General features: G+C 31.8%; 1 protein-coding gene across 5 annotated transcripts; it reads right to left on the bottom strand.

The window, feature by feature from the left end:
- Nucleotides 1-39401: 39401 nt before the first annotated feature.
- On the bottom strand, nucleotides 39402-50786 carry LOC129957568 (uncharacterized). 5 transcript variants are annotated; one of them, XM_056069931.1, is made up of 6 exons: nucleotides 50601-50786; nucleotides 48201-48433; nucleotides 42702-42907; nucleotides 42409-42591; nucleotides 41643-41821; nucleotides 39402-40649 (listed from the first exon to the last, which is right to left on the bottom strand). In XM_056069931.1, the coding sequence occupies exons 3-6, from the start codon at nucleotides 42754-42756 to the stop codon at nucleotides 40644-40646; spliced, it is 423 nt and encodes a 140-aa protein (XP_055925906.1). In that variant the 5' UTR covers nucleotides 42757-42907; nucleotides 48201-48433; nucleotides 50601-50786; the 3' UTR covers nucleotides 39402-40643. The 5 variants fall into 5 exon arrangements, 2 of the variants coding, with proteins under 2 accessions (XP_055925906.1, XP_055925907.1); XR_008782779.1 differs by lacking the exons at nucleotides 48201-48433; nucleotides 50601-50786 and adding an exon at nucleotides 41918-42276 and having other exon boundaries at nucleotides 42702-44750; XR_008782778.1 differs by lacking the exons at nucleotides 48201-48433; nucleotides 50601-50786 and having other exon boundaries at nucleotides 41918-42591; nucleotides 42702-44750.
- Between the last annotated feature and the right edge of the window lie 21303 nt (nucleotides 50787-72089).

The raw sequence follows: 72089 nt of genomic DNA, 5'->3' as shown, positions 1-72089 counted from the left end.
ATGAAAGCCATGTGTATAAGAGAAGGAATGAGTCTGCGCATGCTCAGAGTCTCTGACCGAACTGAGACTTTTGTTTATACAATTTCTTTATTTTGGAAGTATTTTTAAATATAATATTGAAATGTTTGTAAACTCTGGTTAAACTTTTATGCTTGAAAAGAAAAATAATAATTTTCTCTATACTTAAAATTAAAAAAAAAAAATAAATTATAATATGATGTTTAAAAGTGAAAGTAAAACGAATGGTGAGAGCGCGGATCGAACCTACGACCATTTGTTCGCAGAATGACACTCGGACCACTAGGCAACATACGATCCGTTGGGAGGTGGAATTTAAAGATACATGTTTATTTATTTATTTTCATTCTAAAATGGTGCAAATCCATGCATGAAAGCCATGTGTAGAAGGAATGAGTCTGCGCATGCCCAGAGTCTCTGACCGAACTGAGACTTTTATTTGTACAATTTCTTTATTTTGGAAGTATTTTTATATATAATATTGAAATCTTTGTTAATTCTGTTCAAAATTTTACTTCCTGAAAAGAAAAATAATAATTTTATCTATACTTAAAATTAAAATAATAATAATAATAATATGATGAAAAGTGAAAGTAAAACGAATTGTGAGAGCGCGGATCGAACCTACGACCACTTGTTCGCAGGCTGACACTCGGACCACTAGGCAACATACGATCCGTTATGAGGTGGAATTTAAAGCCACATTTTTATTTATTTATTTTCATTCTATAATGGTGCAAATCCATGCATGAAATCCATGTGTATAAGAGAAGGAATGAGTCTGCGCATGCCCAGAGTCTCTGACCGAACTGAGACTTTTATTTGTACAATTTCTTTATTTTGGAAGTATTTTTATATATAATATTGAAATCTTTGTTAATTCTGTTCAAAATTTTTCTTCCTGAAAAGAAAAATAATAATTTTCTCTCTACTTAAAATTAAAAAAAAAAAAACAATAATATGATGAAAAGTTAAAGTAAAACGAATGGTGAGAGCGCGGATCGAACCTACGACCACTTGTTCGCAGACTGACACTCGGACCAGTAGGCAACATACGATCCGTTGGGAGGTCGAATTTAAAGCCACATGTTTATTTATTTATTTTCATTCTATAATGGTGCAAATCTATGCATGAAAGCCATGTGTATAAGAGAAGGAATGAGTCTGCGCATGCCCAGAGTCTCTTACCGAACTGAGACTTTTATTTGTACAATTTCTTTATTTTGGAAGTATTTTTATATATAATATTGAAATCTTTGTTAATTCTGTTCAAAATTTTACTTCCTGAAAAGAAAAATAATAATTTTCTCTATACTTAAAATTAAAAAAATAATAATAATATTATGTTGAAAAGTGAAAGTAAAACGAATATTGAGAGCGTGGATCGAACCTACGACCACTTGTTCGCAGGCTGAAACTCGGACCACTAGACAACATACGATCCGTTGGGAGGTCGAATTTAAAGCCACATGTTTATTTATTTATTTTCATTCTATAATGGTGCAAATTCATGCATGAACGCCATGTGTATAAGAGAAGGAATGAGTCTGCGCATGCCCAGAGTCTCTGACCGAACTGAGACTTTTATTTGTACAATTTCTTTTTTTTTGGAAGTATTTTTATATATAATATTGAAATCTTTGTTAATTCTGTTCAAAATTTTACTTCCTGAAAAGAAAAATAATAATTTTCTCTATACTTAAAATTAAAAAAAAATAATAATATGATGTTGAAAAGTGAAAGTAAAACGAATGGTGAGAGGGCGGATCGAACCTACGACCACTTGTTCGCAGGCTGACACTGGGACCACTAGGCAACATACGATCCGTTGGGAGGTGGAATTTAAAGCCACATGTTTATTTATTTATTTTCATTCTATAATTGTGCAAATCCATGCATGAAAGCCATGTGTATAAGAGAAGGAATGAGTCTGCGCATGCTCAGAGTCTCTGACCGAACTGAGACTTTTGTTTATACAATTTCTTTATTTTGGAAGTATTTTTAAATATAATATTGAAATGTTTGTAAACTCTGGTTAAACTTTTATGCTTGAAAAGAAAAATAATAATTTTCTCTATACTTAAAATTTAAAAAAAAAAATAAATTATAATATGATGTTGAAAAGTGAAAGTAAAACGAATGGTGAGAGCGCGGATCGAACCTACGACCATTTGTTCGCAGAATGACACTCGGACCACTAGGCAACATACGATCCGTTGGGAGGTGGAATTTAAAGATACATGTTTATTTATTTATTTTCATTCTAAAATGGTGCAAATCCATGCATGAAAGCCATGTGTAGAAGGAATGAGTCTGCGCATGCCCAGAGTCTCTGACCGAACTGAGACTTTTATTTGTACAATTTCTTTATTTTGGAAGTATTTTTATATATAATATTGAAATCTTTGTTAATTCTGTTCAAAATTTTACTTCCTGAAAAGAAAAATAATAATTTTCTCTATGCTTAAAATTAAAAAAAAAAAATAATAATATGATGAAAAGTTAAAGTAAAACGAATGGTGAGAGCGCGGATCGACCCTACGACCACTTGTTCGCAGGCTGAAACTCGGACCACTAGACAACATACGATCCGTTGGGAGGTGGAATTTAAAGCCAGATGTTTATTTATTTATTTTCATTCTATAATGGTGCAAATCCATGCATGAAAGCCATGTGTAGAAGGAATGAGTCTGCGCATGCCCAGAGTCTCTGAAGGAACTGAGACTTTTATTTGTACAATTTCTTTATTTTGGAAGTATTTTGATATATAATATTGAAATCTTTGTTAATTCTGTTCAAAATTTTACTTCCTGAAAAGAAAAATAATAATTTTCTCTATGCTTAAAATTAAAAAAAAAAAAATAATAATATGATGAAAAGTTAAAGTAAAACGAATGGTGAGAGCGCGGATCGAACCTACGACCACTTGTTCGCAGGCTGAAACTCGGACCACTAGACAACATACGATCCGTTGGGAGGTGGAATTTAAAGCCACATGTTTATTTATTTATTTTCATTCTATAATGGTGCAAATCCATGCATGAAAGCCATGTGTAGAAGGAATGAGTCTGCGCATGCCCAGAGTCTCTGAAGGAACTGAGACTTTTATTTGTACAATTTCTTTATTTTGGAAGTATTTTTATATATAATATTGAAATCTTTGTTAATTCTGTTCAAAATTTTTCTTCCTGAAAAGAAAAATAATAATTTTCTCTATACTTAAAATTAAAATAATAATAATAATATGATGATGAAAAGTGAAAGTAAAACGAATGGTGAGAGCGCGGATCGAACCTACGACCACTTGTTCGCAGGCTGACACTCGGACCACTAGGCAACATACGATCCGTTGGGAGGTGGAATTTAAAGCCACATGTTTATTTATTTATTTTCATTCTATAATGGTGCAAATCTATGCATGAAAGCCATGTGTATAAGAGAAGGAATGAGTCTGCGCATGCCCAGAGTCTCTGACCGAACTGAGACTTTTATTTGTACAATTTCTTTATTTTGGAAGTATTTTTATATATAATATTGAAATCTTTGATAATTCTGTTCAAAATTTTACTTCCTGAAAAGAAAAATAATAAATTTCTCTATACTTAAAATTAAAAAAATAATAATAATATGATGATGAAAAGTGAAAGTAAAACGAATGGTGAGAGCGCGGATCGAACCTACGACCACTTGTTCGCAGGCTGACACTCGGACCACTAGGCAACATACGATCCGTTGGGAGGTGGAATTTAAAGCCACATGTTTATTTATTTATTTTCATTCTATAATGGTGCAAATCCATGCATGAAAGCCATGTGTATAAGAGAAGGAATGAGTCTGCGCATGCCCAGAGTCTCTGACCGAACTGAGACTTTTATTTGTACAATTTCTTTATTTTGGAAGTATTTTTATATATAATATTGAAATCTTTGTTAATTCTGTTCAAAATTTTTCTTCCTGAAAAGAAAAATAATAATTTTCTCTCTACTTAAAATTAAAAAAAAAAAAAACAATAATATGATGAAAAGTTAAAGTAAAACGAATGGTGAGAGCGCGGATCGAACCTACGACCACTTGTTCACAGGCTGACACTCGGACCACTAGGCAACATACGATCCGTTGGCAGGTCGAATTTAAAGTCACATGTTTATTTATTTATTTTCATTCTATAATGGTGCAAATCTATGCATGAAAGCCATGTGTATAAGAGAAAGAATGAGTCTGCGCATGCCCAGAGTCTCTGACCGAACTGAGACTTTTATTTGTACAATTTCTTTATTTTGGAAGTATTTTTATATATAATATTGAAATCTTTGTTAATTCTGTTCAAAATTTTACTTCCTGAAAAGAAAAATAATAATTTTCTCTATACTTAAAATTAAAAAAATAATAATAATATTATGTTGAAAAGTGAAAGTAAAACGAATATTGAGAGCGTGGATCGAACCTACGACCACTTGTTCGCAGGCTGAAACTCGGACCACTAGACAACATACGATCCGTTGGGAGGTCGAATTTAAAGCCACATGTTTATTTATTTATTTTCATTCTATAATGGTGCAAATTCATGCATGAACGCCATGTGTATAAGAGAAGGAATGAGTCTGCGCATGCCCAGAGTCTCTGACCGAACTGAGACTTTTATTTGTACAATTTCTTTTTTTTGGAAGTATTTTTATATATAATATTGAAATCTTTGTTAATTCTGTTCAAAATTTTACTTCCTGAAAAGAAAAATAATAATTTTCTCTATACTTAAAATTAAAAAAAAATAATAATATGATGTTGAAAAGTGAAAGTAAAACGAATGGTGAGAGGGCGGATCGAACCTACGACCACTTGTTCGCAGGCTGACACTGGGACCACTAGGCAACATACGATCCGTTGGGAGGTGGAATTTAAAGCCACATGTTTATTTATTTATTTTCATTCTATAATGGTGCAAATCCATGCATGAAAGCCATGTGTATAAGAGAAGGAATGAGTCTGCGCATGCTCAGAGTCTCTGACCGAACTGAGACTTTTGTTTATACAATTTCTTTATTTTGGAAGTATTTTTAAATATAATATTGAAATGTTTGTAAACTCTGGTTAAACTTTTATGCTTGAAAAGAAAAATAATAATTTTCTCTATACTTAAAATTTAAAAAAAAAAAATAAATTATAATATGATGTTGAAAAGTGAAAGTAAAACGAATGGTGAGAGCGCGGATCGAACCTACGACCATTTGTTCGCAGAATGACACTCGGACCACTAGGCAACATACGATCCGTTGGGAGGTGGAATTTAAAGATACATGTTTATTTATTTATTTTCATTCTAAAATGGTGCAAATCCATGCATGAAAGCCATGTGTAGAAGGAATGAGACTGCGCATGCCCAGAGTCTCTGACCGAACTGAGACTTTTATTTGTACAATTTCTTTATTTTGGAAGTATTTTTATATATAATATTGAAATCTTTGTTAATTCTGTTCAAAATTTTACTTCCTGAAAAGAAAAATAATAAATTTCTCTATACTTAAAATTAAAAAAATAATAATAATATGATGATGAAAAGTGAAAGTAAAACGAATGGTGAGAGCGCGGATCGAACCTACGACCACTTGTTCGCAGGATGACACTCGGACCACTAGGCAACATACGATCCGTTGGGAGGTGGAATTTAAAGCCACATGTTTATTTATTTATTTTCATTCTATAATGGTGCAAATCCATGCATGAAAGCCATGTGTATAAGAGAAGGAATGAGTCTGCGCATGCTCAGAGTCTCTGACCGAACTGAGACTTTTGTTCATACAATTTCTTTATTTTGGAAGTATTTTTAAATATAATATTGAAATGTTTGTAAACTCTGGTTAAACTTTTATTCTTGAAAAGAAAAATAATAATTTTCTCTATACTTAAAATTTAAAAAAAAAAATTATAATATGATGTTGAAAAGTGAAAGTAAAACGAATGGTGAGAGCGCGGATCGAACCTACGACCACTTGTTCGCAGGATGACACTCGGACCACTAGTCAACATACGATCCGTTATGAGGTGGAATTTAAAGCCACATGTTTATTTATTTATTTTCATTCTATAATGGTGCAAATCCATGCATGAAAGCCATGTGTATAAGAGAAGGAATGAGTCTGCGCATGCCCAGAGTCTCTGACCGAACTGAGACTTTTATTTGTACAATTTCTTTATTTTGGAAGTATTTTTATATATAATATTGAAATCTTTGTTAATTCTGTTCAAAATTTTTCTTCCTGAAAAGAAAAATAATAATTTTCTCTCTACTTAAAATTAAAAAAAAAAAACAATAATATGATGAAAAGTTAAAGTAAAACGAATGGTGAGAGCGCGGATCGAACCTACGACCACTTGTTCGCAGACTGACACTCGGACCAGTAGGCAACATACGATCCGTTGGGAGGTCGAATTTAAAGCCACATGTTTATTTATTTATTTTCATTCTATAATGGTGCAAATCTATGCATGAAAGCCATGTGTATAAGAGAAGGAATGAGTCTGCGCATGCCCAGAGTCTCTGACCGAACTGAGACTTTTATTTGTAAAATTTCTTTATTTTGGAAGTATTTTTATATATAATATTGAAATCTTTGTTAATTCTGTTCAAAATTTTACTTCCTGAAAAGAAAAATAATAATTTTCTCTATACTTAAAATTAAAAAAATAATAATAATATTATGTTGAAAAGTGAAAGTAAAACGAATATTGAGAGCGTGGATCGAACCTACGACCACTTGTTCGCAGGCTGAAACTCGGACCACTAGACAACATACGATCCGTTGGGAGGTCGAATTTAAAGCCACATGTTTATTTATTTATTTTCATTCTATAATGGTGCAAATTCATGCATGAAAGCCATGTGTATAAGAGAAGGAATGAGTCTGCGCATGAACAGAGTCTCTGACCGAACTGAGACTTTTATTTGTACAATTTCTTTTTTTTGGAAGTATTTTTATATATAATATTGAAATCTTTGTTAATTCTGTTCAAAATTTTACTTCCTGAAAAGAAAAATAATAATTTTCTCTATACTTAAAATTAAAAAAAAATAATAACATGATGTTGAAAAGTGAAAGTAAAACGAATGGTGAGAGGGCGGATCGAACCTACGACCACTTGTTCGCAGGCTGACACTGGGACCACTAGGCAACATACGATCCGTTGGGAGGTGGAATTTAAAGCCACATGTTTATTTATTTATTTTCATTCTATAATGGTGCAAATCCATGCATGAAAGCCATGTGTATAAGAGAAGGAATGAGTCTGCGCATGCTCAGAGTCTCTGACCGAACTGAGACTTTTGTTTATACAATTTCTTTATTTTGGAAGTATTTTTAAATATAATATTGAAATGTTTGTAAACTCTGGTTAAACTTTTATGCTTGAAAAGAAAAATAATAATTTTCTCTATACTTAAAATTTAAAAAAAAAAATAAATTATAATATGATGTTGAAAAGTGAAAGTAAAACGAATGGTGAGAGCGCGGATCGAACCTACGACCATTTGTTCGCAGGATGACACTCGGACCACTAGGCAACATACGATCCGTTGGGAGGTGGAATTTAAAGATACATGTTTATTTATTTATTTTCATTCTATAATGGTGCAAATCCATGCATGAAAGCCATGTGTAGAAGGAATGAGTCTGCGCATGCCCAGAGTCTCTGACCGAACTGAGACTTTTATTTGTACAATTTCTTTATTTTGGAAGTATTTTGATATATAATATTGAAATCTTTGTTAATTCTGTTCAAAATTTTACTTCCTGAAAAGAAAAATAATAATTTTCTCTATGCTTAAAATTAAAAAAAAAAAATAATAATATGATGAAAAGTTAAAGTAAAACGAATGGTGAGAGCGCGGATCGAACCTACGACCACTTGTTCGCAGGCTGAAACTCGGACCACTAGACAACATACGATCCGTTGGGAGGTGGAATTTAAAGCCAGATGTTTATTTATTTATTTTCATTCTATAATGGTGCAAATCTATGCATGAAAGCCATGTGTATAAGAGAAGGAATGAGTCTGCGCATGCCCAGAGTCTCTGACCGAACTGAGACTTTTATTTGTACAATTTCTTTATTTTGGAAGTATTTTTATATATAATATTGAAATCTTTGATAATTCTGTTCAAAATTTTACTTCCTGAAAAGAAAAATAATAAATTTCTCTATACTTAAAATTAAAAAAATAATAATAATATGATGATGAAAAGTGAAAGTAAAACGAATGGTGAGAGCGCGGATCGAACCTACGACCACTTGTTCGCAGGCTGACACTCGGACCACTAGGCAACATACGATCCGTTGGGAGGTGGAATTTAAAGCCACATGTTTATTTATTTATTTTCATTCTATAATGGTGCAAATCCATGCATGAAAGCCATGTGTATAAGAGAAGGAATGAGTCTGCGCATGCCCAGAGTCTCTGACCGAACTGAGACTTTTATTTGTACAATTTCTTTATTTTGGAAGTATTTTTATATATAATATTGAAATCTTTGTTAATTCTGTTCAAAATTTTTCTTCCTGAAAAGAAAAATAATAATTTTCTCTCTACTTAAAATTAAAAAAAAAAAAAAAACAATAATATGATGAAAAGTTAAAGTAAAACGAATGGTGAGAGCGCGGATCGAACCTACGACCACTTGTTCACAGGCTGACACTCGGACCACTAGGCAACATACGATCCGTTGGGAGGTCGAATTTAAAGTCACATGTTTATTTATTTATTTTCATTCTATAATGGTGCAAATCTATGCATGAAAGCCATGTGTATAAGAGAAAGAATGAGTCTGCGCATGCCCAGAGTCTCTGACCGAACTGAGACTTTTATTTGTACAATTTCTTTATTTTGGAAGTATTTTTATATATAATATTGAAATCTTTGTTAATTCTGTTCAAAATTGTACTTCCTGAAAAGAAAAATAATAATTTTCTCTATACTTAAAATTAAAAAAATAATAATAATATGATGTTGAAAAGTGAAAGTAAAACGAATATTGAGAGCGTGGATCGAACATACGGCCTCTTGTTCGCAGGCTGAAACTCGGACCACTAGACAACATACGATCCGTTGGGAGGTCGAATTTAAAGCCACATGTTTATTTATTTATTTTCATTCTATAATGGTGCAAATCCATGCATGAAAGCCATGCGTATAAGAGAAGGAATGAGTCTGCGCATGCCCAGAGTCTCTGACCGAACTGAGACTTTTATTTGTACAATTTCTTTATTTTGGAAGTATTTTTATATATAATATTGAAATCTTTGTTAATTCTGTTCAAAATTTTTCTTCCTGAAAAGAAAAATAATAATTTTCTCTCTACTTAAAATTAAAAAAAAAAAAAACAATAATATGATGAAAAGTTAAAGTAAAACGAATGGTGAGAGCGCGGATCGAACCTACGACCAATTGTTCGCAGGCTGACACTCGGACCACTAGGCAACATACGATCCGTTGGGAGGTCGAATTTAAAGTCACATGTTTATTTATTTATTTTCATTCTATAATGGTGCAAATCTATGCATGAAAGCCATGTGTATAAGAGAAGGAATGAGTCTGCGCATGCTCAGAGTCTCTGACCGAACTGAGACATTTGTTTATACAATTTCTTTATTTTGGAAGTATTTTTAAATATAATATTGAAATGTTTGTAAAGTCTGGTTAAACTTTTATTCTTGAAAAGAAAAATAATAATTTTCTCTATACTTAAAATTTAAAAAAAAAAAATTATAATATGATGTTGAAAAGTGAAAGTAAAACGAATGGTGAGAGCGCGGATCGAACCTACGACCACTTGTTCGCAGGATGACACTCGGACCACTAGGCAACATACGATCCGTTGGGAGGGGGAATTTAAAGCCACATGTTTATTTATTTATTTTCATTCTATAATGGTGCAAATCCATGCATGAAAGCCATGTGTATAAGAGAAGGAATGAGTCTGCGCATGCTCAGAGTCTCTGACCGAACTGAGACTTTTGTTTATACAATTTCTTTATTTTGGAAGTATTTTTAAATATAATATTGAAATGTTTGTAAACTCTGGTTAAACTTTTATTCTTGAAAAGAAAAATAATAATTTTCTCTATACTTAAAATTAAAAAAAAAAAAATTATAATATGATGTTGAAAAGTGAAAGTAAAACGAATGGTGAGAGCGCGGATCGAACCTACGACCACTTGTTCGCAGGCTGACACTCGGACCACTAGGCAACATACGATCCGTTATGAGGTGGAATTTAAAGCCACATGTTTATTTATTTATTTTCATTCTATAATGGTGCAAATCCATGCATGAAAGCCATGTGTATAACAGAAGGAATGAGTCTGCACATGCCCAGAGTCTCTGACCGAACTGAGACTTTTATTTGTACAATTTCTTTATTTTGGAAGTATTTTTATATATAATATTGAAATCTTTGTTAATTTTGATCAAAATTTTTCTTCCTGAAAAGAAAAATAATAATTTTATCTATACTTAAAATTAAAATAATAATAATAATAATATGATGAAAAGTGAAAGTAAACGAATGGGAAGAGTGCGGATCGAACCTACGACCACTTGTTTGCAGGCTGACACTCGGACCACTAGTCAACATAGTATCCGTTGGGAGGTCGAATTTAAAGCCACATGTTTATTTATTTATTTTCATTCTATAATGATTCAAATACATGCATGAAAGCCATGTGTATAACAGAAGGAAAGAGTCTGCGCATGCCCAGAGTCTCTGACCGAACTGAGACTTTTATTTGTACAATTTCTTTATTTTGGAAGTATTTTTAAATATAATATTGAAATGTTTGTAAAGTCTGGTTAAACTTTTATTCTTGAAAAGAAAAATAATAATTTTCTCTATACTTAAAATTTAAAAAAAAAAAATTATAATATGATGTTGAAAAGTGAAAGTAAAACGAATGGTGAGAGCGCGGATCGAACCTACGACCACTTGTTCGCAGGATGACACTCGGACCACTAGGCAACATACGATCCGTTGGGAGGTGGAATTTAAAGCCACATGTTTATTTATTTATTTTCATTCTATAATGGTGCAAATCCATGCATGAAAGCCATGTGTAGAAGGAATGAGTCTGCGCATGCCCAGAGTCTCTGACCGAACTGAGACTTTTATTTGTACAATTTCTTTATTTTGGAAGTATTTTTATATATAATATTGAAATCTTTGTTAATTCTGTTCAAAATTTTACTTCCTGAAAAGAAAAATAATAATTTTATCTATACTTAAAATTAAAATAATAATAATAATAATAATATGATGAAAAGTGAAAGTAAAACGAATTGTGAGAGCGCGGATCGAACCTACGACCACTTGTTCGCAGGCTGACACTCGGACCACTAGGCAACATACGATCCGTTATGAGGTGGAATTTAAAGCCACATTTTTATTTATTTATTTTCATTCTATAATGGTGCAAATCCATGCATGAAATCCATGTGTATAAGAGAAGGAATGAGTCTGCACATGCCCAGAGTCTCTGACCGAACTGAGACTTTTATTTGTACAATTTCTTTATTTTGGAAGTATTTTTATATATAATATTGAAATCTTTGTTAATTCTGTTCAAAATTTTTCTTCCTGAAAAGAAAAATAATAATTTTATCTATACTTAAAATTAAAATAATAATAATAATAATATGATGAAAAGTGAAAGTAAACGAATGGTAAGAGTGCGGATCGAACCTACGACCACTTGTTTGCAGGCTGACACTCGGACCACTAGTCAACATAGTATCCGTTGGGAGGTCGAATTTAAAGCCACATGTTTATTTATTTATTTTCATTCTATAATGGTGCAAATACATGCATGAAAGCCATGTGTATAACAGAAGGAAAGAGTCTGCGCATGCCCAGAGTCTCTGACCGAACTGAGACTTTTATTTGTACAATTTCTTTATTTTGGAAGTATTTTTATATATAATATTGAAATCTTTGTTAATTCTGTTCAAAATTTTTCTTCCTGAAAAGAAAAATAATAATTTTCTCTCTACTTAAAATTAAAAAAAAAAAACAATAATATGATGAAAAGTTAAAGTAAAACGAATGGTGAGAGCGCGGATTGAACCTACGACCACTTGTTCGCAGGATGACACTCGGACCACTAGGCAACATACGATCCGTTGGGAGGGGGAATTTAAAGCCACATGTTTATTTATTTATTTTCATTCTATAATGGTGCAAATCCATGCATGAAAGCCATGTGTAGAAGGAATGAGTCTGCGCATGCCCAGAGTCTCTGACCGAACTGAGACTTTTATTTGTACAATTTCTTTATTTTGGAAGTATTTTTATATATAATATTGAAATCTTTGTTGATTCTGTTCAAAATTTTACTTCCTGAAAAGAAAAATAATAAATTTCTCTATACTTAAAATTAAAAAAATAATAATAATATGATGATGAAAAGTGAAAGTAAAACGAATGGTGAGAGCGCGGATCGAACCTACGACCACTTGTTCGCAGGCTGACACTCGGACCACTAGGCAACATACGATCCGTTGGGAGGTGGAATTTAAAGCCACATGTTTATTTATTTATTTTCATTCTATAATGGTGCAAATCCATGCATGAAAGCCATGTGTATAAGAGAAGGAATGAGTCTGCGCATGCTCAGAGTCTCTGACCGAACTGAGACTTTTGTTTATACAATTTCTTTATTTTGGAAGTATTTTTAAATATAATATTGAAATGTTTGTAAACTCTGGTTAAACTTTTATTCTTGAAAAGAAAAATAATAATTTTCTCTATACTTAAAATTAAAAAAAAAAAATTATAATATGATGTTGAAAAGTGAAAGTAAAACGAATGGTGAGAGCGCGGATCGAACCTACGACCACTTGTTCGCAGGATGACACTCGGACCACTAGGCAACATACGATCCGTTGGGAGGTGGAATTTAAAGCCACATGTTTATTTATTTATTTTCATTCTATAATGGTGCAAATCCATGCATGAAAGCCATGTGTAGAAGGAATGAGTCTGCGCATGCCCAGAGTCTCTGACCGAACTGAGACTTTTATTTGTACAATTTCTTTATTTTGGAAGTATTTTTATATATAATATTGAAATCTTTGTTAATTCTGTTCAAAATTTTACTTCCTGAAAAGAAAAATAATAATTTTATCTATACTTAAAATTAAAATAATAATAATAATAATATGATGAAAAGTGAAAGTAAAACGAATTGTGAGAGCGCGGATCGAACCTACGACCACTTGTTCGCAGGCTGACACTCGGACCACTAGGCAACATACGATCCGTTATGAGGTGGAATTTAAAGCCACATTTTTATTTATTTATTTTCATTCTATAATGGTGCAAATCCATGCATGAAATCCATGTGTATAAGAGAAGGAATGAGTCTGCGCATGCCCAGAGTCTCTGACCGAACTGAGACTTTTATTTGTACAATTTCTTTATTTTGGAAGTATTTTTATATATAATATTGAAATCTTTGTTAATTCTGTTCAAAATTTTTCTTCCTGAAAAGAAAAATAATAATTTTCTCTCTACTTAAAATTAAAAAAAAAACAATAATATGATGAAAAGTTAAAGTAAAACGAATGGTGAGAGCGCGGATCGAACCTACGACCACTTGTTCGCAGACTGACACTCGGACCAGTAGGCAACATACGATCCGTTGGGAGGTCGAATTTAAAGCCACATGTTTATTTATTTATTTTCATTCTATAATGGTGCAAATCTATGCATGAAAGCCATGTGTATAAGAGAAGGAATGAGTCTGCGCATGCCCAGAGTCTCTGACCGAACTGAGACTTTTATTTGTACAATTTCTTTATTTTGGAAGTATTTTTATATATAATATTGAAATCTTTGTTAATTCTGTTCAAAATTTTACTTCCTGAAAAGAAAAATAATAATTTTCTCTATACTTAAAATTAAAAAAATAATAATAATATTATGTTGAAAAGTGAAAGTAAAACGAATATTGAGAGCGTGGATCGAACCTACGACCACTTGTTCGCAGGCTGAAACTCGGACCACTAGACAACATACGATCCGTTGGGAGGTGGAATTTAAAGCCACATGTTTATTTATTTATTTTCATTCTATAATGGTGCAAATCCATGCATGAAAGCCATGTGTATAAGAGAAGGAATGAGTCTGCGCATGCTCAGAGTCTCTGACCGAACTGAGACTTTTGTTTATACAATTTCTTTATTTTGGAAGTATTTTTAAATATAATATTGAAATGTTTGTAAACTCTGGTTAAACTTTTATTCTTGAAAAGAAAAATAATAATTTTCTCTATACTTAAAATTAAAAAAAAAAAATTATAATATGATGTTGAAAAGTGAAAGTAAAACGAATGGTGAGAGCGCGGATCGAACCTACGACCACTTGTTCGCAGGATAACACTCGGACCACTAGGCAACATACGATCCGTTGGGAGGTGGAATTTAAAGCCACATGTTTATTTATTTATTTTCATTCTATAATGGTGCAAATCCATGCATGAAAGCCATGTGTAGAAGGAATGAGTCTGCGCATGCCCAGAGTCTCTGACCGAACTGAGACTTTTATTTGTACAATTTCTTTATTTTGGAAGTATTTTTATATATAATATTGAAATCTTTGTTAATTCTGTTCAAAATTTTACTTCCTGAAAAGAAAAATAATAATTTTATCTATACTTAAAATTAAAATAATAATAATAATAATATGATGAAAAGTGAAAGTAAAACGAATTGTGAGAGCGCGGATCGAACCTACGACCACTTGTTCGCAGGCTGACACTCGGACCACTAGGCAACATACGATCCGTTATGAGGTGGAATTTAAAGCCACATTTTTATTTATTTATTTTCATTCTATAATGGTGCAAATCCATGCATGAAATCCATGTGTATAAGAGAAGGAATGAGTCTGCGCATGCCCAGAGTCTCTGACCGAACTGAGACTTTTATTTGTACAATTTCTTTATTTTGGAAGTATTTTTATATATAATATTGAAATCTTTGTTAATTCTGTTCAAAATTTTTCTTCCTGAAAAGAAAAATAATAATTTTCTCTCTACTTAAAATTAAAAAAAAAAACAATAATATGATGAAAAGTTAAAGTAAAACGAATGGTGAGAGCGCGGATCGAACCTACGACCACTTGTTCGCAGACTGACACTCGGACCAGTAGGCAACATACGATCCGTTGGGAGGTCGAATTTAAAGCCACATGTTTATTTATTTATTTTCATTCTATAATGGTGCAAATCTATGCATGAAAGCCATGTGTATAAGAGAAGGAATGAGTCTGCGCATGCCCAGAGTCTCTGACCGAACTGAGACTTTTATTTGTACAATTTCTTTATTTTGGAAGTATTTTTATATATAATATTGAAATCTTTGTTAATTCTGTTCAAAATTTTACTTCCTGAAAAGAAAAATAATAATTTTCTCTATACTTAAAATTAAAAAAATAATAATAATATTATGTTGAAAAGTGAAAGTAAAACGAATATTGAGAGCGTGGATCGAACCTACGACCACTTGTTCGCAGGCTGAAACTCGGACCACTAGACAACATACGATCCGTTGGGAGGTCGAATTTAAAGCCACATGTTTATTTATTTATTTTCATTCTATAATGGTGCAAATTCATGCATGAAAGCCATGTGTATAAGAGAAGGAATGAGTCTGCGCATGCCCAGAGTCTCTGACCGAACTGAGACTTTTATTTGTACAATTTCTTTTTTTTGGAAGTATTTTTATATATAATATTGAAATCTTTGTTAATTCTGTTCAAAATTTTACTTCCTGAAAAGAAAAATAATAATTTTCTCTATACTTAAAATTAAAAAAAAATAATAATATGATGTTGAAAAGTGAAAGTAAAACGAATGGTGAGAGCGCGGATCGAACCTACGACCACTTGTTCGCAGGCTGACACTCGGACCACTAGGCAACATACGATCCGTTGGGAGGTGGAATTTAAAGCCACATGTTTATTTATTTATTTTCATTCTATAATGGTGCAAATCCATGCATGAAAGCCATGTGTATAAGAGAAGGAATGAGTCTGCGCATGCTCAGAGTCTCTGACCGAACTGAGACTTTTGTTTATACAATTTCTTTATTTTGGAAGTATTTTTAAATATAATATTGAAATGTTTGTACACTCTGGTTAAACTTTTATTCTTGAAAAGAAAAATAATAATTTTCTCTATACTTAAAATTAAAAAAAAAAAAAAAATTATAATATGATGTTGAAAAGTGAAAGTAAAACGAATGGTGAGAGCGCGGATCGAACCTACGACCACTTGTTCGCAGGATGACACTCGGACCACTAGGCAACATACGATCCGTTGGGAGGTGGAATTTAAAGCCACATGTTTATTTATTTATTTTCATTCTATAATGGTGCAAATCCATGCATGAAAGCCATGTGTAGAAGGAATGAGTCTGCGCATGCCCAGAGTCTCTGACCGAACTGAGACTTTTATTTGTACAATTTCTTTATTTTGGAAGTATTTTTATATATAATATTGAAATCTTTGTTAATTCTGTTCAAAATTTTACTTCCTGAAAAGAAAAATAATAATTTTATCTATACTTAAAATTAAAATAATAATAATAATAATATGATGAAAAGTGAAAGTAAAACGAATTGTGAGAGCGCGGATCGAACCTACGACCACTTGTTCGCAGGCTGACACTCGGACCACTAGGCAACATACGATCCGTTATGAGGTGGAATTTAAAGATACATGTTTATTTATTTATTTTCATTCTATAATGGTGCAAATCCATGCATGAAAGCCATGTGTAGAAGGAATGAGTCTGCGCATGCCCAGAGTCTCTGACCGAACTGAGACTTTTATTTGTACAATTTCTTTATTTTGGAAGTATTTTTATATATAATATTGAAATCTTTGTTAATTCTGTTCAAAATTTTACTTCCTGAAAAGAAAAATAATAAATTTCTCTATACTTAAAATTAAAAAAATAATAATAATATGATGATGAAAAGTGAAAGTAAAACGAATGGTGAGAGCGCGGATCGAACCTACGACCACTTGTTCGCAGGCTGACACTCGGACCACTAGGCAACATACGATCCGTTGGGAGGTGGAATTTAAAGCCACATGTTTATTTATTTATTTTCATTCTATAATGGTGCAAATCCATGCATGAAAGCCATGTGTATAAGAGAAGGAATGAGTCTGCGCATGCTCAGAGTCTCTGACCGAACTGAGACTTTTGTTCATACAATTTCTTTATTTTGGAAGTATTTTTAAATATAATATTGAAATGTTTGTAAACTCTGGTTAAACTTTTATTCTTGAAAAGAAAAATAATAATTTTCTCTATACTTAAAATTTAAAAAAAAAAAAATTATAATATGATGTTGAAAAGTGAAAGTAAAACGAATGGTGAGAGCGCGGATCGAACCTACGACCACTTGTTCGCAGGATGACACTCGGACCACTAGGCAACATACGATCCGTTATGAGGTGGAATTTAAAGCCACATGTTTATTTATTTATTTTCATTCTATAATGGTGCAAATCCATGCATGAAAGCCATGTGTATAAGAGGAGGAATGAGTCTGCGCATGCCCAGAGTCTCTGACCGAACTGAGACTTTTATTTGTACAATTTCTTTATTTTGGAAGTATTTTTATATATAATATTGAAATCTTTGTTAATTCTGTTCAAAATTTTTCTTCCTGAAAAGAAAAATAATAATTTTCTCTCTACTTAAAATTAAAAAAAAAACAATAATATGATGAAAAGTTAAAGTAAAACGAATGGTGAGAGCGCGGATCGAACCTACGACCACTTGTTCGCAGACTGACACTCGGACCAGTAGGCAACATACGATCCGTTGGGAGGTCGAATTTAAAGCCACATGTTTATTTATTTATTTTCATTCTATAATGGTGCAAATCTATGCATGAAAGCCATGTGTATAAGAGAAGGAATGAGTCTGCGCATGCCCAGAGTCTCTGACCGAACTGAGACTTTTATTTGTACAATTTCTTTATTTTGGAAGTATTTTTATATATAATATTGAAATCTTTGTTAATTCTGTTCAAAATTTTACTTCCTGAAAAGAAAAATAATAATTTTCTCTATACTTAAAATTAAAAAAATAATAATAATATTATGTTGAAAAGTGAAAGTAAAACGAATATTGAGAGCGTGGATCGAACCTACGACCACTTGTTCGCAGGCTGAAACTCGGACCACTAGACAACATACGATCCGTTGGGAGGTCGAATTTAAAGCCACATGTTTATTTATTTATTTTCATTCTATAATGGTGCAAATTCATGCATGAAAGCCATGTGTATAAGAGAAGGAATGAGTCTGCGCATGCCCAGAGTCTCTGACCGAACTGAGACTTTTATTTGTACAATTTCTTTTTTTTGGAAGTATTTTTATATATAATATTGAAATCTTTGTTAATTCTGTTCAAAATTTTACTTCCTGAAAAGAAAAATAATAATTTTCTCTATACTTAAAATTAAAAAAAAATAATAATATGATGTTGAAAAGTGAAAGTAAAACGAATGGTGAGAGCGCGGATCGAACCTACGACCACTTGTTCGCAGGCTGACACTCGGACCACTAGGCAACATACGATCCGTTGGGAGGTGGAATTTAAAGCCACATGTTTATTTATTTATTTTCATTCTATAATGGTGCAAATCCATGCATGAAAGCCATGTGTATAAGAGAAGGAATGAGTCTGCGCATGCTCAGAGTCTCTGACCGAACTGAGACTTTTGTTTATACAATTTCTTTATTTTGGAAGTATTTTTAAATATAATATTGAAATGTTTGTACACTCTGGTTAAACTTTTATTCTTGAAAAGAAAAATAATAATTTTCTCTATACTTAAAATTAAAAAAAAAAAAAAAATTATAATATGATGTTGAAAAGTGAAAGTAAAACGAATGGTGAGAGCGCGGATCGAACCTACGACCACTTGTTCGCAGGATGACACTCGGACCACTAGGCAACATACGATCCGTTGGGAGGTGGAATTTAAAGCCACATGTTTATTTATTTATTTTCATTCTATAATGGTGCAAATCCATGCATGAAAGCCATGTGTAGAAGGAATGAGTCTGCGCATGCCCAGAGTCTCTGACCGAACTGAGACTTTTATTTGTACAATTTCTTTATTTTGGAAGTATTTTTATATATAATATTGAAATCTTTGTTAATTCGGTTCAAAATTTTACTTCCTGAAAAGAAAAATAATAATTTTATCTATACTTAAAATTAAAATAATAATAATAATAATATGATGAAAAGTGAAAGTAAAACGAATTGTGAGAGCGCGGATCGAACCTACGACCACTTGTTCGCAGGCTGACACTCGGACCACTAGGCAACATACGATCCGTTATGAGGTGGAATTTAAAGATACATGTTTATTTATTTATTTTCATTCTATAATGGTGCAAATCCATGCATGAAAGCCATGTGTAGAAGGAATGAGTCTGCGCATGCCCAGAGTCTCTGACCGAACTGAGACTTTTATTTGTACAATTTCTTTATTTTGGAAGTATTTTTATATATAATATTGAAATCTTTGTTAATTCTGTTCAAAATTTTACTTCCTGAAAAGAAAAATAATAAATTTCTCTATACTTAAAATTAAAAAAATAATAATAATATGATGATGAAAAGTGAAAGTAAAACGAATGGTGAGAGCGCGGATCGAACCTACGACCACTTGTTCGCAGGCTGACACTCGGACCACTAGGCAACATACGATCCGTTGGGAGGTGGAATTTAAAGCCACATGTTTATTTATTTATTTTCATTCTATAATGGTGCAAATCCATGCATGAAAGCCATGTGTATAAGAGAAGGAATGAGTCTGCGCATGCTCAGAGTCTCTGACCGAACTGAGACTTTTGTTCATACAATTTCTTTATTTTGGAAGTATTTTTAAATATAATATTGAAATGTTTGTAAACTCTGGTTAAACTTTTATTCTTGAAAAGAAAAATAATAATTTTCTCTATACTTAAAATTTTAAAAAAAAAAAATTATAATATGATGTTGAAAAGTGAAAGTAAAACGAATGGTGAGAGCGCGGATCGAACCTACGACCACTTGTTCGCAGGATGACACTCGGACCACTAGGCAACATACGATCCGTTATGAGGTGGAATTTAAAGCCACATGTTTATTTATTTATTTTCATTCTATAATGGTGCAAATCCATGCATGAAAGCCATGTGTATAAGAGGAGGAATGAGTCTGCGCATGCCCAGAGTCTCTGACCGAACTGAGACTTTTATTTGTACAATTTCTTTATTTTGGAAGTATTTTTATATATAATATTGAAATCTTTGTTAATTCTGTTCAAAATTTTTCTTCCTGAAAAGAAAAATAATAATTTTCTCTCTACTTAAAATTAAAAAAAAAAAAACAATAATATGATGAAAAGTTAAAGTAAAACGAATGGTGAGAGCGCGGATCGAACCTACGACCACTTGTTCGCAGACTGACACTCGGACCAGTAGGCAACATACGATCCGTTGGGAGGTCGAATTTAAAGCCACATGTTTATTTATTTATTTTCATTCTATAATGGTGCAAATCTATGCATGAAAGCCATGTGTATAAGAGAAGGAATGAGTCTGCGCATGCCCAGAGTCTCTGACCGAACTGAGACTTTTATTTGTACAATTTCTTTATTTTGGAAGTATTTTTATATATAATATTGAAATCTTTGTTAATTCTGTTCAAAATTTTACTTCCTGAAAAGAAAAATAATAATTTTCTCTATACTTAAAATTAAAAAAATAATAATAATATTATGTTGAAAAGTGAAAGTAAAACGAATATTGAGAGCGTGGATCGAACCTACGACCACTTGTTCGCAGGCTCAAACTCGGACCACTAGACAACATACGATCCGTTGGGAGGTCGAATTTAAAGCCACATGTTTATTTATTTATTTTCATTCTATAATGGTGCAAATTCATGCATGAAAGCCATGTGTATAAGAGAAGGAATGAGTTTGCGCATGCCCAGAGTCTCTGACCGAACTGAGACTTTTATTTGTACAATTTCTTTTTTTTTGGAAGTATTTTTATATATAATATTGAAATCTTTGTTAATTCTGTTCAAAATTTTACTTCCTGAAAAGAAAAATAATAATTTTCTCTATACTTAAAATTAAAAAAAAATAATAATATGATGTTGAAAAGTGAAAGTAAAACGAATGGTGAGAGGGCGGATCGAACCTACGACCACTTGTTCGCAGGCTGACACTCGGACCACTAGGCAACATACGATCCGTTGGGAGGTGGAATTTAAAGATACATGTTTATTTATTTATTTTCATTCTATAATGGTGCAAATCCATGCATGAAAGCCATGTGTAGAAGGAATGAGTCTGCGCATGCCCAGAGTCTCTGACCGAACTGAGACTTTTATTTGTACAATTTCTTTATTTTGGAAGTATTTTTATATATAATATTGAAATCTTTGTTATTTCTGTTCAAAATTTTACTTCCTGAAAAGAAAAATAATAAATTTCTCTATACTTAAAATTAAAAAAATAATAATAATATGATGATGAAAAGTGAAAGTAAAACGAATTGTGAGAGCGCGGATCGAACCTACGACCACTTTTTCGCAGGCTGACACTCGGACCACTAGGCAACATACGATCCGTTATGAGGTGGAATTTAAAGCCACATGTTTATTTATTTATTTTCTTTCTATAATGGTGCAAATCCATGCATGAAAACCATGTGTATAAGAGAAGGAATGAGTCTGCGCATGCCCAGAGTCTCTGACCAAACTGAGACTTTTATTTGTACAATTTCTTTATTTTGGAAGTATTTTTATATATAATATTGAAATCTTTGTTAATTCTGTTCAAAATTTTACTTCCTGAAAAGAAAAATAATAATTTTATCTATACTTAAAATTAAAATAATAATAATAATAATATGATGAAAAGTGAAAGTAAAACGAATTGTGAGAGCGCGGATCGAACCTACGACCACTTGTTCGCAGGCTGACACTCGGACCAGTAGGCAACATACGATCCGTTATGAGGTGGAATTTAAAGCCACATTTTTATTTATTTATTTTCATTCTATAATGGTGCAAATCCATGCATGAAATCCATGTGTATAAGAGAAGGAATGAGTCTGCGCATGCCCAGAGTCTCTGACCGAACTGAGACTTTTATTTGTACAATTTCTTTATTTTGGAAGTATTTTTATATATAATATTGAAATATTTGTTATTTCTTTTCAAAATTTACTTCCTGAAAAGAAAAATAATAATTTTTTCTATACTTAAAATTAAAAAAAAAATAATAATATGATGAAAAGTGAAAGTAAAACGAATGGTGAGATCGCGGATCGAACCTACCACCACTTATTCGCAGACTGACACTCGGACCACTAGCAACATACAATCCGTTGGGAGGTCGAAATTAAAGCCACATGTTTATTTATTTATTTTCATTCTATAATGGTGCAAATCCATGCATGAAAGCCATGTGTATAAGAGAAGGAATGAGTCTGCATATGCCCAGAGTCTCGGACTGAACTGAGACTTTTATTTGTACAATTTCTTTATTTTGGAAGTATTTTTATATATAATATTGAAATCTTTGTTAATTCTGTTCAAAATTTTACTTCCTGAAAAGAAAAATAATAATTTTCTCTATACTTAAAATTAAAAAAATAATAATAATATTATGTTGAAAAGTGAAAGTAAAACGAATATTGAGAGCGTGGATCGAACCTACGACCACTTGTTCGCAGGCTGAAACTCGGACCACTAGACAACATACGATCCGTTGGGAGGTCGAATTTAAAGCCACATGTTTATTTATTTATTTTCATTCTATAATGGTGCAAATCCATGCATGAAACCATGTGTATAAGAGAAGGAATGAGTCTGCGCATGCTCAGAGTCTCTGACCGAACTGAGACTTTTGTTTATACAATTTCTTTATTTTGGAAGTATTTTTAAATATAATATTGAAATGTTTGTAAACTCTGGTTAAACTTTTATTCTTGAAAAGAAAAATAATAATTTTCTCTATACTTAAAATTTAAAAAAAAAAAAATTTATAATATGATGTTGAAAAGTGAAAGTAAAACGAATGGTGAGAGCGCGGATCGAACCTACGACCACTTGTTCGCAGGATGACACTCGGACCACTAGGCAACATACGATCCGTTGGGAGGTGGAATTTAAAGCCACATGTTTATTTATTTATTTTCATTCTATAATGGTGCAAATCCATGCATGAAAGCCATGTGTAGATGGAATGAGTCTGCGCATGCCCAGAGTCTGACCGAACTGAGACTTTTATTTGTACAATTTCTTTATTTTGGAAGTATTTTTATATATAATATTGAAATCTTTGTTAATTCTGTTCAAAATTTTACTTCCTGAAAAGAAAAATAATAAATTTCTCTATACTTAAAATTAAAAAAATAATAATAATATGATGATGAAAAGTGAAAGTAAAACGAATGGTGAGAGCGCGGATCGAACCTACGACCACTTGTTCGCAGGCTGACACTCGGACCACTAGTCAACATACGATCCGTTGGGAGGTGGAATTTAAAGCCACATGTTTATTTATTTATTTTCATTCTATAATGGTGCAAATCCATGCATGAAAGCCATGTGTATAAGAGAAGGAATGAGTCTGCGCATGCTCAGAGTCTCTGACCGGACTGAGACTTTTGTTTATACAATTTCTTTATTTTGGATGTATTTTTAAATATAATATTGAAATGTTTGTAAACTCTGGTTAAACATTTATTCTTGAAAAGAAAAATAATAATTTTCTCTATACTTAAAATTAAAAAAAAAAATTATAATATGATGTTGAAAAGTGAAAGTAAAACGAATGGTGAGAGCGCGGATCGAACCTACGACCACTTGTTCGCAGGATGACACTCGGACCACTAGGCAACAAACGATCCGTTATGAGGTGGAATTTAAAGCCACATGTTTATTTATTTATTTTCATTCTATAATGGTGCAAATCCATGCATGAAAGCCATGTGTATAAGAGAAGGAATGAGTCTGCGCATGCACAGAGTCTCTGACCAAACTGAGACTTTTATTTGTACAATTTCTTTATTTTGGAAGTATGTTTATATATAATATTGAAATCTTTGTTAATTCTGTTCACAATTTTACTTCCTGAAAAGAATAATAATAATTTTCTCTATACTTAAAATTAAAAAAAAAAAAATAATAATATGATGAAAAGTGAAAGTAAAACGAATTGTGAGAGCACGGATCGAACCTACGACCACTTGTTCGCAGGCTGACACTCGGACCACTAGGCAACATACGATCCGTTATGAGCTGGAATTTAATGCCACATGTTTATTTATTTATTTTCATTCTATAATGGTGCAAATCCATGCATGAAAGCCATGTGTATAAGAGAAGGAATGAGTCTGCGCATGCCCAGAGTCTCTGACCGAACTGAGACTTTTATTTGTACAATTTCTTTATTTTGGAAGTATTTTTATATATAATATTGAAATCTTTGTTAATTCTGTTCAAAATTTTACTTCCTGAAAAGAAAAATAAAAAATTTCTCTATACTTAAAATTAAAAAAATAATAATAATATGATGATGAAAAGTGAAAGTAAAACGAATGGTGAGAGCGCGGATCGAACCTACGACCACTTGTTCGTAGGCTGACACTCGGACCACTAGGCAACATACGATCCGTTGGGAGGTGGAATTTAAAGCCACATGTTTATTTATTTATTTTCATTCTATAATGGTGCAAATCCATGCATGAAAGCCATGTGTATAAGAGAAGTAATGAGTCTGCGCATGCCCACAGTCTCTGACCGAACTGAGACATTTATTTGTACAATTTCTTTATTTTGGAAGTATGTTTATATATAATATTGAAATCTTTGTTAATTCTGTTCAAAAATTTACTTCCTGAAAAGAAAAATAATAATTTTCTCTATACTTAAAATTAAAAAAAATAATAATAATAATATGATGAAAAGTGAAAGTAAAACGAATTGTGAGAGCGCGGATCGAACCTACGACCACTTGTTCGCAGGCTGACACTCGGACCACTAGGCAACATACGATCCGTTATGAGGTGGAATTTAAAGCCACATGTTTATTTATTTATTTTTATTCTATAATGGTGCAAATCCATGCATGAAAGCCATGTGTATAAGAGAAGGAATGAGTCTGCGCATGCCCAGAGTCTCTGACCGAACTGAGACTTTTATTTGTACAATTTCTTTATTTTGGAAGTATTTTTATATATAATATTGAAATCTTTGTTAATTCTGTTCAAAATTTTTCTTCCTGAAAAGAAAAATAATAATTTTCTCTATTCTTAAAATTAAAAAAATAATAATAATATGATGTTGAAAAGTTAAAGTAAAACGAATGGTGAGAGCGCAGATCGAACCTACGACCACTTGTTCGCAGGCTGACACTCGGACCACTAGGCAACATACGATTCGTTGAAAGGTCGAATTTAAAGCCACATGTTTATTTATTTATTTTCATTCTATAATCGTGCAAATCCATGCATGAAAGCCATGTGTATAAGAGAAGGAATGAGTCTGCGCATGCACAGAGTCTCTGACCGAACTGAGACTTTTATTTGTACAATTTCTTTATTTTGGAAGTATTTTTATATTTAATATTGAAATCTTTGTTAATTCTGTTCAAAATTTTACTTCCTGAAATGAAAAATAATAATTTTATCTATACTTAAAATTAAAAAATAATAATAATAATAATATGATAATGAAATGTGAAAGTAAAACGAATGGTGAGAGCGCGGATCGAACCTACGACCACTTGTTCGCAGGCTGACACTCGGACCACTAGGCAACATACGATCCGTTGGGAGGTGGAATTTAAAGCCATATGTTTATTTATTTATTTTCATTCTATAATGGTGCAAATCCATGCATGAAAGCCATGTGTATAAGAGAAGGAATGAGTCTGCGCATGCCCACAGTCTCTGGCCGAACTGAGACATTTATTTGTACAATTTCTTTATTTTGGAAGTATGTTTATATATAATATTGAAATCTTTGTTAATTCTGTTCAAACATTTACTTCCTGAAAAGAAAAACAATAATTTTCTCTATACTTAAAATTAAAAAAAAAAAAATAATAATATGATGAAAAGTGAAAGTAAAACGAATTGTGAGAGCGCGGATCGAACCTACGACCACTTGTTCGCAGGCTGACACTCGGACCACTAGGCAACATACGATTCGTTGGGAGGTCGAATTTAAAGCCACATGTTTATTTATTTTTTTCATTCTATAATGGTGCAAATCCATGCATGAAAGAGATGTGTATAAGAGAAGGAATGAGTCTGCGCATGCCAAGAGTCTCTGACCGAACTGAGACTTTTATTCGTACAATTTCTTTATTTTGGAAGTATTTTTATATATAATATTGAAATCTTTGTTAATTCTGTTCAAAATTTTACTTCCTAAAAAGAAAAATAATAATTTTCTTTATACTTAAAATTAAAAAAAAATTATTGTAATATGATTAAAAGTGAAAGTAATACAAATTGCGAGAGCGCGGATCGAACCTACTTGTTCGCAGGCTGACACTCGGACCACTAGGCAACATGCGATTCATTGGGAGGTCGAATTTAAAGCCACATGTTTATTTATTTATTTTCATTCTATAATGGTGCAAATCCATGCATGAAAGTCATGTGTATACGAGAAGGAATGAGTCTGCGCATGCCCTGAGTCTCTGACCGAACTGAGACTTTTATTTGTACAATTTCTTTATTTTGGAAGTATTTTTATATATAATATTGAAATCTTTGTTAATTCTGTTCAAAACTTTACTTCCTGAAAAGAAAAATAATAATTTTCTCTATACTTAAAATTAAAAAAAAAAATTAATAATAATATGATGAAAAGTGAAAGTAAAACGAATGGAGAGAGCGCGGATCGAACCTACGACCACTTTTTCGCAGGCTGACACTCGGACCACTAGGCAACATACGATCCACTGGGAGGTCGAATTTAAAGCCACATGTTTATTTATTTATTTTCATTCTATAATGGTGCAAATCCATGCATGAAAGCCATGTGTATAAGAGAAGGAATGAGTCTGCGCATGCCCAGAGTCTCTGACCGAACTGAGACTTTTATTTGTACAATTTCTTTATTTTATAAGTATTTTTATATATAATATTGAAATCTTTGTTAATTCTGTTCAAAATTTTACTACTTGAAAAGAAAAATAATAATTAACTCTATACTTAAAACTCAAAAATTAATAATTAATATGAAGAAAAATGAAAGTACAACGAACACCGAGAGCGCGGATCGAACCTACGGCCACTTGATCGCAGGTTGACACTCGGACCACACGGCAACCTATGATCCGTTGGGAGGCCGAATTTAAAGCCACATGTATATTTATTTATTTTTATTCTATAATGGTGCAAATCCATGCATGAAAGCTATCTGTATAAGAGAAGGAATATGTCTGCGCATGCCCAGAATCTCTGACCGTAACTGAGACTTTTATTTGCACAATTTCTTTATTTTGGAAGTATTTTTAAATATAATATTGCAATCTTTGTAAATTCTGCCCAAAATTTTACTACTTGAAAAGAAAAATAATAATTAACTCTATACTTAAAATTCAAAAATTAATAATTAATATGAAGAAAAATGAAAGTAAAACGAACGCCGAGAGCGCGGATAGAACCTACGTCCACTTGATCGCAGGTTGACACTCGGACCACACGGCAACGTACGATCCGTTGGGAGGCCGAATTTAAAGCCACCTGTATATTTATTTATTTTTTTCTATAATGGTGCAAATCCATGCATGAAAGCCATGTGTATAAGAGAAGGAATATGTCTGCGCATGCCCAGAATCTCTGACCGAACTGAGACTTTTATTTGCACAATTTCTTTATTTTGGAAGTATTTTTAAATATAATATTGCAATCTTTGTAAATTCTGCCCAAACTTTTACTACTTGAAAAGAAAAATAATAATTAACTCTATACTTAAAATTCAAAAATTAATAATTAATATGAAGAAAAATGAAAGTACAACGAACGCCGAGAGCTCGGATCGAACCTACGGCTACTTGATCGCAGGTTGACATTCGGACCACACGGCAACATACGATCCGTTTTGAGGCCGCATTTAAAGTAACATGTTTATTTATATATTTTTATTATATAATGGTGCAAATCCATTCATGAAAGCCATGTGTATAAGAGAAGGAATAAGTTTGCGCATGCCCAGAGTCTCTTTCCGAACTGAGACATTTATTTCTATAATTTCTTTATTTTGGAAATATTTTTTACTTTCACTTTTTACGCGTGCGAAAAATGTCGTATTGTTGTAATCGCGCTGTTCAGAACAGCGCGATCGTTTGTTTCTTCAGGATTGTAGGCTCGAGTCGCTTATTTTGCTGTTTTTTTTATTTATGTATTTTCATTTAGTAATGTTTTCTAATTTTTCCGATTTTTGCGACAATATTTTGTAATGTTTTCCCTCTTTTAATGGCGAATTTTGTATGAAATCTCTCTTCCAGCAAAAATGACCTTATTATACAAACTATCTATGATCGCTTTACGCTTACATTGTGTCTTTTTTTCATGCTTCTGTTCTTCATGGGGATTACAATCTTAATAGAACACGCGTATAGTTAACACCTGTGAATGTGTGTGTGAAATTCTGTAGAGTGATCAGAGCAATGCGCGTGTCGGGGGACATCGGTTCGAGTCGCTTATTTTGCTTCTTTTAGAAAGGAATTTTTATTTCATATTTTTATTTGAATTTTTCTGATTTCCTAACCCTATTTTTGAATATTTTTCTTCTTTAAGCTTCGAATTTTGATTTGAAAATTCCCTTCCGACAAAAGCGTCGAAGAATCGTATTTAAATGAATTGATTACAGAAGTTTTTATCTTTGATCTATATTAGTATTGAAGTAACATAAAATAAATTAATGTGATTTATAAATGTTTTTTTTTAAATATCATTAGAAATAATAACAAAATTTTTAAAAAATGATACTTTTTAAAAATTAGCGGAGTAAAATAATAAAAAAAATTCATCTGAATTAAGTACCAGGTTCGAACCCCAAACAACGGATCGGAAATCCGCTGCTGTGTCCACTATTCCATCAATGACACAGTAACCGTCTCATTTTAAAGTCACATGTCAAGTCTTCCAGATATTTATATAATTAGTTCTGCCTTTCGTAAAAGTACTCTCAATTGGGAATGCAGAGGTCACAGCGCATTCTTCAAGGATTTGATTGATTATAGTAAGTTATACCTCAGATTTATTTTATTTCTATAGGATTATTAAATAAATTCTTAGTAATTTATGCATATCTTTTTAAATTATTTGTAAAAAATTAAATAAATAAAAAAAGAAATTTCTTTAGATATAAATATAAATAATAAAGGAAATTGTTGAATTAAGAGAGCAGGACCTAACTTTAGAAGACCGAACGGTTATCTTTTGCTATATTCACTACTCTATTTATAACCCAACAAACGGCTAAGTTAAAGTCACATGTCATGTCTTCCCGATATTTATATAATAAATTTATCACTTTATAAAGAACTCTGCTTTTTAAATGCAAAGATCGCGGCGCATGTTTGTAAGGATGTGCTTGATTCAGTTATTTATACATTTGATTATTTTAGTTCTAAAATAATATAAAACACATTTTAGAATTTATAATTTTATTTTTCAAATACCAGTAGAAAAATTAAAGAAATGAAAAAAAAAAACTTCTTTAAAAGTTACTGGAAAAAAATGGTTGAATAAGTAGCAGGATCAAATTTCAGACAACGGAATAAAAGTCCGTTGCTCTGTTCCAAACTCTATCGAAATACGGCTAAGGGATCCATTTAAAATCACATGACTTGTCATCCAGATATTTATATAATAACACATCCCTTTATAAAAAAACTCTATTTATTAAATGCAAAGATCACGGCGCATGTGTGTATGGATTTTTTGATTACAGTAACTCATGCATTTGATTTATTTCTGAAGTAAGATGGAATAAATGCTTGTAATTTATAAACATCTTTTCAAAATATCAATAGAAAAAGTTTAAAAAATATATGAAGGATACTTCTTTAAAAGTTAAGGAGAAAACAGTAGAGAATATTATTGACTTAAGAAGCAAGATCGAACCTTATACAACGCAATGAATTTGCTATATTCACAACTCTATCTATGGCCCAGCTAATAGTTCAATTTAAAGTCACATGTCTTTTCGATATTTGCATTATAAGTGCAATCCTTCATAAGAGCTTTCTCTATATTAAATGCAAAGATAACTGCACATGTCTCCAAATTTGTTCCACCATAGAAATTTATTTCGTTGATTTATCTTGTTTCTTGAGAAATATTAATAAAAAACTAATTGAAATTTATAAATGTCTTTTAAAAAAGTCAGTAGAAAATGCCAACAAATGATAAAAAAGAAACTTCTTTAAATGTTACGTTTAAAAAACTATCCTCCGACAAGTGAGTCTGTTGCTCTAACCACAACTCTATTGATGACCCGGCAAATGACTCTATTTAAAGTCACATGTCTTGTCTTGAAGATATTTATATAATAATGAATCCCTTCATAAAAAGACTGTTTATTAAATGCAAAGATCACGACGCATGTGTGTATGGATTTTTTGATTACAGTAACACATGCATTTGATTTATTTTATTTCTGAAGTGATATGGAATAAATTCTAGAATTTAAAAATGATATTTCAAATAACAGTGGAAAAAAAACTTATCTGAAAAAAAAATTCTAAAAATGTTACTAAGGAAAAAAAGAAAAGATAGTTGACTAAATGAACACTATCTTACCTCAGAAGCTTTTGCTTTGTTCGCTGTCTAATATTTCCGTCTCCGTCTAATCTATACTTATAATAAAGCTCAATGTGTGTGTGTGTGTGTGTGTGTGTGTGTGTGTGTGTGTGTGTGTTGGCGCTGTACAGGCCAGACCATTCAACCTACAGCTACCAAATTTGGCACGTGTATACCTTGGAGGGCGGGAATGTGCACCTGGGGGTTATTTTTTCGAATTTTTAATTAGAATTTTATTTATTTAAAAAATATGCGAAATTTTGGTGTGTTTCTGCTATAATTTCCGAAAATATTACCGCACAAAATAGATTTTTATATGAAGTTAAAGATCAAAAATTTATCTTTTAAACGATACCAATATTTTAACCTTAAAATTAAATTTCTATTTTTAATGAACTTCTAAATAAATATTTTAACTATATTTTTCAACAATTTTTTTCGTACAAAATAAAAATAAAATTTAAGCTACACGAGCACGTTTCGCATTCATGGGAAAAAATTAGCTTTTTTCAAAGTGTTGCCATCACATTGATTAAAACTCCAACTAAAAATAAATTAAATCCTTTTGGAAAAGAAATCTGCAAAAATATAATTTCCGGCACGTGTCTGTAGGAAATGAAACAAATATAAAATATTATTTTTTAAAAAAATAAATTCAAAAAAAATTATTTTATGATCTTTTACACTCTCTATATTATTAATCCAATAAATCAGTTTTATTTTAAGGCAAGTTTTGTTTAATATGAACAAGATATCCATTCAAATCAGGGCCCCACAGTTAATTTGTAAACCTTTAGTAAGACACAGATCTGCTAAAATGGTCTAAATGGAAAATGATTATATTTTATGTAACTTCATTCAATAAATGCTCTAATAAATAATGAATTTTTGATTTTACATAAAGCATCTGCTGTGGAAATCACGAATAACAAAATGTTCTTGAAACAATAATATTTTAAATAAAAAGAGTTAATTTCCAATCAACTAAATCAATCACTTAAACTGCCTTATTTATGAAAATTTGAACATCACTATTTAATAAAAAAAGGATAATTTTAGATTTTCCATCGATCGTTTCAAAGAAAATACGCCAATCAGCGCGCAGGTTTCTCAAGATTAATTGACCTAAGATTATGAAAATGCTGAGTTTTTCTAAATTTTTCCCTTTCAAAACTTCATAAATAAGTCTTAGTTGATCGTTGAAAATAGAAACATTCATTCATTTATTTAAAATTTGGTGTGTCCAGAATATTTCTCAGAATCTGATACCTTACTGCATTAAATTTAGAATTCATAATTTTTGAAATATATTTATAGGCTGGAACAAAATATTTTTATTGATTTCATTTCAATCTTTTTGAAAGCAAAACTAAAAACTGAATTTTATGCTGAATCTGAGAGATTTTTGTTGAATTATTGTTTGAGATATTACATAAATTATGAAAAATATTTTATAGTACATATAAGACTTAAATACCGATCGATTCTGTTTGCAATACTCATATTTGATAATAATAATCATAAATAAATAACAATAAAGATGATAAATAAAATAAAACGCTTGGTTTTATTAAAAAATATCTTTATATTAATTGCAATTTCATCATTTCCACTTTTAACTAAAGTTGAAGTTTTACCGGAAATGACAACACATTAGCAAAATATATATAGTAAATTGAACGAAACGATCTAAACAACAGTATAAGTTTGGTATGACTATCAAAATTTGAAGATTAAACATGTTTTGTTTGAGTGAGCGGTAATACTGGCGAACCGGCTGGTCGCCAAAGGCGGCTGGTATTTCATAAAGCACAATTTTAAAAGAACAATACAATAGATAGAAGAATTTTCTGCTCATGTGCGAGGTGCAGACATCCAAAAACTATAAATTGTGTATAGAGTTATTGTAGTATATTTCAGATATCGGAAATCAAATTAATGAAATATTCCGATGAAAATATATGAATTGTATAGACATTAATATAAAAAATTACCTTAAAAAAAGGGACTCCAGGTGTTAGGACTCAGATTTGAACCAAAGGCCCGCAAAAAATGTGAAAAACAAGGGCAAGCATACCACCCCACTATACTTCCTCAAAGCGATTAAATGATATATAACTTCTTTTTTCAGGATATATCTCCGACTAATATTTCACGGTATATATACCTAAAAGCGCAATGCATTGGATAGAAGGACATCCATAAATTATTAATTTTGTGTAAAATATTTTGTAATATATTTCACATGTTTGAAATGAAATACTGTGATGAAATTATTTGAATTGCATATATACATTAATATAAAAAATAACTAAAAAAAAGACGAGAAACTCGGAGCATAGGTATTCAGATTCGAACCGATATGAATGTAAGTATTAAACGTTGAAATCTAGACTGTGAACATTTTTTTTATTTTTATTTTATGAGAAGAATTTATGGCTGTTTAAAATGTACATGTGAACTTGGTGTTTACATCCATATTAATTCCTTTCGATTCTTGGCTAAGGTTATATTACTTTACGTCTTTTTAGAATCAAATGCCATAAAAAGCAAAGCCCCAAATATTTTTAACTAAAAATCTCAGTATATTATAGATATAATAATGGTTCCAACTAATCGAAAACTTTTATGTTTATATTTTGCACATTTATGATTTTTGCTTTGACTTCCAGAATTTTTTCAGGTGTCGTCCTCGTCATCTGACCGCGGTTCAAAATGACGAGGTCCGTCCCAAAATAGCCTTAGTGTTGCTTCAAACGGGACGTTAATATAACTAACATAAACGTAACTAACCAGAATTTTGTATTGAAATTATTTTTCCCTTTATAAACTGATAAAATAGACTTTCAGTTTATAATTAGTTAGAACTTATTTATGCGATATTTTACAGTCTTATGAATTTTGCTTAAATGTTAATATATCTAGCAGTGAAAAGTAGAACACCTTCACCTTCATTTGCCAATTGGCAGCTGAAAGAAGTGAATCGAATTTTTATTGCAATGGAAAATCGAATTTCGCATAATATAAAATCCGAAGTAAAGAGTTTAAAGTCAGTGTGGTAAGATAAAAAATATGATTTCAAATAAATCATTACAATAAATATGTACATATTTAATAAATGATAGGCGATTTAATAAAAGAAGTAATAAAAGAATATTTAAATCATTTTTAAATTAATTTTAATATGGAAAATGAGCAATAGTAGTTCAATGAAACTTCAACCTAAACTGTACAATTTACATCCAATTAGTTCAAAGTTTTTAAAAATTCGATTCATTTTTTCCCCGACTCAAAATTTTATTCTCTTGCAATCACCAACTATAAAAAGAAAAATATGAAAGACTAAATAATTGTCAGTTTTCAAATCAAATTAGATTTATTTTAAAAATATATACATAAAAAATTAAAAAAAAAAAAAAAATCAAAGAAAAATACGAATTCTCAAAATTTTATTATATTTCTCGAGCATAAACAGGTTTTAAATAATTTCACTAGTATGTACTATCATTACACTAGTGCAATGAATTCTAGTGATTTTGATTTAAAAGGAAACGAATAAAATAATTTCTGGAATAAGATAGAAACCAGCAACGAGAAATTCTTATGAATGTCTATTCTTCCCGCCCTCCAAGATTCGAATCGATTCGGTCTTCTTCAAACGGCTCACGCACAATCTTCGATTCAGTATACGAATTTGTAAGAGTAGTCTAGCAAATATCAAAATTCTATAAAAGCAATTATTTTTGACAAATGACAAAAATATTTAGTAAGTAAACACAAAATGAATGCAAAATACATACTTTATTTGCAAGTTTGTGCAAAAACAGATGCTTTTCAAGATTGTTACAGTATAAATGCATTTGAATTCAGAACATATATCAAAGTAAATCAGATACTGCATGCAATAAGTTTAACAAGAAATTTAAACAATTTAGTAATAAAAAAAGCATTTTACATAGGATGATAGTTTAGTTACGAATTCTATTACTATAATATATGTATATGTCTTAAAAATCACATACATGTAAAATAAATAGTATAGTGAATTTTTAATTGGATTGTCAACGAATTTTTCGATGTATCATTCAATTTAGAATAAGAAAAAATTAAATATTGAATTCAATGATTTAGAAAGAAATAATTGCATTTAATACTTTTTGTTTGTTTTTTCCAAATTTAATATTTAGAATTCTAAATAATCAGTTGCTAAATTTTTCATTTCATTATTGAAAAAGGTAATCAAAAAGCAGCACTTGATTATGAGACATTCATGACATGCATTCACCATTTTTCTCAAAAAATATCTTTTACTTTCTCGTATCTCCCGTAAATTTTCCGGTGTCTAATAATTTTAATTCATATTATACATGTGACAGCATCAAGTATTGATTGTTGTGATCAGACACACTGATCAAATGTTTTCTAAGAATTAAAGGATATTTTGATTAGATGGTTAAACAATTATATAAAAAATTATTCTTCGTTTGTAGGTAAACGAATAATTATGTGAAATGAAAAGCTGAAATGCATTTTGGATTCAAAATTTCTTACTTAAAACTGGTATTAATATCACTCTTTAATTTCAAATAGAGTACGTCCCGTTTGAAGCAACACTAGACGGTTGGTTTGAAAATCTTTGTAAATGGACGCAAAGAATATACAATTCCGATTTATTATATCTTTAGAAAAAATATCAACATATTTCTGAACAGCGGTAATCGGAATTATACTAAATGAATGGTCACAAGACTAATTTTTTACATTTTTATCCGAGAGCAGTTAAATGCTATGAATGTTACATCATTGTGATGTAGAGATTAAAGAAAAGAGAACTCAGTTTTAAATTACAATCGCAGTAGTAAAGAATTTTCAAAATGGAAAATATTTTTTAAATACTAACATAAAAGATTTTATCAAAAAGCGCATATCTTGTTTCATGTGCGCCAACATATAACTGTTATGATTGCAGTATTTATTAGAAATATATTCTAAATTAATTAAAACAGTATAGATAATGTTGAGAAAGTATTCCCCACCCCTCGCCTTTCTTGACAACAGTATAGTAACCAAACATAAGAATATATATTACACATTTTTAGCATACAAAAATGCATTTTAGGATTTGCTTTGTGGCAAAAAATTCTTATTGAAAATTTCGAGTTCAGACCAGTAAACTGAAATTAAAAATGCAAAAAGTTTTTTTTTTTTTATTTTGCTTAAGACCAGTACTTTAATGGTAAATTCTTGCAAAATACAAAATTCGATATAATAGCAGTAAACGTATAATTTTAAATTTCGTAATCAAAATAAATTCTTTAATTTGATGATTACGAAATGCATTATCGCAAAATGAAATTTCAGATATGAAAAAGGTAAGGAAACTGCTTTCGCAGTAATTGCTACTCGGTAAAAAGGAAGAAAAGAATTTTTATAAAATGTGTTGATAAGTTGTAAATGCAGACTCGAGGATTTTTCTGCTGAACGGTTAATCGGTTGACAACTTTAAAAACTGATTTAAAACCGTTTATTGACAGTTATTTTAAATAATCACATCAAGATGCATTCTCGGTAGTCAATTAACGACGATTTATATTTATTGTAAGAATTTATATACGACGATATACAAATTAGAATATTTTTAGAAATTTAGAATTTTTTTCGATGAGATTGTATCGTTGTTTAAAAGATTCATGTAAACTTGTAAAAAGCTCAACAATTCCTGGTTAAAGTCGTTGATTTTAATACAAATAAAGCATAATGGGGACAGTAAGAAGCAAAATTTCAGATTTTGTTTCGTAAAAAGTTCAATGCATCAGATGCAATTCCAATTCATTTAAAGCTTTTCTTTCTTTATCTTCAGATTTATAGCAATATTTTTCTTTTAATATACCGAAAAAATCGTTTTAAAAGTTCATATGATTTAGCTCTCATTTATTTCAATATGTAATGTCCTAAGGTCATCGTCTAATAATTTGACTATTAACCTAGAGTAGAACATATTTATGCAATGAAATTTATCGAATCTGCAATTTGAGAGGAGAGAAAGTTTTATTATTGCAATAGAAATTCGATTAACCCACAACATACAAATTGGAGACAAAATCTTAAAACTAATACTGAGAGGCAAGATTTTAAATGAAAACGGAAGATAGTTTACATAGTTAAATTGCAACCCATTTGAATATAGTAAATAGGAAACATTCGATCCATTTCCAGATAGATGTTAACAGATTGCGTACAGGTCACAAGATTTCTCGATTTTAGCTGACAGAATGTTGGGGCAGGATCACGAGATATCCCTTTTCGTGTTTTTTGGCTAAATAATGCATAACCAACCATAGGCAAATATTTCACAAATTAAGGACCGCAAAGAAGTCTTAAGACATACGTCTGGGACAGCACGTTTTTGGGTAAACTTGTACTTTCTAAAATCACTAACTTTGTTATATATGAAGCAATAACAGACGGGATATGCTATACGAGGAATCTCTAGAGTGGTCCGAAACGGATGGGACGCAAAACACGAGAAAATTCGAGAAGTGTCGTTAAAACAAGATACTGCGGCAAATCGTGCCGAACACCATGCACAAGGAAATATGCTTTACCAAATAACACACAAAAGTATTATTCAAGTCTGCGAAATAAATATTTGTTAAAATGTAAAAAATCTTATAAATATATGTATGAAATACAGAGTAATATTTAAGATTTATATAAATATAATACAAAATGCAAATTAAAAATGTGCATATATGCATCCTTTTTGCTTACCAAGCATGCTTTCTAGACCGTCCTAATATGTGCAGGGCCCTGGAAGCGCCGTACGTAATGTGTTAATATACAAAATGAGCAAAGATAGCGAGATAAATTGCACAGTTCACATCTAGCTCTGTCAGTTTTTAAAATGCGAATGATTTTGTCCCGAATTTAAAAATCAAAACTTTTCAATTGTGATCGGGAAAGAACACGCAATGAGTAAAACTTACCTTGAAATTCGAATGACGATGAATTAGAATTCAAGACTTTAAAAATTCCAGTTAATCAACTTCTGTATTTCTAGAGAATGACCCGTTTCTAATATCTTATATTTATGTTCCATTATATTTGAATTGAAACAATACGATTTCAGGAACAGGATAGAAACTAATAATTAGTAATACATCTTATGAATTTCTAATTTTAATTAGAATATATTCAGTATTGTTTTAGAGGACTTGGATGCATGTACAAATTTCAGTTTGCGAACGTGTGAGAGGAATAGTTTCTAAGAAGTATTGTCATTATTGCATTTTACAAGCCCGCTCACGAAGTGGAAGTATTAAATTATCAAAGCAATTAGAAAGGAGACAAGGCTATTTGGTAATTAAATACAAAATAGAATTCAAAATACACACTTTATTTGCATATTTAATATACAAAGAAATACAATTTACAATATTATTACAACATAACAAGTAGAACATAAATGAATGGAATTGAGAATTCGGTATACTCAACAAAATAAATTCGCTTTTTTTACTTTATGTAATAAGCATATGAAGAAAGTCAGTTTTTAAAGTGATTGATTTTAAAGCATTGATTTAACATAAAATTGATATACTTGAGTTTAAAAATTTAATGGAAGCACCGATTCTTAAAACAAAATTAAAGAAAATTAACATAATTTATTGTATACGGATAGAATTAATTTCAGTGGAAATTCATAAAACTTATTCTGATTTCTATTACACATTAAAAAGTGACAATTTGATATTTTATTAAATAATTTAAAAATGTTTTTAGATCTATTGTTTTTTTTAAAAGTCAAAGTCTCGTATTACTGAAGGAAAAAAAAAAGACAGTACTATAACATTCGTCGCATCCATTCGCTTTTTCTCAAGAAATCCGATATTTTATTGCATTAGGTTAGATTTAGAAATTTAAATTCCTTCTAATCATGAAAAAGCGTCATTTTTTCCTATAGGCATATTGATCACCATGGTGATCAGACACAGTGATCAAATGCTTTCTAAGAATCAAAGGATACTTTGATTGGCTGGCCGGCCGAACCAATCAAAGTATCCTTTATCAGCGGATGTACACATTTGCATCAAAATTAAAAACCGAATTAAGGTATATAGGATTCAAGATTTAGTATTTTAAATTTACTATTCATCTTACTATAAATACATTTTAAAAAAATAAGCTAGTAATAGTTAACAAGAATAAAATCTTGAATTAAAACGCAGCTGCAAATGGATGCAACGAATAGATGATTAATTTTAATATACCTTCTCAAACTACGGTAAAATTTCAGAAATATTAAAGTTAAATTTAAATTTAAACAATGAGTATCGATACCATGTACTATTAAATTTGGATTTAGGAATCATTAATACTATAAATTTTATGTCATTTTCGGATGTAAAACTTAACGAGGAGCAAAAAAAAAAAGAAAAAAACTATTTTAAAATTACAGTTCCAACCATCAAACAAATTTAAAATTCAAGCATAAAATATAATTTTCAAAGCATAGAACCATTTCATGTGCAAAAACTCCAAGTTGCAGCTTAGCAATATATATTTAAAATATTTTCAGAGATTTCGGGGCCAACTACCGAAAATTAGCATAAAACATTTTTCCCTAATTAAGACCAGTATTTCAAAAAAGAATGTTCAGATAATTACGAGTTGCAAAATCCCTTCATATTAGAACTATACACAGATAATTATAGCAAATATATTCAGATATTTGATCACTTATTTCATCATCATCATTATAATATTAAGTTACTTTCTAGAAATCGACAATAATGAAATTAGTTACGAGATCATTAACATTCAGTACAAAATAAAAACAAATGACTACCATTTTTATAAAATTGTAGATAAATTGAGAAGTATATTACAAGCCCTTATGCTGATGTGAAGAAACTACAATGAATCGTTTCATAACAATAAAATTCAATTTTTCAAATTGTGTTACAGTAAGCGGTGATGAAAAGCAATCGTAACAAATCACCTCATAACATAAAGATGGATTATCCGTTGACAATAAGGGAGGAATGCATATGCAAATTTTTATTTCAAAAATTCGTTCTGTGGCAGTAAATTTTTAGTTTTGTTGGAAATTTGACTTATTTGATTTTCCTAGAAATCATCTATTACATTTTAATTTATCTACATGAAACATGTTTATCGATATCGATTGTCTCAGAATAGCTTGTTTCTCAAAGTACAAAGCAAGCACTACGTTTAAAGAAAATGAATGCAAACCAATATTTTAGTCGTTTTAAGTAGATATATGAAAATTTCAAACAATTTAGATGAAATATCGATTGATATGCCAAACATTTGTTTGGAATGATAATTACATGCACTTCAAGCTTTCCCAATTTTAAAAAAATATCCCCAAAAATGTAAGATTCATTGTCATAGCCTTAAAATGGGATCATGAAATACTTCAAAGACATATTGATATTTTCAAATAATTTGCCATTACATTAGTAATCACAATTTCACCACTATGCAAACTGATGATTTTTGATAGAAAATATACATTTTGGATTTGGTGTAACATTTATAATTTTACTAACCAACTACATTTGTCCGGAAATCAACATTTTAACTGTAGTGGCTCCGAATTCTAGTTTGCATTTGATAGAAGCTTCAGATACTGCATGTTGTGGCAGGATCACTTCGAACAAAACAAGTCAACATCTGAATCGGAATAGATTAGATCTGAAAAACAAGAAACCATTCAATGGCAGAATATACATGACAGTTTTACTCTTTAAATATGCATTGATAATTACAAACGAAGCTTATGATTTCACTATTAATAGAAGCGAGAATAGAAATCCTACTTCAAATGTAGATTTAAGTTTACCAATGGCTGATCTTTTGAAAATGAAACTTTATAGTGATTTATAGATTTTAAAATAATTAACTAAACAAGATCTTTCAGAAGCTGTGCATATATGTATTCTCTAAGGATCAGAAGTGGAGCAAATAATGCTCAAATAGCATTAGCACAGTAGCCGCAGTTATTGGTTAGACTTCAGAATACCATATGTTATTTTGCCCTTTTCTAGAAACTGTCATAGAATCATTTAAACTGTCTCGGAACGAACGAATGAGTGCATAATGGAGAAAGAAACAACTCTTGAAGCTTCGTTTGACAAACATGGACGTTTTCTTTCTTAAGGTTACAACCGAAGTTTTCTGGATTATCATTTAAATACTTTAAAAGGAAATGAAATTGGTGACCTTACTGATATTAGTATGTACCAGTTACTTCGATTAACAAAATATTGAAAATTATATGCATTTTAAATAAAAATTACAATGAATTTAGAGCGTTCCAAAAAATGAGTTTACTGGAGGTTGAAAGTGAGACGAAAAAAAATTACATGGAAACATCTTTTGCTCATCTGCCACAGGCGTATGTTTGAAAAAGTTTCTGTCCATGCAATATTTCCTTAGTATACACCATGAAGAAAGCCTTACCTAGGCCGATTACTTCGACAATTACGTTTAGAAGTTGATATCGTGAAATAAGTATATCAACTCTTTTCTTAGGTAAAACTACTGTAGATATTTCAATAATTATTTCCAGGAAATTATGGTTTATTTATCTTTAACTGCCACCGATATACTTTCTGGAGAAACCAAATAAAATGGTTATCGAGTGTCTCTCTGTGGTAGTTTTATTGTTATAATTCAGAAACTTACCATGCCTTTGAATTCCATGTACTTCGAACTCATCTGAAGGGAATATCCTCCCCGTATAAAGAACTGCTTTCTAGTGAAGACGTTTTTGGACCTTGAAAAGCGTATTATCGATGGTGATGACATACTTTTTAACCGGAAAAGTAGCATCAACGGCCATGAGTTGTCTGACAGAAGAATACCTAAAACAAATAGAAGTACATTGTTATGGTTCTCATTCGATAATCCAAGCCAATGATTGGAAATCATTTGATGGTGTGACAATTCGCACAACTTACCGATATTACTTCAATGACGTTCTTTCCAGGACATCTAGATACCTACTACACATATGTAGATACTTTATGGCTGGAACTGAAAGGGCATTCATTTAACTTAATAAATTTGGTCATTCTAGAAAGTTTACCACAAGCCATGCAGAGACAACAGAATTACCTAGAAGCATTTTTGTCCTGCGTAGATGCTGGAATCTAGTTTCAAACGGTTCCTGGCCATGGAGTATTTCCCTCATAACGAGGGTCACTGGGTGATTCCATTCTAAGACGTTCAATTACTTTGAATCCTATACTCAGAAACGCGTATGACAGGCGTTTGAATTCCGGTAATTCATTATGGTAAGTAGCCAATAGGGCTGCATCTGTTTCAATAAATATTTTAAGATAATTATGTTTCGCATCTCTTTGCAGCCTCCAGTAATTTAATTTCTAGATGAACCAATTAATGGTTTTCAAATTCCATGCCGTTTTGTTAATATAAATAGCGAACTTACTGCGCCCTTGAATTGTCTCATCACCTTCAACATCACCTGTAAGGAATACTTCCTCGCATCCAGCATATTTGGGGTGGACAATCAAGTGCATGGAACAGAAAGCAACACTACTGGTGGTTGACGTAGTGCCTTTATCAAGCAAAATGACATGGATATAGGCCATGTTGTACTGTCTGTCAATGCCTAGTGAAAAAAAATGTGTACATTTTTACAGTTATAATTACCATAGATATAATCACATGATTATATCCAACATTCATCACGATATGATAATTATAAATATCGTAACTCACCGATATTACTTCTGTACGAAAGAAAAAATTTCGTGGCCATCCAGATAGCTGCCATCCATATTTTCGTCAAGAGAAAAGGCGGTCGCTTTGCTTACAGGAGTTGGCCACTGTTTCAAGCGAACAGCATAAAAAGTGTTCTTTGCAGTGAACAGCTCCAACAACGGCAGGCGATTTTGTTAAATTGATGACTTCTATGACGTATTTCACTGATGAGTGAAAAGGCCAGTGAATTCAACAGAAACTTTCTAGTATTACAGATATTTGATTTAAACGTTTCCCACTGGATAGTCTTACACAAAAGACTTGTCAAATTTGCATTAAACATTCTGTTCATTTATAGAAGAGGGCACAAGAGAGCAACTGCCACTGTTTCCTCTGTCATATTAGACTGTACCATGTAAAATCCACATGATTATAGCATTTTCGTCGCTTAGAAACTACTCGAGTGGAATATTCAAAGATTATGAATATTTCTTCCACATTAAATGTGCAGATTTTAATGCATTTTAGAAAGTTTCCAATAGATAAAAACATTTGAGCGGGCAACTGTTAGTAATTTTTAAATTTTAAAAGGGAATGGACTACAGAGATTATTCCTCTTTTGTTTTTCTTTACAATAAACAAATTTGATTTCAGAAAAAACATCTTTGCCTTAACTCATTTCATATTTTTAAGTGTTATGAAGATAATTTTTTTATATACTTAAGTATAAAATGCAATACGAAATTTATCTGAATAATTTCAAGTAAGTTCAAAATAGCTTAATTTAGTACGATTTTTTTTTTTATCTCAAATGCTTAGTAGCTTAATTCAATTCTATTTCTGAAAGGTTTTTCCTAGCCTTATTCTAACCGATTACTGCCTTTAATTCATTCATTTTGATTCGAAGACAATTGCAATTCCTTCACATGAAGCTATTCAAACTTCCATTTCCGAATTGCGATATAGAACAAACTAAGTTATTTCTAGATAACTGAAGAGTAAGAATTCGTCTTCTTTATTCAGTAAAAATTATATGTATCACATTAGGATGTATAAATATTAGACACCGAATTGAACTAGGTATTTTTAATGAGATTCCAAATTGTTACATCAACTAGAGGAATAGTTAATGTACAGAAAGCCAAAAAAGAACGAGGCAGATTGGAGATTTTAATTCCAAAACCGGGAGAAAAAGTTCGTTTCAAGTACGAAATGTCAAATAATTGAGCCTCAGATACGGAGCTAATACTGCTTTTGATGGCAAAAACAGCTAATTGGAATTTGAAAGAAAATGGCAGCTTTTAATTACATTGAGATATTGATTCCCAATAAGCCGTCACTCACTCCAATCCCCCCTAAATGAGAATAAATGAATATTATTCAGAGAAATTGGATATTTTAAAAGTTCTATTAAATTAATATTTTAATTTAAGTATAATTACGAGTATAAATTTTTCTTTTTATCGGATTCCGTCATAGCAAAACTTTGGGTTTTCCGGGATTTATGTCACTGAAATATCAAATTTAATCTTAATATGAATTTTAATCTACTCTGCTCATTGGAAAGTTTGCATTAATATGGTATCCGCCAATTTTTTTCCCCTTACTATAAAGGAGATACTTCAGTTATTGATTAAAGTCATTACAAGTTATAATTGCTGACTTAAGCAAAGAGTTACTTATTAAAGATTATCTATTAATTAATTGTTCTATGTTTCCTCTGGTTTGAGATTCAAGGGAGGGAGAAACTCAGCATGAATATTTAGTAATGTATCCATCCGAAAAAATATAACTACCTATTGATGGGATTTAAATACAAAATAATTTAAAATTACGAATTAAATTCTTACATATTAAACCTCGTTCACTTCAATTTCCTAAACATTTTTCAATAATTTTCTTACTTCAAAACGTTTTAAACTCGCCGCTTATATTATATTATATTCCTAATTCCTATTAAAATATTGGCCACGAAGGTGAAACTAAGCCACCCCAAATGATTAGAAGTATCAAATCCTTGCACAGTACGCAAATGCCACAACTCACACATACACAACCCACACCGGCACCCCTAAAACCACAACTCACACATACACAACCCACACCGTCACCCCTAAAACCACAACTCACACATACACAACCCACACCGTCACCCCTAAAACCACAACTCACACATACACAACCCACACCGTCACCCCTAAAACCACAACTCACACATACACAACCCACACCGTCACCCCTAAAACCACAACTCACACATACACAACCCACACCGTCACCCCTAAAACCACAACTCACACATACACAACCCACACCGTCACCCCTAAAACCACAACTCACACATACACAACCCACACCGTCACCCCCAAAAACCACAACTCACACATACACAACCCACACCTCCAACGCCACCCAGAGACCCACACTTTCACATACACAACCCACACCTCCAACGCCACCCAGAGACCCACACTTTCACATACACAACCCACACCTCCAACGCCACCCAGAGACCCACACTTTCACATACACAACCCACACCTCCAACGCCACCCAGAGACCCACACTTTCACATACACAACCCACACCTCCAACGCCACCCAGAGACCCACACTTTCACATACACAACCCACACCTCCAACGCCACCCAGAGACCCACACTTTCACATACACAACCCACACCTCCAACGCCACCCAGAGACCCACACTTTCACATACACAACCCACACCTCCAACGCCACCCAGAGACCCACACTTTCACATACATAACCCACACTTTCACAAACATAACCCACACCTCCAACGCCACCCAGAGACCCACACTTTCACAAACATAACCCACACCTCCAACGCCACCCCGATACTCAAACTTTTACACCTTACCCACATAGCCATTTCCACTTGGAGTTTCTGATGTTCGCAAATATTATCTACATAACCCAAACCATGATACAGTCAACAATTGTCTCTCAACCCCCGCTAACACTTCCAATTCCCAATTTTCAACATTGCGTAACAATACGCGATAACTCGACGAGTTAGCCATGAAGGCAATCGTTTCTTTTCCCATAAACCCATGGCGAAATAATTTATCACGTATTCATATTGGCTATTTCCACACTCCCCTATGCCATCACTTCATTCACGGCCTAATGTGACCTTGCACTGTTTCGACTAAATACATGACGACTCCCAAAACGAAATATTAATTCCATTCCGTACATCACGCCCATGCTTAAGATGAGACGCGATGTCATTCACAATGCACATTACTTCTCAATATTCTCATTTACATAATGCATTTTAACCTCAGAATAAAATGCACGTCAGTACCCCCGTTGCGTCCAGCCATGCATCGCGGAAACGACTTTTTTGAAATTAACACAAACCTAATTTTAAAAATACTAAACCCGGCGAATTTATGCTAGTTATGATGAGCGAAACGGTGAATTAAAGCAGGAAAACAGATTAAATAAGACGTGCGGTTTGCTCAAAAGCATTATTCTAAATTCCATGCAAATATTACCTATATTCTGCACTGCTTTCATCGATTCATGATTTTAAACATCATTTTCCTCAAAATTCGGTATGAAACTGTCAAAAATGGACATCTAGTAATTTTCGATCATGTCTCGAAATAATTCGATTCATTACAATCAAAATATATTAAGAATTAAACTTTCGATAAAATGCCATCTGTATAGAATACATGAAATGATTCTTAAGTTTAAAAATAGATATTTGTAAGTATAAATCTGGAGTTAGACGTACTGCATTACCACTAATGTTTTCCTTGCATTTCTTCAGCTTACTGTTTCAAATTTGCAATCTCAATATAAGATTTTTGTATTTCTTATATTAGATGGATACAAAACTAAATGTAATTTCCCAAATTTTAATTAATAAATTTTAAGACTTCATTTAATATGACTCGCTTCACGCCGAAAACGTTAAAATAAACCTCCACTGAAATTTTATAATACATTTCATGTAATAACATGCGGGAGAATTTGCGATTTGATTAAATAAAGGTAAAGCAATAAGAATAGCATTATGGGAAGGATGCAAACAAAATGCATGACTACCAACTACGCTTATACAATTTAGATTTACTATATTAATATAAACCTACACGAATAACGAAATAAGTAGGAATTGACCAATGACACAAACTTCTAATACAAGGCAATTTAAAGATTTTTTTTTATGTATAACTTGGATTGGACAACTGAAGAAAACCTAAATATAAGCAAATTCTTTCGAAAAGCAACAGAATGTTTAAGACAACGATCGGGAACTTAAGTGTGCACTATAGGTTCCACTTATGAATCAGCGACTAGCACTTTTCACGTTTTTAAAATGTAAAAATCCTTACACTTTTAACATGAATTACAAAATAACGCATTTAACTCCTATAAAAAGGCTAGTGACATTAGAATTTCAATAATTTTTGTATTCCCCTGCCATCACATAGAACAGAAATTCGATTTATCACTCATTCATTTAAAAAAATTAGGTCATTCTGAAAACTACTCAAAGTTAAAAAGTCTTTTATTTAACATTTTCATCATCCAGAAAAATTCTTTTCATCGTGCACAAATTTATCTCGATCTGTCTGATTGTATTCAGCACTTAGTCACTTCTCTATAGTATATCTAGGAAATTCCATAACCAATAGAGCAGAAAACTAGTACGCCTTGGTGTTTGGAATTTTAATATTTGAACAAACAATTTATTCCTTTTCTTATAAAACCTTGTTTTCGACAAAAATTCTTCGACACGAACAAATATCAACTATAAGATTTTTATTCTCAACATCCAGATGCGGCTCTTGATTAAGTAGTTAAACTTGTTTTAACAATAAAAGTCTCCTTTTTAAGAATTTAATTTTTACTACACAATCCGAGATTTGCTATATCACAATTCTTAAGCAGAAGTTCGAATAACAGCATGTAATCACCGAAACTAACGTTTTAACGTACTGAAAGAAGTGGAAGCTGTATTATGAAGAAACCAAAGGAATTGTCAACAAGTTCAATGAAACATTTGATATTAGTTAGAAATATCTCGACACGAAACTGTATAGGGAGTTAAATGAAAGATTTTGGACAATCAATATTTAGAATAGAGCTGATCTCCAAATTATCAATCATGAAAATTATTGGAATAATTGAATTGTAGTTTGAGTATTTTGGAAAATTCACCTGAACGATTTTAATGCATATCGTATCGGAAAGATATTCAACTTTTATTTTTAATTCAATGGGATTGCATTTATTGCCTGGTTATTCATGATTTGCGATCTATTACTCATCTTTGAAAAGGGATTCGATTGCTTCGTATGCCAAATTGTCTTTTGTGTTTTAAAAATGTTTTGAGCGATTTGTAAAAACCTTGGAAGGCATTAAAATCCAATCCTCGAGTATTCTGAAAGAGTGGAAAAGAAATATATAATCTCCGAATTTTCCACACAAGTAACCGCTAAGAGGCTAGGATGCCACAATTATGTAGACATACCTGGTTAGTCCAATAGAGTGGGAAAATCCAAAAGAAAATATAGTCCTCCGTCATCCAAGCATGGTGTGGTGTGATTATTAAGATCAGGCGCTCTCCTCAAACCTACTTGAAACCCAGTGTTGGATATTTAATCCAGAAATTGGAAGAATGACACTTGGAGCGAAGATAGTTTCAGTATAGACAGCATACGGACGCAAATGTCGCTTTGGAATCTAAATTCTTTGTGAAACGAGCTGAAAGAGAAATTGTGGTTATTTTTATCTCTAATTATAAATAATTATATAAAGAAATGCCTTTTTCATTTCTTTTCGAAGTGGAAGACATCTTGTATCTTACAGATTTGTATAGACAAGTGTTTCGTTCTACAAGTATATTGCATTCCGAATAAGATTCCCTCAGCGAATTATGCTCGTTCAACATGGTTCCATTGTATCTCAATCTAAACCTAAATCAATGTTAAAATTTTTAAAAAAATTCTACAGGAGTCTTTATATAGACTTGAAATCAATGGCAAACATAACAGAATGAATGAACAATGTTTCTATAACAAAAAACAGCTTTGGCTAAGCTGCGCCATACAATGATACACCATCTGCATCGTAAACGTAATAGCATATCAGACAAATATATGAACGTCTCGTTGCATAACAGAACATATAAGCTTACTCAACATTCCAAGACGTGTTAAAGCCTTCTGCTATTATTAACATTCGGATAAGAAAAGGAGAATACCTTATTCAGCTTGCATTGACATAACAAAGATTATCAAACAAATACGTTTTACGTTTCTTAACACTGGCATGGTTTTCCAAGGGCTTTTGCCTTGATGAGTTTATTATACAATAAATATATGTTGGAATATTTACAATAGGTGGTGTATAATCATATTTTTATTAGTTTATTTCATTAGAATTACCAATAATCCCAGTGGCTTTGAAAGTGTTTGCAAAATGTTTTGATAATGAAACATTAATTTCTCCCAGTAAAAGCCTGCTAAGAAAACCACGCCAAAAAACTATAATTGTGCTACGATTTTGCAGAATGTGTTATCAAAGCAACAAGCAAAGTTAAAACGTTCTGCATGAAAAATTCAAAGCAAGAAGGAGCAATTGAAAAAACTGTGGACCCAAATTTCAATATAAACAGAGTTACTTTTATATGCTTCATACTGTATTAGTTTCTTCCACACCATTGTAGCAAAAATGATAAAAGTTTTTAAGTATTGACATTTGTTCAAATGATGCATTTCAAAAATTTCGGCTCGTCATCACAGATAGTCCAATAACATTCGAAGTTCTATTAAAAGCATTAATATGGTTGCTAGAAATAGACCCGAAATTCATGTCCTGTATTACTAAATTTCAAGAAATTTTCCTATTTTTGGGTTAGTTGATTTTCTTTATATTACACAGTGCAAAGATTCTCATTACACAAGGAATGCAACGCTCTTCGGACATATCTTTGGACCTAAAGCTATCAAATTTGGCAAACAGCGACGTCTGGAGGAGTGTCATTCACCGAAAAAAATTCACTTTTTCGAAATTTTAGCTTTTTAATTAAAAAATTAAACTCATTGCAAAATTTCATTTCTAGTAATAGATAATTTTCCTCTACAATTCTGGAACATACAACAAAGAAACCAATTTTCTAAGAATTTAAAAGTCAACTTTTCACTGATACCAATTTTATTTCTATGCATTTAGTTTTCGGCAGATTTAATTTTAAAAAATAGTGACAACACTTATAACTTGAATAAAATTCCATTTGTTTAGTTGCCTATTTCAATAGCATGCTTTAGCTAATGTAAAGCTGTAATTTTAAAGAGTGAAATTTTATACATTAATTCCAAAATACAACTTCTATTTCTAATAAAGAACAAAGATTCAGACTTTTAATTTTCCTACAAATCGAACGACTGTAAACTTCCTTTCCAGAGAGCACTGCCTAATGAAACTAGCACTAGACCAAGACGATTGAAGCCTAAAATGCTATGCTATTACGAAATAAAAATGCAACGTCATTTTTTCTCCAAGTTTAATGTTAATAGTGATACATAATAAATAGTTTTACATTCATTTCAAAAGACAATCTGGAATGGAATTTTCTGCTAATAATAAACACAAAAATTTCCATTATAAAGAGAAGGTAAAACAATTCTGAAAATTAAAAATATGTTCTCAAATATGAAAATTAAATCGTCAAATCTAAGAAGAATTTTTTAACATATAAATTATAAAATATTAAAGATAAGCTTCTTCGGAAAAAAAATTATAAACTAATATTTCAGTATAACAATTCTTTGCATCTTCAAGAGATAAAAACAAATCTACTAATCTTCCATTAATATATTTACGCATACTAAAAAAAAAAAAAAAAAAAAAAAAAAAAAACGCAACTTACCCATTATTATTCAACTCTGTATCAATGATGAGCAATTCTTGAAAAGGTGAAACTAAAGACATGGAGAACCCATTCACAAGAAACAATGATAGTTAATAAAATGTATAGAGTTAAGCTATATTCAAGACAACTACATAGTTCATAATATTTTGTAAAGGAAACCTAACGTGGAGTGCAAGCAATAGTAATAGGAAAACCTATTAATCATTTGAGTTTTTATAGATTCACCAGAATCTAGAAACTTCTTATAATTTTTTCTCTTCTTCCAAAGATTTGTACTCAGCAAATCACCTTAAGAAAAGATTAGAAATTTTTTTACCCAAATTCGAACCCGAAATAATTATTGGGATAAATTGAGAAATAAATCTGCTGACTTTCATAAAAAATTAGCCTGTCATTCAGCAAATATCAGTGATTACTTAATATGTTATAAGCGGTGTTTTCATGTAAGGAACAACAAAAAGTGATGGCTCCATTTCATAGGCGTCAGTGCAGGCACACCATGATATTGATTGGCTCCTAATCCAAACTAATCCTAGCTGAAATAATATGTAGTCTTCGTTCTAGTTTGACTTCTTTTTTCGTCTCCTTAAAATGGATAGCCAGGTATGACCCCGACTTTCAAAATCAGAGATTTGTAAACTGAATCTTTATTCTAAAAATGGTGTAAAAAAGGTAAAAACGTAAAAAGTTTTTAAAAAAAGGTGTACAACTCTAAATCCTTTTTTGAATGGTCCTGAAGAATGGGACCCATATATGATTCATAGAGCAAAAAAATTGGGAAATTCCTCACATAACGTTAGTAAAATTACTAGTTTAAAATTACATACAGAACTTTTACAAATCTAACGGAGAATTTCTGGCCACGCAATACATAAAAGCAATAACTCTTTTCTACACATTATAAATACATTCAAAGCTCGAGCTCAGAAAAGTTAATCTTTTTTCTACATTCTTCAAAATGTATGAATTACAGATGAAAACCGAAGAATTCTTTATAAATTATTTTTAAAAAAATTTTCAAAGATAAACTACTTCTTTATGAAATGTCTGAACACTCCGCTGGAAATTGAATTATACATCAAAATGGTAACAGATACAAATTCACTTTCTCTCCATGCGCAGTATGGAAAGAGTTAAAAACATAAATCAAAATGGATACAATTTATTTTTGAAAACTATTTAAAAAGCAGTTGCCTGTGTTGTGTGTAAGTTAACAATTGAGCCAAAAATATAAAGAACTTTTCTTAACACATCCAAAGGAGCCACTCAACCTTCTCAAAATGTCATTTGCATCACCGATCCCACGGCTGACCTTTAACCTTATACTTTATACACGGCTGACCTTTAACCTTTGTTAGGTCCTCCCGCTGGTGTGGTGTGGAGAGGGGGTGCCAGCTCAGGTGTCGTCCTTGTCATCTGACCGCGGTTCAAAATGACGAGGTCCGTCCCGAAATAGCCCTAGTGTTGCTTCAAACGGGACGTTAATATAACTAAACTAAACTAACTTAACCTTTGTTATCCATTTGCAGATATAAACCTAACTGAATGGCCGTATTCGGACGTTTCAACGATTTTCTGAGCGGTCCAATCGATTTTCCATTTGAATTTTAAAACAGATATTTAATATTTATAAACATATTTTTTAATATCGATAGATTAAACTTTATGATTCTTTATACATCTCCATGTGTGTCTGCCATGGTAAGGCTTTATTTGTGGCACATGAACTACCTTTTCTGTTTTCCAATGGGCAACCCGGGACGTAATCAACTTTTTACTTTTCATTCGATAATTTTCGCGTAACTTTATAAGATCCAAAATATTTCTTTAACAATTTTTCAGATAAACCTACTTTTCTAATCGGTTTGAGAATCCATAATAGGTCCTCTGGTGCATAAGCTACTGGTCAATGTTTTGCATCCTATCTCACTATCTCTCTCCTGTCTTTCAAAAGGGCAAAGACGAAAAATTTACCGAACTACTTTTGCTTTGCAAATTAAATGGCTGCATAATGAGTTTTCTAATGATACCCTGAGTCATTTTTGCTTCGTACTAATATATATGAGAGATAAAAAAGTGTGAATCCCGTCGTTTCTCGATACGCGAAAGATAAAATGGCATCCTAAACTCTCTGATTAACATCGACATGAATCGATAATATATCGGAGTGCGTTTTATTTCAGTTTGCATTTTATGGTGTTGGTTGAAGTGGCTGATTCTCTACACTGCACATCCATAAAAATTGGCCACTGCCTTTGAAAGAAACATAGTATCTCGATCTGATATAACACTTGGGAATCCCCATTTCATTTGAATAGCCACCAAAAACAACTTCAGATGCTTTTGCGCTAGGGAGGTGCTTTCGCAATTGCGTATCGAATCAAATAATCCATGCAAACTGCAAATCACTTATTTAACTGCAAAGAGTTTGGGAAACGAAGAAATCAATTCCAGCTGGATCACAGGCCGCTTCTGCCGGTGGAAAGGATCTCAGGTGATCCGATGGAAACGGCGGAATACTCTTCTACGTCTGATTTTCTTTAAGATAGCTAAGAAATCGTCGAACAGTTCGATATAAGAAAGATTAATAAAACCGTCATCTTATTCTATCTAACATTTTAGCAATCCCTAAATGACCCCCTGTATGAGCATTATGAAAATGATGGAGAATATATATATATATATATATATATATATATATATATATATATATATATATATATATATATATATATATATATATATATATATATATATATATATATATATATATATATACAGGGTGTTCATTAATTATTGTTGGGGTTTCCGTACCTCATAACTTTCGAATAAAAAATATTACGCAAAAACCAATTACGTATTCGTAAATTACAACTCAAAGAGTTTTACGTGGCAACAATGCGATCTTAGCACATTTGCAGTCTGGGTAATTATGACGTCATAAATAAAAATGGTGAGCATGCAAGAAAAAGCAATGTGTGTATTGTGCTATTTCGAAACTAAATCTGACATAACTACTCAACGTCGCTTCAGGACCACGTACAAGAAAGATTCTCCTTCGCATAATTCGGACACTTGGAGGGAAATCGAATTTCGTCTCAATATGTTACGAGCCACGAAGGGCAGCCATGTGCAAATTCATTAATCTTTTTAATATCATTAATAAAATTCTTTGAGTTGTCATTTACGAATACGTAATCGGTTTTTGCGTAATATTTTTTATTCGAAAGTTATGAGGTACGGAAACCCCGACAATAATTAATGAACACCCTGTATATATATACACGTCTAAAATTGCACCATAAGATATTCTTTTAACTCTGACACTTATAGAAATGTTAAAATGTTGATTAAAGGACGTATTAAAAAGGAAACAATGAGGAAGTGATAATAACTCAACTGATTAAACTTCACATTTGAGAGTTACAAAATGAAGCAGGCACTTCATAAAAAATTCCAGTTTGGTCACCTGGTTCTTTAAGTGAACCAATATAATAAATTCGAAGCTACAATTCACTATAATTTACTATCCAAATTCTCAAAATTAGCTCTATATCCGAAACATACTCCGAATTTATACTCGAGATTTTGTAATTCGAGTTATTGAAGGAGGCAAATCTCAAAGAAATTACAATGAAAGCTCGGTGAAGTCATGGTGCGTTCAAAGTATCGACCAAAAGAATGTAATAAATCTTTCTTAATAAGAAATAAACCTTGTGGGGAATTCACATTTCGATAAGTAAGAGAAACATTATTAGATAAAAATGAAAAAAAATTAGTGTTGTAAAAATATCTAAAACATTAAGTTTAAGCGCAAAGAGCCATGCTTGACTGCATTGAGCCGTAAACCACTAGGAAGAAGAGTTTAAGCCGGAATAATTATTTCTCAGGGAAGCTATTTCTAATTATACATTAGGCTACCAGAAAAATCTTAACATTGACATTTAATAAAGAGAAACAAATCTCTTTTGCTAAAATGTAGAAAGATTTTTATAGCCATGCCATATTAAGCGATAAAATTAAATTTAATGTTTTTGAAATTGATGACTGAAGTTTGGCGAAATCTAAGTATGTTGTATAATCGAAATATGTTTGGCGAAAATCTACGCATGAGGAAAACTAAGTTCTTAAGCGATTAAAGGAAAATACGTGGGCCGGGATATCCTTGTTGGTAGGTCGTTGGATTCGCATCTCTTGGGATGTGAGTTCGAGCCCCGCCATCCGAAGACTCCTCGTGTATGTGGTGGCAGGTGCACGTATACAATTGTCGTGGTCACAGAATTCTCGAGATAATAAAACTTTGGATACTGGTTCAAAGGTGATCGTCTGATTGAGGCCTCTGTCGAATGTGTCTCTGATTGAGGTCTAAATTACAATCTGTGAAAAAAATGCATGAATGAAGTCCGCCCCGTAAAAAGGGTATTCTCTAGACTAAGTGGTACTCATGGAACTAGATGGCGCTCTTTCGACTTAAATCGCTGACTATGTCAGCGAGTTTGTCTATGACAAGTGCCATTAGAAACAACAACAACAGGAAATATGTGGATATATATTTTTTTTTATTTATACAAAGTTCCACTTTGAATTTAATAAATCAAGATGATTATCCCAAAAAATATAGCCAAAACTGAAATAATTGGCATCAAATTATTGCAAAATATACTCACATACTTATCTCTAATTCATTAATCTCAATGCTATGGAAAAGTCTGAATTAAGAAACTCATTTCGAACATTTAGAAGAAAGTATACTTAACCAGCGGGACTGGTCTTCCAAAGCCTTTTCAAATATTCGTTAATAAAGTTGTTATTCCAGAAAACGCCTTGGATTGGCGTGCAATTTTTATGAAATATTAACCATTGATGTGAATTTGGAATTATTACTGAATCTATCATGTAAATACAAGTCAATTTCTTGGCAATGAATCCCTTGTATGCGCTTAAGAATATCTAAAAATCAAATTTGTGTTTTAAAAGCGTTTTTTCAAAAAAAAATGATACATAACTACTCATGCAGTCACAAAATTTCGTTCCATATTTCAGATACTTAAACTATTAGATTTTGGAATTATGCATTTACATGCCTTTGAAAGTACAGGCAGACAGATGGCCAAACACTTTTTTACATTTAGCGCAAAATTTAATAGTCATCTGTAATTATAGATGTTAATGTATGATATTATATATATTCCAAAGGCGCGATGTATTGGATAGAAGCATGTGTTGCGCAGATTCGACACCCGAACAACAACAAATAATATTTTTTGTATATGTACTTTGTAGTATATTTCTATTATTTCAAGTGAAACATATGGAATGTTTTGTAGATATATTGGGGATTATATATAAAACAGTAGAAAAAATCTGAAGGTATAAAAAGAACTCTGATTGAAAGAATTCAGACTCAAACTGTAGGCCTGCAAAATAGGAACAAGAACCCTTCCATCATAAAAAAATGCAATTTATCCATTAGTGGCAGTGGAAAAATTTCATTTAACTTAGGAATAGAACTTCTTCTAATTTCTTCTATTAAGGTATATCCATCCTAAAGGCACAATGTTGTTGTTGTTGTTTCTAATGGCACTTGCCATGAACAAGCCCGCTGTCGACGACAGCCGATTTAAGCCTCAAGGGGAGCGCCTCTTGTTTCAATAGTAGCGCCATCTAGGGCCAAGAGAACGACTTAGCTACACACACGTCACAACCCTTTTTACGGGGTGGATTTCATTCACTCATCCACAGTTAGATCTGAATCGGAGAACGATCACCCCTGATCCAGTACCCCCAGTGGTATTACTCTTGACATGGAGGACTTTGTGACCACGACAGATTTAACGCGCGTCAGCCACCAAGCATGCGGGGAATCTTCGGCCAGCGGGGTTCGAACTCGCAACCTAAGGGACGCGAATCCGACGCTCTACCAATCAGGCTATCCCGGCCTATTATTGGCTATAAGCGTTTATTGCGCTTGCGTAATACCTTGTCTTAAAATAATAATTTTTATATAGATGTTTTGTATAATATTTCCATTATTTGAAGCGAAATTTACATAATGTTCTGTAGATATATTCGGAATTATATATAAAGTGGTACAAAAGAATTTTGAAAAAAAAAAAAGGAATTTTGAATGACAGGATTCAGATTCGAACTGAAGGCCTGAAAAATTGAAACAAATCCATTACCACCACACCAACTCACCAACAACACATTTGAAGCATAGGAGATATAACTTCTAAATTTTAAGCAGGACCTCGTTTAATATACGACAGTATATCTATTCTAATTGCACAATGTATTCGATTGCGAGACCCTGACATCTACAAATAATATTTTTGTAAAGGAACTTTTTAGTATATATCTGTTATTCCAAGTGAAAATTCAGGAGTGTTTTATGGATATATTGGGAATTATATATGTACAATAGTAGAAAAATTGGAACAAAAAAAAAAAAACAGAACTCTGATTTAAAGGATTCAGATTCGAACAAAAGACCGGCAAAATAAAAGCAGGTACACCATCATAACACTAAGCCACCTTCACAGCTCTAAACGAGAAAAAAATAACTTGTTACTTTGAAACAGGATTATGTTTTGCAATACGATGACATATGTATTCTGCATACTTACTATATTCGATAGAAGTATGCATTGCGCATGTGCGAGATCCTGACATTTAAAAATTATATTTTTTGTGCAGATATTTTTTAGTACATTTACGTTTTTTTAAGTGAAAATAATGAAATAATTTGTAGATATATTCGGAATTATGTACACAATAGTATAAAAAAAACCTTTTAAAAAAAGAAATTCTGAATGATAAGATTCAGATTCGAATCGAAGGCCTGCAAAATGGGAACAAGCCCTCCGACATCATACCACCTCGTCAAATAAACAGTAGTAGATGAGAAGAAATATATTGCGAACAAGATTTTGTTTACACTATGATGGTATATCTGTTCTAAAGGCATAATGCATTGAACAAAACCATGCAATATGCATGTAAAACCCTCTGACATCTAAAGATAATAATTCTTGTATAGATATTTTGAAGTACATTATTAGAAGTGAAAATTATAGAATGTTATGTAGATATATTCAGAATAATATTGGCAATAGTATAAAATGAGTTTAAAAAAAATAGAAAATTTGAATGACATGATTCAGATCCCAATTAAACGCCTGGAAAATAAGAACAAGTCCACTGCCATCATGCCGCCGTGTCATCTACGCAGCAGTTGATGAGTTGCAAAATGGGTCGTAATAACTGAAAAGTTAGTATTTACATAATAATGAAAAAAGAATGAAAATATCTATAAATTATTCATCGCTTTCCAGACACGAACAGAGACCAGCAAAAATGAGCATTAAAAACAATATCGTTCTATAAACCAGGTCACACATTCCTACTGCAGCGCCCCGGTCTAAGATTCTTCATACGATTCACTTCATCAAGTTTCAAATGCGATTGAAATCTCATCTAAAAGCTCAATACCAAGAAAACGAATGATCTCTGAAAAAGTCCAAGATCTCGACACTTAAAATTTCAATGAAATTTAGAGCAGTTTTAAAGTCAATTTTTCATTTATGGGGCTGGAAAGTGGGTCGAATTCGTAAAAAATGTGAAAATAGTATTTAAAAAATATCGGGAAAAAGACAAACAGAAAAATGTATAAAAATTATTCTTCGGCTTTCAGATCCGAACTTAAGACAACAACAACAACAAAAAAAAAAAAAAAAAAAGGATCAGAAAACAACATGTGATTCCATCCACCAGGTCACGAATGCTTCGGTCATCCCAGAAATCTAAGATTCTTAATACCATTAACCAAGTTTCAAATGTGATAGATATCTGGTTCTAAATGCACAATGCTAAGCATACGGTTGGTCTCTGCGCACGTGCAAGACATCGAGACTTAAAATTTCAATTAAACTTATAGATATTTTGACATTAAATTTTATTTTAAGAAGTATGAAATTTGGTTGAATTCTTTGTAGATATAGAATATATATGGACCAAAAAAAATAAAAAATAATAATGAATAAAAAAATATATAATTTTTCATCGGCTTTCAGACTCGAACTTAAGACAACCAAAAAGAGTAAACTGCAACATGTAACTCTATCCACCAGGCCACGGATGGTTCGGTCAGCTCCGCAATCAAAGATTCTTAATAATTAACCAAATTTAAATGTGATGGAAATCTGCTTCAAAATGCACAATGCAAAGCATACGGTTGATCTCTGCGCATGTGCAAAACATCGAGACTTAAAATCTATCTTATATCTCTATCTTGTATTTTATTCAATAGTGGTGCAACTGCGTGCATGAAAGTCATGCGTATAAGAAAGGAATAAATCTGCGCATACCCAGAATTTCTGACCGAACTGAGACTTTTATTTCTACAATTTCTTTATTTTAGAAATATTTTTAAATATAATATTTTTAAATATAATATTGAAATCTTTGTTAATTCTGTTCAAAATTTTAATTCCTGAAAAGAAAAATAATAATTTTCTCTATACTTAAAATTAAAAAAAAAATAATAATATGAAGAAAACTAAAACTAAAACGAATGCCGAGAGAGGATCGAACCTATGACCACATGTTCGCAGGCTGACACTCGGACCACTAGGCAACATACGATCAGTAGGGAGTTCGAATTTAAAGCCACATGTTTATTTATTTATTTTCATTCTATAATGGTGCAAATCCATGCATGAAAGCCATGTGTATAAGAGAAGGAATGAGTCTGCGCATGCCCATAGTCTCTGACCGAACTGAGACTTTTATTTGTACAATTTCTTTATTTTAGAAGTATTTTTAAATATAATATTGAAATGTTTGTAAACTCTGGTTAAACTTTTATTCTTGGAAAGAAAAAAAATAATTTTCTCTATACTTAAAATTAAAAAAAAATAATAATATGAAGAAAATTAAAACTAAAACGAATGCCGATAGAGAGAATCGAACCTACGACCACTTGTTCGCAGGCTAACACTCGGACCACTAGGCAACATACGATCCGTTGGGAGGTCGAATTTAAAGCCACACGTTTATTTATTTATTTTCATTCTATAAAGGAGCAAATCCATGCATGAAAGCTATGTGTATAAGAGAAGGAATGAGTCTGCGCATGCCCATAGTCTCTGACCGAACTGAGACTTTTATTTGTACAATTTCTTTATTTTAGAAGTATTTTTAAATATAATATTGAAATGTTTGTAAACTCTGGTTAAACTTTTATTCTTGAAAAGAAAAATAATAATTTTTACTATACTTAAAATTAAAAAATAATAATAATATGAAGAAAATGAAATCTAAACGAATGCCGAGAGAGAGGATCGAACCTACGACCACTTGTCCGCAGGCTAACACTCGGACCACTAGGCAACATACGATCCGTTGGGAGGTCGAATTTAAAGCCACATGTTTATTTATTTATTTTCATTCTATAATGGTGCAAATCCATGCATGAAAGCCATGTGTATAAGAGAAGGAATGAGTCTGCGCATGCCCAGAGTCTCTGACCGAACTGAGACTTTTATTTGTACAATTTCTTTATTTAGGAAGTATTTTTATATATAATATTGAAATCTTTGTTATTTCTGTTCAAAATTTTATTTCCTGAAAAGAAAAATAATAATTTTCTCTATACTTAAAATTAAAAAAAAATAATAATAATATGATGAAAAGTGAAAGTAAAACGAATGGTGAGAGCGCGGATCTAACCTACGAACACTTGTTCGCAGGCTGACACTCGGAGCACTAGGCAACATACGATCCGTTGGGATGTCGAATTTAAAGCCACATGTTTATTTATTTATTTTCATTCTATAATGGAGCAAATCCATGCCTGAAAGCCAAGTGTATAAGAGAAGGAATGAGTCTGCGCATGCCCATAGTCTCTGACCGAACTGAGACTTTTATTTGTACAATTTCTTTATTTTAGAAGTATTTTTAAATATAATATTGAAATGTTTGTAAACTCTGGTTAAACTTTTATTCTTGGAAAGAAAAAAAATAATTTTCTCTATACTTAAAATTAAAAAAAAATAATAATATGAAGAAAATTAAAACTAAAACGAATGCCGAGAGAGAGAATCGAACCTACGACCACTTGTTCGCAGGCTAACACTCGGACCACTAGGCAACATACGATCCGTTGGGAGGTCGAATTTAAAGCCACATGTTTATTTATTTATTTTCATTCTATAATGGTGCAAATCCATGCATGAAAGCCATGTGTATAAGAGAAGGAATGAGTCTGCGCATGCCCAGAGTCTCTGACCGAACTGAAACTTTTATTTGTACAATTTATTTATTTTGGAAGTATTTTTATATATAATATTGAAATCTTTGAAATTCAGTTCAATATTTTACTTCCTGAAAAGAAAAATAATAATTTTCTCTATACATAAAATTAAAAAAAAAAATAATAATAATATGATGAAAAGTGAAAGTAAAACGAATGGTGAGAGCGCGGATCGAACCTACGACCACTTGTTCGCAGGCTTACACTCGGACCACTAGGCAACATACGATCCGTTGGGATTAAAAGCCACGTGTTTATTTATTTATTTTCATTCTATAATGGTGCAAATCCATGCATGAAAGCCATGTGTATAAGAGAAGGAAAGAGTCTGCAAATGCCCAGAGTCTCTGACCGAACTGAGACTTTTATTTGTACAATTTCTTTATTTTGGAAGTATTTTTATATATAATATTGAAATCTTTGTTATTTCTGTTCAAAATTTTACTTCCTGAAAAGAAAAATAATAATTTTCTCTATACTTAAAATTAAAAAAAAAAATAATAATATGATGAAAAGTGAAAGTAAAACGAATGGTGAGAGCGCGGATCTAACCTACGAACTTTTGTTCGCATGCTGACACTCGGACCACTAGGCAGCATACGATCCGTTGGGAGGTCGAATTTAAAGCCACATGTTTATTTATTTATTTTCATTCTATAATGGTGCAAATCCATGCATGAACGCCATGTGTAGAAGAGAAGGAATGAGTCTGCGCATGCCCAGAGTCTCTGACCGAACTGAGACTTTTATTTGTACAATTTCTTTATTTTAGAAGTATTTTTAAATATAATATTGAAATGTTTGTAAACTCTGGTTAAACTTTTATTCTTGAAAAGAAAAATAATAATTTTCTCTATACTTAAAATTAAAAAAAAATAATAATAATATGATGAAAAGTGAAAGTAAAACGAATGGTGAGAGCGTGGATCGAACCTACGACCACTTGTTCGCAGGCTTACACTCGGACCACTAGGCAACATACGATCCGTTGGGAGGTCGAATTTAAAGCCACATGTTTATTTATTTATTTTCATTCTATAATGGTGCAAATCCATGCATGAAAGCCACGTGTATAAGAGAAGGAATGAGTCTGCGCACCCAGAGTCTCTGACGGAACTGAGACTTTTATTTGTACAATTTCTTTATTTTGGAAGTATTTTTATATATAATATTGAAATCTTTGTTATTTCTGTTCAAAATTTTACTTCCTGAAAAGAAAAATAATAATTTTCTCTATACTTAAAATTAAAAAAAAAAAAATAATAATATGATGAAAAGTGAAATTAAAACGAATGGTGAGAGAGCGGATCGAACCTACGACCACTTGTTCGCAGGCTGACACTCGGACCACTAGGCAACATACGATCCGTTGGGAGGTTTAATTTAAAGCCACATGTTTATTTATTTATTTTCATTCTATAATGGTGCAAATCCATGCATGAAAGCCATGTGTATAAGAGAAGGAATGAGTCTGCGCACCCAGAGTCTCTGACGGAACTGAGACTTTTATTTGTACAATTTCTTTATTTTGGAAGTATTTTTATATATAATATTGAAATCTTTGTTATTTCTGTTCAAAATTTTACTTCCTGAAAAGAAAAATAATAATTTTCTCTATACTTAAAATTAAAAAAAAAATAATAATATGATGAAAAGTGAAAGTAAAACGAATGGTGAGAGCGCGGATCTAACCTACGAACACTTGTTCGCATGCTGACACTCGGACCACTAGGCAGCATACGATCCGTTGGGAGGTCGAATTTAAAGCTACACGTTTATTTATTTATTTTCATTCTATAATGGAGCAAATCCAGGCATGAAAGCCATGTGTATAAGAGAAGGAATGAGTCTGCGCATGCCCATAGTCTCTGACCGAACTGGGACTTTTATTTGTACAATTTCTTTATTTTAGAAGTATTTTTAAATATAATATTGAAATGTTTGTAAACTTTGGTTAAACTTTTATTCTTGAAAAGAAAAATAATAATTTTTACTATACTTAAAATTAAAAAATAATAATAATATGAAGAAAATGAAATCTAAACGAATGCCGAGAGAGAGGATCGAACCTACGACCACTTGTTCGCAGGCTAACACTCGGACCACTAGCCAACATACGATCCGTTGGGAGGTCGAATTAAAAGCCACGTGTTTATTTATTTATTTTCATTCTATAATGGTGCAAATCCATGCATGAAAGCCATGTGTATAAGAGAAGGAATGAGTCTGCAAATGCCCAGAGTCTCTGACCGAACTGAGACTTTTATTTGTACAATTTCTTTATTTTGGAAGTATTTTTATATATAATATCGAAATCTTTGTTATTTCTGTTCAAAATTTTACTTCCTGAAAAGAAAAAAATAATTTTCTCTATACTTAAAATTAAAAAAAAATAATAATATGAAGAAAATTAAAACTAAAACGAATGCCGAGAGAGAGAATCGAACCTACGACCACTTGTTCGCAGGCTAACACTCGGACCACTAGGCAACATACGATCCGTTGGGATGTCGAATTTAAAGCCACATGTTTATTTATTTATTTTCATTCTATAATGGTGCAAATCCATGCATGAAAGCCATGTGTATAAGAGAAGGAATGAGTCTGCGCATGCCCAGAGTCTCTGACCGAACTGAAACTTTTATTTGTACAATTTATTTATTTTGGAAGTATTTTTATATATAATATTGAAATCTTTGAAATTCAGTTCAATATTTTACTTCCTGAAAAGAAAAATAATAATTTTCTCTATACATAAAATTAAAAAAAAAATAATAATATGATGAAAAGTGAAAGTAAAACGAATGGTGAGAGCGCGGATCGAACCTACGACCACTTATTCGCAGGCTGACACTCGGACCACTAGGCAACATATGATCCGTTGGGAGGTCGAATTTAAAGCCACATGTTTATTTATTTATTTTCATTATATAATGGTGCAAATCCATGCATGAAAGCCATGTGTATAAGAGAAGGAATGAGTCTGCGCATGCCCAGAGTCTCTGACCGAACTGAGACTTTTATTTGTACAATTTCTTTATTTTGGAAGTATTTTTAAATATAATATAGAAATCTTTGTTAATTCTGTTCAAAATTTTACTTCCAGAAAAGAAAAATAATAATTTTCTCTATACTTAAAATTAAAAAAAAATAATAATAATATGATGAAAAGTGAAAGTAAAACGAATGCCCAGAGAGCGGATCGAACCTGCGACCACTTGTTCACAGCCTGACACTCGGACCACAAGGCAACATACGATCCGTTGGTAGGTCGAATTTAAAGCCACATGTTTATTTATTTATTTTCATTCTATAATGGTGCAAATCCAGGCATGAAAGCCATGTGTATAAGAGAAGGAATGAGTCTGCGCATGCCCAGAGTCTCTGACCGAACTGAGACTTTTGTTTGTAAAATTTCTTTATTTTGGAAGTATTTTTAAATATAATATTGAAATGTTTGTAAACTCTGGTTAAACTTTTATTCTTGAAAAGAAAAATAGTAATTTTCTCTATACTTAAAATTAAATAATAATAATATGAAGAAAAGTAAAACTAAAACGAAAGCAGAGAGAGAGGATCGAACCTGCAACCACTTGTTCACAGGCTGACACTCGGACCACTAGGCAACATACGATCCGTTGGTAGGTCGAATTTAAAGCCACATGTTTATTTATTTATTTTCATTCTATAATGGTGCAAATCCATGCATGAAAGCCATGTGTATAAGAGAAGGAATGAGTCTGCGCATGCCCAGAGTCTCTGACCGAACTGAGACTTTTGTTTGCACAATTTCTTTATTTTGGAAGTATTTTTATATATAATATTGAAATCTTTGTTAATTCTGTTCAAAATTTTACTTCCTGAAAGGAAAAATAATAATTTTCTCTATACTTAAAATTAAAAAATAATAATAATATGATGATGATGAAAAGTGAAAGTAAAACGAATTGTGAGAGCGCGGATCGAACCTACGACCACTTGTTCGCAGGCAGACACTCGGACCACGAGGCAACATACGATCCGTTGGGAGGTCGAATTTAAAGCCACATGTTTATTTATTTATTTTCATTCTATAATGGTGCAAATCCTTGCATGAAAGCCATGTGTATAAGAGAAGGAATGAGTCTGCGCATGCCCAGAGTCTCTGACCGAACTGAGACTTTTATTTGTACAATTTCTTTATTTTGGAAGTATTTTTATACATAATATTGAAATCTTTGTTAATTCTGTTCAAAATTTTACTTCCTGAAAAGAAAAATAATAATTTTCTCTATACTTAAAATTAAAAAAAAATAATAATATGATGATGATGAAAAGTGAAAGTAAAACGAATGGTGAGAGCGCGGATCGAACCTACGACCACTTGTTCGCAGGCAGACACTCGGACCACTAGGCAACATACGATCCGTTGGGAGGTCGAATTTAAAGCCACATGTTTATTTATTTATTTTCATTCTATAATGGTGCAAATCCATGCATGAAAGCCATGTGTATAAGAGAAGGAATGAGTCTGCGCATGCCCAGAGTCTCTGACCGAACAGAGACTTTTATTTGTACAATTTCTTTATTTTGGAAGTATTTTTATATATAATATTGAAATCTTTGTTAATTCTGTTCAAAATTTTACTTCCTGAAAGGAAAAATAATAATTTTCTCTATACTTAAAATTAAAAAAAAATAATAATAATATGATGATGAAAAGTGAAAGTAAAACGAATGGTGAGAGCGCGGATCGAACCTACGACCACTTGTTCGCAGGCAGACACTCGGACCACTAGGCAACATACGACCCGTTGGGAGGTCGAATTTCAAGCCACATGTTTATTTATTTATTTTCATTCTATAATGGTGCAAATCCATGCATGAAAGCCATGTGTATAAGAGAAGGAATGAGTCTGCGCATGCCCAGAGTCTCTGACCGAACAGAGACTTTTATTTGTACAATTTCTTTATTTTGGAAGTATTTTTATATATAATATTGAAATCTTTGTTAATTCTGTTCAAAATTTTACTTCCTGAAAGGAAAAATAATAATTTTCTCTATACTTAAAATTAAAAAAAAATAATAATAATATGATGATGAAAAGTGAAAGTAAAACGAATGGTGAGAGCGCGGATCTAACCTACGAACACTTGTTCGCATGCTGACACTCGGACCACTAGGCAGCATACGATCCGTTGGGAGGTCGAATTTAAAGCCACATGTTTATTTATTTATTTTCATTCTATAATGGTGCAAATCCATGCATGAAAGCCATGTGTATAAGAGAAGGAATGAGTCTGCGCATGCCCAGAGTCTCTGACCGAACTGAGACTTTTATTTGTACAATTTCTTTATTTTAGAAGTATTTTTAAATATAATATTGAAATGTTTGTAAACTCTGGTTAAACTTTTATTCTTGAAAAGAAAAATAATAATTTTCTCTATACTTAAAATTAAAAAAAAAAATAATAATAATATGATGAAAAGTGAAAGTAAAACGAATGGTGAGAGCGTGGATCGAACCTACGACCACTTGTTCGCAGGCTTACACTCGGACCACTAGGCAACATACGATCCGTTGGGAGGTCGAATTTAAAGCCACATGTTTATTTATTTATTTTCATTCTATAATGGTGCAAATCCATGCATGAAAGCCACGTGTATAAGAGAAGGAATGAGTCTGCGCACCCAGAGTCTCTGACGGAACTGAGACTTTTATTTGTACAATTTCTTTATTTTGGAAGTATTTTTATATATAATATTGAAATCTTTGTTATTTCTGTTCAAAATTTTACTTCCTGAAAAGAAAAATAATAATTTTCTCTATACTTAAAATTAAAAAAAAAAAATAATAATATGATGAAAAGTGAAATTAAAACGAATGGTGAGAGAGCGGATCGAACCTACGACCACTTGTTCGCAGGCTGACACTCGGACCACTAGGCAACATACGATCCGTTGGGAGGTTGAATTTAAAGCCACATGTTTATTTATTTATTTTCATTCTATAATGGTGCAAATCCATGCATGAAAGCCATGTGTATAAGAGAAGGAATGAGTCTGCGCACCCAGAGTCTCTGACGGAACTGAGACTTTTATTTGTACAATTTCTTTATTTTGGAAGTATTTTTATATATAATATTGAAATCTTTGTTATTTCTGTTCAAAATTTTACTTCCTGAAAAGAAAAATAATAATTTTCTCTATACTTAAAATTAAAAAAAAAATAATAATATGATGAAAAGTGAAAGTAAAACGAATGGTGAGAGCGCGGATCTAACCTACGAACACTTGTTCGCATGCTGACACTCGGACCACTAGGCAGCATACGATCCGTTGGGAGGTCGAATTTAAAGCCACACGTTTATTTATTTATTTTCATTCTATAATGGAGCAAATCCAGGCATGAAAGCCATGTGTATAAGAGAAGGAATGAGTCTGCGCATGCCCATAGTCTCTGACCGAACTGGGACTTTTATTTGTACAATTTCTTTATTTTGGAAGTATTTTTATATATAATATCGAAATCTTTGTTATTTCTGTTCAAAATTTTACTTCCTGAAAAGAAAAAAATAATTTTCTCTATACTTAAAATTAAAAAAAAATAATAATATGAAGAAAATTAAAACTAAAACGAATGCCGAGAGAGAGAATCGAACCTACGACCACTTGTTCGCAGGCTAACACTCGGACCACTAGGCAACATACGATCCGTTGGGATGTCGAATTTAAAGCCACATGTTTATTTATTTATTTTCATTCTATAATGGTGCAAATCCATGCATGAAAGCCATGTGTATAAGAGAAGGAATGAGTCTGCGCATGCCCAGAGTCTCTGACCGAACTGAAACTTTTATTTGTACAATTTATTTATTTTGGAAGTATTTTTATATATAATATTGAAATCTTTGAAATTCAGTTCAATATTTTACTTCCTGAAAAGAAAAATAATAATTTTCTCTATACATAAAATTAAAAAAAAAATAATAATATGATGAAAAGTGAAAGTAAAACGAATGGTGAGAGCGCGGATCGAACCTACGACCACTTATTCGCAGGCTGACACTCGGACCACTAGGCAACATATGATCCGTTGGGAGGTCGAATTTAAAGCCACATGTTTATTTATTTATTTTCATTATATAATGGTGCAAATCCATGCATGAAAGCCATGTGTATAAGAGAAGGAATGAGTCTGCGCATGCCCAGAGTCTCTGACCGAACTGAGACTTTTATTTGTACAATTTCTTTATTTTGGAAGTATTTTTAAATATAATATAGAAATCTTTGTTAATTCTGTTCAAAATTTTACTTCCAGAAAAGAAAAATAATAATTTTCTCTATACTTAAAATTAAAAAAAAATAATAATAATATGATGAAAAGTGAAAGTAAAACGAATGCCCAGAGAGCGGATCGAACCTGCGACCACTTGTTCACAGCCTGACACTCGGACCACAAGGCAACATACGATCCGTTGGTAGGTCGAATTTAAAGCCACATGTTTATTTATTTATTTTCATTCTATAATGGTGCAAATCCAGGCATGAAAGCCATGTGTATAAGAGAAGGAATGAGTCTGCGCATGCCCAGAGTCTCTGACCGAACTGAGACTTTTGTTTGTAAAATTTCTTTATTTTGGAAGTATTTTTAAATATAATATTGAAATGTTTGTAAACTCTGGTTAAACTTTTATTCTTGAAAAGAAAAATAGTAATTTTCTCTATACTTAAAATTAAATAATAATAATATGAAGAAAAGTAAAACTAAAACGAAAGCAGAGAGAGAGGATCGAACCTGCAACCACTTGTTCACAGGCTGACACTCGGACCACTAGGCAACATACGATCCGTTGGTAGGTCGAATTTAAAGCCACATGTTTATTTATTTATTTTCATTCTATAATGGTGCAAATCCTTCATGAAAGCCATGTGTATAAGAGAAGAGAGTCTGCGCATGCCCAGAGTCTCTGACCGAACTGAGACTTTTGTTTGCACAATTTCTTTATTTTGGAAGTATTTTTATATATAATATTGAAATCTTTGTTAATTCTGTTCAAAATTTTACTTCCTGAAAGGAAAAATAATAATTTTCTCTATACTTAAAATTAAAAAATAATAATAATATGATGATGATGAAAAGTGAAAGTAAAACGAATTGTGAGAGCGCGGATCGAACCTACGACCACTTGTTCGCAGGCAGACACTCGGACCACTAGGCAACATACGATCCGTTGGGAGGTCGAATTTAAAGCCACATGTTTATTTATTTATTTTCATTCTATAATGGTGCAAATCCTTGCATGAAAGCCATGTGTATAAGAGAAGGAATGAGTCTGCGCATGCCCAGAGTCTCTGACCGAACTGAGAATTTTATTTGTACAATTTCTTTATTTTGGAAGTATTTTTATACATAATATTGAAATCTTTGTTAATTCTGTTCAAAATTTTACTTCCTGAAAAGAAAAATAATAATTTTCTCTATACTTAAAATTAAAAAAAAATAATAATATGATGATGATGAAAAGTGAAAGTAAAACGAATGGTGAGAGCGCGGATCGAACCTACGACCACTTGTTCGCAGGCAGACACTCGGACCACTAGGCAACATACGATCCGTTGGGAGGTCGAATTTAAAGCCACATGTTTATTTATTTATTTTCATTCTATAATGGTGCAAATCCATGCATGAAAGCCATGTGTATAAGAGAAGGAATGAGTCTGCGCATGCCCAGAGTCTCTGACCGAACAGAGACTTTTATTTGTAAAATTTCTTTATTTTGGAAGTATTTTTATATATAATATTGAAATCTTTGTTAATTCTGTTCAAAATTTTACTTCCTGAAAGGAAAAATAATAATTTTCTCTATACTTAAAATTAAAAAAAAATAATAATATGATGATGATGAAAAGTGAAAGTAAAACGAATGGTGAGAGCGCGGATCGAACCTACGACCACTTGTTCGCAGGCAGACACTCGGACCACTAGGCAACATACGATCCGTTGGGAGGTCGAATTTCAAGCCACATGTTTATTTATTTATTTTCATTCTATAATGGTGCAAATCCATGCATGAAAGCCATGTGTATAAGAGAAGGAATGGGTCTGCGCATGCCCAGAGTCTCTGACCGAACAGAGACTTTTATTTGTAAAATTTCTTTATTTTGGAAGTATTTTTATATATAATATTGAAATCTTTGTTAATTCTGTTCAAAATTTTACTTCCTGAAAGGAAAAATAATAATTTTCTCTATACTTAAAATTAAAAAAAAATAATAATAATATGATGATGAAAAGTGAAAGTAAAACGAATGGTGAGAGCGCGGATCGAACCTACGACCACTTGTTCGCAGGCAGACACTCGGACCACTAGGCAACATACGATCCGTTGGGAGGTCGAATTTAAAGCCACATGTTTATATATTTATTTTCATTCTATAATGGTGCAAATCCATGCATGAAAGCCATGTGTATAAGAGAAGGAATGAGTCTGCGCATGCCCAGAGTCTCTGACCGAACTGAGACTTTTATTTGTACAATTTCTTTATTTTGGAAGTATTTTTAAATATAATATTGAAATGTTTGTAAACTCTGGTTAAACTTTTATTCTTGAAAAGAAAAATAATAATTTTCTCTATACTTAAAATTAAAAAAAATAATATTAATATGAAGAAAAGTAAAACTAAAACGAATGCCGAGAGAGCGGATCGAACCTGCGACCACTTGTTCACAGGCTGACACTCGGACCACTAGGCAACATACGATCCGTTGGTAGGTCGAATTTAAAGCCACATGTTTATCTAGTTATTTTCATTCTATAATGGTGCAAATCCATGCATGAAAGCCATGTGTATAAGAGAAGGTATGAGTCTGCGCATGCCCAGAGTCTCTGAAAGAACAGAGACTTTTATTTGTACAATTTCTTTATTTTGGAAGTATTTTTATATATAATATTGAAATCTTTGTTAATTCTGTTCGAAATTTTACTTCCTGAAAAGAAAAATAATAATTTTCTCTATACTTAAAATTAAAAAAAAATAATAATAATATTATGATGAAAAGTGAAAGTAAAACGAATGGTGAGAGCGCGGATCGAACCTACGACCACTTGTTCACAGGCTGACACTCGGACCACTAGGCAACATACGATCCGTTGTCAGGTCGAATTTAAAGCCACATGTTTATTTATTTATTTTCATTCTATAATGGTCCTAATCCATGCATGAAAGTCATGTGTATAAGAGAAGGAATGAGTCTGCGCATGCCCAGAGTCTCTGACCGAACAGAGACTTTTATTTGTACAATTTTTTTATTTTGGAAGTATTTTGATATATAATATTGAAATCTTTGTTAATTCTGTTCAAAATTTTACTTCCTGAAAAGAAAAATAATAATTTTCTCTATACTTAAAATTAAAAAAATAATAATAATATGATGATGAAAATTTAAAGTAAAACGAATGGTGACAGCGCGGATCGAACCTACGACCACTTGTTCGCAGGCTGACACTCGGACCACTAGGCAACATACGATCCGCTGGGAGGTCGAATTTAAAGCCACATGTTTATTTATTTATTTTCATTCTATAATGGTGCAAATCCATGCATGAAAGCCATGTGTATAAGAGAAGGAATGAGTCTGCGCATGCCCAGAGTCTCTGACCGAACAGAGACTTTTATTTGTACAATTTCTTTATTTTGGAAGTATTTTTATACATAATATTGAAATCTTTGTTAATTCTGTTCAAAATTTTACTTCCTGAAAAGAAAAATAATAATTTTCTCTATACTTAAAATTAAAAAAAAATAATAATATGATGATGAAAAGTGAAAGTAAAACGAATGGTGAGAGCGCGGATCGAACCTACGACCACTTGTTCGCAGGCAGACACTCGGACCACTAGGCAACATACGATCCGTTGGGAGGTCGAATTTAAAGCCACATGTTTATTTATTTATTTTCATTCTATAATGGTGCAAATCCATGCATGAAAGCCATGTGTATAAGAGAAGGAATGAGTCTGCGCATGCCCAGAGTCTCTGACCGAACAGAGACTTTTATTTGTACAATTTCTTTATTTTGGAAGTATTTTTATATATAATATTGAAATCTTTGTTAATTCTGTTCAAAATTTTACTTCCTGAAAGGAAAAATAATAATTTTCTCTATACTTAAAATTAAAAAAAAATAATA

This window comes from Argiope bruennichi, chromosome 11 (genome assembly GCF_947563725.1).
Source record: "Argiope bruennichi chromosome 11, qqArgBrue1.1, whole genome shotgun sequence".
Lineage (NCBI taxonomy): Eukaryota > Metazoa > Arthropoda > Arachnida > Araneae > Araneidae > Argiope > Argiope bruennichi.
This window is presented reverse-complemented; position numbering and strand designations above follow the sequence as displayed.

Excerpts from the sequence above, each read along its gene's own strand:
- LOC129957568 (XM_056069931.1), bottom strand. The coding sequence starts at position 42,756 with ATGGCAGCTATCTGGATGGCCACGAAATTTTTTCTTTCGTACAGAAGT. Across the intron at positions 42,592-42,701 it reads TTCGTACAGAAGTAATATCG|GCATTGACAGACAGTACAAC; the intron begins GTGAGTTACGAT and ends TTTTTTCACTAG. Across the intron at positions 41,822-42,408 it reads TGAGACAATTCAAGGGCGCA|GTATTCTTCTGTCAGACAAC; the intron begins GTAAGTTCGCTA and ends TATTTGTTTTAG.